Source organism: Ochlerotatus camptorhynchus, unplaced genomic scaffold, assembly GCF_037179485.1.
Source record: "Ochlerotatus camptorhynchus isolate MF236.1 unplaced genomic scaffold, CSIRO-AGI_Acam_v1.1 ptg000361l, whole genome shotgun sequence".
NCBI classification, from domain to species: Eukaryota; Metazoa; Arthropoda; class Insecta; order Diptera; family Culicidae; genus Ochlerotatus; species Ochlerotatus camptorhynchus.
Window position 1 is genome coordinate 10,684,173 of NW_027040849.1, and position 72,089 is coordinate 10,756,261.

Below are 72,089 nucleotides of genomic sequence, written 5' to 3' on the forward strand. Positions count from 1 at the left end.
CGTGTAGTTAATTCTATTAATATTGAAACTCACAACTGTTTGACACCGGGACTTCTGCGCCGTCTCTGAAGGGGACGTGTCTTCATCCCTGACTGCTAGTCTAAGCCAGTCGGCAGTTGTTGGGGTGGGCACCAAAGGCCTGTTCTGCTCCCGGGTCTCCGGGCGTTGGCGAGGTAGGGAGAGTTTTCGGAATTATGAGAAGCTTTACAAAAAGGGTTAATTTAGGCTTTAATTGAATGGTTTTATTGATCCAATGGCGGGCGGGAGGTGAAACACTTACGCTGCTGCAATAGAGAGACCGACCGCTGTCTATGTTAAGCTGCCGATTCTCGTGGCTATAGGCGGCTGTAGTGTGAACTTATCCCAGATCCTGGGAGACCACGGACTTTAGCTGTCCCAGAGGTTGCAATCTCGGTCTCCGAAAGGCACACTATCACCGCTTTATAGGCTCCTCACACACTACCTTCCAAAAGTGCACTCTAACAACGTGCCTCACGTCTCTGAACCCCATCCAAATTTCACCAGATCCACTCTGTTCCACAGCTCCAGACTCACTGACACTCTCTACTCTTCATCATAGCTCATCCACCACCCTTTTGTTATGCGTTTTGCTCTATCCGCTGTTCCATCGTGGCCCTCTTCATTATGGGACACTGAACACTGTTTCTTTTCCTATCGTCTCACAATTATACGGATCGAAAAACAATATAATAAATGTTAAATGTACACAAAATCAGATAAGATTTGAATCCAAACGTCGGATAAACATACAAATGAAATTTGTTTATAGGCTATAGCAACCGAACAAACAAACCATCACTAGATATTTCATAAGTATTTCTTAAGTATTTATAAATATTCCCAGGTATCTATAGGTATATCGATAGAAATATAAAGTTTAGAGTGGGATGCCCCTAGGTTTTTGAAGTATATTCTAAATATTTGTTACATCAATTCGAGGGGGTGTCACATCTAAATCTTGATTCTAGCTGCTCACCAAATATCACACTAGCAAATCAATCTTCGAACAATCTTCTCGCATCTACTTGCATCGCGCATTATCTTTTTGCAAGAAATCTTCAGAATCGTTATCAACATTGTTTCTATCTACTCAGCGTGCGTAGATAGAGTCATCCCCCTCGACATCAATTACTGTTTCTCAAATTTATTTTTTTTTAAATCGAGTACTGAAGATCCTAGAGTCAATTGGTTAGTAATATGTTTAACGAAAATTATTGCATTTTCACTATTTTTTTAGTCTTGTGACCGAACATCAGTATTTTGATTTGGAGTTACTTAGATGATGCTCGATGAATGTAGAAAAACATGCGAGAAACTCAAACAATTTAGTTCAAGAAATATGAAACTTTGAATAAGTATATAATCAGAAAACATCATAAGCAATAAGAACACAACAATAAATTTGTGATGGTTTGAGTGCTTTTTCAAACAGGCAAAAAGCAAGAAAATTGTTTTTCAATATGTTTGGCAAACATGTTACACAAACTAGGGGAAATGGCTCTAATGTTGGCCTATGGATCTAAGATTGGGCCCATCGCTAAAAATCTGCTATTTATAAATTTTATCTAGATGAACGCGTCATTGGGATGGTACTTATGGATATTTTCGGTCGCTATTGAAAATTTAGTCGATTGCTGAATTTCTGTATTAGCCCAAATAAGGGGCATTTAGGCCTACATTACATTTATTTCCCCTTTATAAAAACTATTTGTGGAATCAAGGGAAGTGCCCAAAGCTACAATATGGAACCAATGTTTCTAATTCGAAAAAAAAAACAGAAAGTAAATTACATCATTATATTCTACTATCAAAGTTACCCGCATTATCAAAGATACCACGTTTTAAGGTAACTCACAGCTACTCAATGTAAATATATAGGCTCAGACTACAGCTGACTTGCCCCTAGGTTTTATGTGCCAAACACAAACTTCACAGTCTATTCTTATTTCTTACACAAACAAAATATTATCATAATATCTTATTATTCCATAATGTCATAAAATATTGTTTAGTCAAAGTGAATGGAAGGCTCCCAGGTTAGGGAATACATTTCAAATCTACTATTTTAATCTAATTAATGAAATACTACACAATTTATCTTATAACAATATCATGAAAAAGGATTGTTGAGAAACGAAAATTCAAAACAGTGTAGTGATCTACTGCGCCCTGTTATACGGTACCCACAAATTTTCCAAAGTCCATTTTTAAATCTCAAATTAAAACTTAATTCGCAGCTCAGTACAACCCGAAAGTAGTGCTCGTGTTTTAAAGAAGAAGAAAAACTCCCAAAATTAATATTTCCGGGCAAGTGTCATTCGAGCTAGTGTTGCCACTTGTAGGCCATCAAACTACCGCCATCTAATTAGGTACGAATACAAGTCCGCATTTACCCACTGAGCAGTGGGTTGCCTCCTACAGATTGAAAAACCCTGCCTTACGGTATCCAAATAAACAAGGGGGTCCCAATTTTTTTCGTGATTTTGTTGCATCGCTGAGCACTGACTGACTTCCAGGCTCTGGCTGCTCCAATCAGATGCAAGTAAGTGAACAGTAATAATATTGGTCAGTAATAGGTTTCAGTATCGCGCGGCGGGTGGTGAGTACCTATACCACTGCTTGCTTGTACCCGACCCGACGACGGGTGAGCTACTCGCTGTGAGTGCGCGTACCCAAGCAAGTGCTTGACAATGAAAATAGAATTACTCGCGTTGCTTAGTTGCGTCAATCAGCTCGAACAGTACACACGCACATCGGAATACGGTCCTGCTCATAAAATATTAGTTGTTGTAAACTTTGCGGAATAGTTGGGGTGAACGAGTTTTTAAACTGAACTAACTAAACTGGAGGATCAAGTGTTTGGAAGTCGGTGAATTTGGCTGAATAATTTCGAGAAAAAAGTGGGTATCTTGAAGATTGGGATTGTGATTGAATAATATTTGCCTAAGTGACATTCAACAAGAGAGTGAAACTGTGTGTTTGAAAAACGTAGCGATTTTCCTTATTTAGCTAGCCATTCCGTCCATTTCCGTTCGGCTCCGACGTTGGGTGTTCAAGTGACATATGCCTCGAAGGCGAAAGCGGATAGTTTTAATTATTGAAAGTGTTTGATTTAAATAAACAAATCGCACGCTCTTCAGGGAAAGAGTGGTAACAACACACCCGACACCGGACTATGAGAGTGAGGCAACATTAGGCGACTCTATTTACCCATATCATCAACGTATTTTTCGTCTGACCGTCCGTCGTCGTCGTCGTCGACTTGCATTTCTTCTTCAGTACCACACCGCTCTGCCGTCCGCAGCCGTTAGATTTACGATTCCGTCGTGCGAGCGCGCGCGCCCGCATTTCGCTAGTTACGTTGGGTGCCATATACAGAATTGGTGCTTTTAACTGTGCAAGGAAACGACCATCAACGCAGACGGTCGCATAACGCAATAAGCGATCCAAAATTATTTGGTTCAAGTTTCGAACCCAATTACCTCTGGACAATAGCACCCACCCCGAACTCCCCTCGCTCGGTTATCACTTAAGCCATCCCGTACCACTCATTCCCAATCAAACCCCTTGATCATACCAAACAAACAATTTCAATACATTACAACGAACGAACCCTTCTCTTCGGTACAGATAAGCCGGAAGGTAAAGTGAGACTTTGATAGGCCCCCATCCCCCTTCCAAAAAATCAAAAATCCTGTGACCTACACCTTGAAGGGGCACCGTCGAACGGAACAGTAACAGTTGTCCAAAATGAGCACGGATGTGGCCCTTAACAATGACCTCTCCCTGACGGAGGAAAAGAAGATCACCACCACACCGGTGATGGAGTTCTACCGCGGCAAGAATGTCCTGGTCACCGGAGGAACCGGCTTCATCGGTCGACTGCTGATCGAGAAGTTGCTCAGGTGAGTTCCACTTTCGTCTGTCCAAGTCCAAGTGCAAATGCGTAGTTGTAATTGATCGGCAGAGTTTATGAATTTGCAAAGACTCCAAACGCCACAAATTATGGCTTAATGGTAGTTCACCACCGCCTCCCTCAATCGCCCCAGTCTTGCTAACCTTGAGGGACTAGTTACCGCAGAGTGCGAGTAGTGATAATTTATTCCAATAGTTAAATATCCGATAGTCGTCTGTCGTATGATCGTCAATTAATTAAGGAGTAGTGTTTTATGTTTGATATCTTTTACAACCTGGGACTATCAATGACCTAGCATCATCGCACCGGACTGACGTCGATGATGATGTTTCTTGGCGAGGTGATTTTGCGAATTTAGCCTAACGTCAACCGTTGACGGTTCGAGTCGCTCGTCGATCTGAAGTAGCTTGTATTATGATGATGTTGAAATATTTTGTTGAAGTGTTCCGCACGCGGACAAGTGTTTGGCTCAGTACTTGCGAGAAGATCATTAATAATACTTTTCGGCGAAGATCATTGACACGTTCACGGTCACCGGTAAGGGGCGATGAGATATGAGGTCATTTTGATCTTGGATGAGGCAGACCAGTGCCATTGGAAGAACTGCTTTCTATTAGCACCTGTGCAACGTGTTGACTGCTGGGAACTAACGGAATAATTAGGGGAAATTTTCTCCTGTTTTGTAGGAGAGTTAAATCATTGGTGGTATACTGCAATTTGATATACATATTAGAGTGGGTCACCGTTATATGAAAAAAAAAAACGCAAACTTTACCTCACCAAGCGAGAACAACCCTTTTTGGGTTCCATTTGAGGTCCGAAACAACTGCGCAACATTTTTGGTTGATTGCTTTCCGGATGGCTTTTCGCATTGCGTTCTAAATTTGTATGGAAATTAGTACGGGAAAACCTAATTTTTTGCAGTTTTTATCCCTAGAGACCACAATTTTGCTTGAATTATGTAACTAACCATGTACAAATATAATCCAGGAAGTGCCCAACAATGTTGCCAAAAGATGTTCAGTGGTAGAATGTCTCCAAAAAATATTAACACTGTTCAAATATGTATGGTTTGAATTAAATGCCAAAAATCACTTTTTATGCCAACACTGGCGGTGCATGGGAGTCAGATTCACAACTGAAATAATTTCGGAGTTTCTTGTCTTATCGATTTGGTATGTTCAGATGAATTATTAAAAAAAAAAGTTCAATTTCATAAGCGTAGTTAGAGAGATTTTGAACCGAACATTGTTGTAGTTCAAATATTTAATATCCATTGCCCGTACGTTAATGAGGTGATGTTGTTTGAATTATTACCAGTTTGAAAATTTTAAATTTCAATAGGGCAGAGAACTTCTTCGGCCTAATCGACCATGTTGGGCCTATCGAGCAGAAAACTTCAAATAAATCCATGATTTCAGAGTTAACAAGTCAATTATGCGATTGGTACGATACTTTAGTTCAAAAGCTACGGAACGAAGTCAATGAGAACGCGTGATATGAAGGTTTGGACCCATTATTCCGTTTCAATGGCGTTTCAATCCGTAGGCCGAGTTTGGCGTCAAGAAGTAGTGTTAGACTTTGACAATATCTCAACGATTGTGCTTAATAGGCCGGAAATGGGGTAGTTAACCCTACAAAGCTTTAATTTGAAATATTAAACTGGCATTAATCCACGCTCATATAGAAAACACAGAAGTAGTCATACGTCGAAAACCAAACACAGGATAAAACAAAAACTGTCTTCATGAGTTTCGGCTCAGACACAGGTACAGTCGAATTTCGCTCGTTTAGCTATTTTTAAGTTGACTACGTTTTAGTTGGGCTGCAGCCCACCTACAGTGTATCTCAAAATTGAGCGTACAGATGTCCTTAAATTTTAGACAAAAAATAGCTTTAAAAGCACAATTTAATGAGAAACATTTATATATTTCTGGTTGCTGATTCATCATAAATTTATCAATTATTGGTACAGCGTTAGGCTTATTTGGTTGCGTTTATTGAAAGTAAGAGCTATTTGCGAAAAACGTCTTTTCCTTGAAAAACCTTAATATCTTGAACTATTTTTTTTTTTAATTTTGCTCGTTTTAAGTCATAATAAAGATTATTCATACTCTACTAATTTTACTAAAATTCATGCATTAGGTAAAAAGTTTAAAATTGTTCGTTTTACTAAAAATAAATCTTACTTCTTACAGGTTATTCCAATAAACTCCAAAACTAAAACGATAAATCAATAAACATCTGTTTAACCAGTAGCCAAGATTTAAAAAAAAATCTATTCAGAATGTTTCAAAAAATGTTACACCCTGGTATGCTCTATTTTGCGATACACTGTATACGTCATTTCTGATTAATCATAGACTAATCACGAATTTTCTGAGGTTTCGTCAATAAATTCTGGTCTCAATATCCTGGCTTCGTGATCATGGAAATTTTCCAAGCCCGATGTCGATGACATTTTTGCAAAGACCAGAATTTTGTAAGCTTTTGTACAAATATAGAAAAAAATCCACTGAATCTTGTTTATCTATAATGCAAACTCTGGGTTTTGAGTGCGTTTAAAATGTAGATCACGAAAAAAAAATATTCTGCAGGAGCATTTAAATTTTTCTAGGATCGTAGGTATATTCTATATGTTCAAAATATCGACAATTATTCCAAGCCTCAGCATTTTCTTAAATTGTTTGTTTTAGGAATCATGAATTTATAAGTCCCTGGATTTAAAAAAAAAATGTTCCATCCTAGATTTTTTTTTTGGTTTTAAGCCCTAGATGCACACACAATTTGGAATGTTCGTGATCTTAGCAGTTTGAAAATTATTCCTTTTTCCAGAATAAGGAGATTTGCAATGATACTGCGATCTAAAAATGTTCTCTAGGTCCCATAGTTATGTTTTTTTTTAGGTTTGACAGAAGATTATGTATCCGAGGTCTTTAAAATTGTTTGTCTTCAAATTGTCAAAAATTTTCTAAACACGATCATTTTTCTATGTGCCTCAAATTTCGTTATACAAAGTCACCTATTTGTGATCTGAATCTAAAATCAACTTTTCCATTAAATTCGCGAAATGAGTGAAGAATGAGAAAATGGAGGTTAGAATTGGACAGTGCTCTTAATGCTGATTTAATCGAAAACAACTTCAAATGAACTACTCCTTAAATTACACTAGTTTACAGCATTTTTGAACTCGGTAAGGTGATGATCATTTCCAATGCAAAATCCTACGCTGAATTCAATGCCGTGGTCAGAAAAAATTAAAGTAGAGCCATTTTTGAGATATGCAAAAATTTTGATTTTTTGAATTTTGGACAAAAGTACGATTACTAAAATGTCAATATCTTTGGAACTAGTTCACAAATTTTAATTTTTTTTTTATGGAAATGAAGTTAAATAAATTTGCTATCGTTCACTAGAATATTATGTCTTAGTTAAAAATTTAATTTTGAAGTCATTTAAAAATTTACAGCATTTTCTTTTTATTTTTCCTGCGAATTTTCCATAAAAATCTTGTTTTAATCAACATTTTTAATGGGATAAAAAGATTCAAAAAATCATTCCATAATGTATTCTTAAATTCCATTCAAAACCGGAGAAATATGTCTTTGAAGATACATTTCCTACATTCTCACATGGATTTTTTCCCGGAAAATCTTGGTGACGAGAGTGATGAGCACGGCGAACGTTTTCACCAACAAATGAAGATGATGGAACGTCGTTACCAAGGGTTTTGGGATGAAGCAATGATGGGTGACTATTGTTGGTTTCTGATTCGAGAAACAAGTTCAAAACATCGAAGGCAAAGTCATTCGATTCTCAATCATTTTTAATAAAACCTAAATAGATTTCTTTTGTATCAACTCGGTTTTAAATCCTGATATGCCTTAATCAAATTGAAATGTAGAGAAAAGAATCTCCCATGAAAACTTTACATGCGATTTGGATGCTTACAACGACACCTAGAAAAGGAACTCTAAAGCTGTTGTATTTCAGCAACATTTTTGAGTGTTTTACAAAAATGCTCATAACTTCGACAATTTCCAACCGATTCCATCAATTAAAGGCTCATTTTCTCCAGTTTTTAATGGACTTTAAGAATAAATTATGGAATGATTTTTTGAATCTTTTTATCATTAAAAATGTTGATTAAAACAAGATTTTTTATGGAAAATTCGCAGGAAAAATTAAAAAAAAAATGCTGTAAATTTTTAAATGACTTCAAAATTAAATTTTTTATTAAGACATAATATTCATAATATAATATAGCTTCACTTTCATAAAAAAAGATTTAAAATTGGTGCACTAGTCCCAAAGATATTGACATTTTAGTAATCGTACTTTTGTCCAAAATTCAAAAAATCAAATTTTTGTATATCTCAAAAATGGCTCAACATTATTTTTTTCTGACCACGGCATTGAATTCAGCGTAGGATTTTGCATTAGAAACGTTGGTCAACCACTAAAGTTCACACTTTTTATGTTGTTTTGTAAACTAGTGTTATTTTTGATTTTTGCTCAGGAATTCTTTGAAACGTTTTTCAGAATTCTCATCCCGACCAGGTGAAAATAACTTATTAATACCAAATTCAGGTATGAAAATAGGATAATTGGCTTCCTAAATATGGTATTGACGAGCCTGACATATAAGAAGTAAAAGACCAAAAATAATAGCTCAACAATGCTCTACGAATAACGAACTAATAATTTAGTTATTATTATAACTGACGGATACCCGAGCAGGAACGAATATCTCAATACCTTAAATTGGTATGGTTGAGTATTACATAAGATGTAAAATACCAAAACATAATACCAAAAAAAAAAATGTTCCCATAATACCATTCCAATCAGGATTGCTTCCACTCACTAGCTATAAAAAATGTTTTTCGGAACTATGCAATCATTAGATGATATAATGATGTGTTGTACTTATAATATGTTTGACTCATAAAACCTGTCAATTTCGGTTTCAGAGTGTCACAATCAACGATCTTATGATTCGTGAGCGTACACAGGTATTGTTTTGGTATCCAAATATCAGTTGTTTGTTATTTGCGAAGTATTTAGCATGCTATTTTTTGGTATTACTCTTTGGTAGGTCATGCTGATCAACACCTAATTTTGGTATCAGGTCAGAATAAGGCAGTGTTGGAAAAATATCAAAAAATCAAATCTCAACAATGCTCAAGATCACGCTTGATTTTCGAAGATAAAAATCAACAAGCAAACATCTGTGGTTGATTTTACAAGCTGTGATATCGCAGCTCGGAATATCAAGCTAACAAAACTCACCAACTGCAAATCTCACCAAACTGTGGTGAGATTGAGTTTAATGTTTTTTGTTTTTCACCCGAATGCAATCGAATCTTCCATAACGGCTAGCAGCAGGCATTTCTTGTCTGCCTTCGGTAAAGATTGAAAAGAGATAGCAAACTATACTTTCTCTTTCTAAGAAAACGATGTGGAACGGAATCATTTTTGTGTCGAGTCAGCTCTCAGCTTGATTTTTGCGCGTTGTGAATAGCCTCGCAATCTCAAAGGAGCTTGTAAAATCAATATCAAGCATGATATTTTGTTCCAATATCACGCGTGATATTGAGAGCGTATGAGAGCGGAAAAATATTATTTGATTGATGATTTTGCCAACACTGGAATAAGGTATTCATTTGTTATTTTCTCCCGCTCGGGCAACGCTTGTTTTGATACCATAATTTGTTATGTAAAAGGTCTTCTCCTATCAATCCAATAACTCTTTACCGAGCATGAAAAAATAATTTATTAATACCAAATTCAGGTATGAAAATAGCATAACTGGCAACCTAAATATGGTTTAAGTGGGCTAACATAAGAGGCAAAATACCAAAAATAATACCTCAACGAACTAATAAATAATTTAGTTATTACCATAACAAACGGATAACAGACGCTATTTTAGATGCCAGAATACCATAGTTTGGTATTTTGAAGGTCTTCTAATACCAATTCAATAACTCTTTTAGGTGTTATTGCCTAAAAACTGAAAGATCACATTTTGTTATTTTGGTATTCTTTTTTTTTTTTTTTTTTTTTTTTCCTTTGGTTTGTTTTCCGTCGATCTTGTTTTCCGTGCTGAGCACCAATGCTACCGACGCCAGGAAGGCAGCTCCCACACCTGGACCCTACCTATCGACCCATCAACTCATGAACCGGGGACCAACGGCTTTACTTCCCATCCGAAGGAAGGCGTGATCAGAGATGTTATGCCTCAGGACATCTCGGCGGCGCCGACTGGGATTGAACCCAGGCCTGCTGGGGTGAGAGGTAATCACGCTTACCACTACACCACCGGCGCCGCTTATTTTGGTATTCATTTGATATTTTACAAAATATTTCTATAACTGAATAATATCAAAACAAGGTTTTATCCCACAAGCATACCAAAATCTGGTATCATACCACATTAAAATATTCATTTGATATCGATTAGCTATCGGTTCCTGCTCGGGTTTACGTGTTTTTGTCTTAAAACTGAAAGATCACGTTTTGTTATTTTGGTACCTATTTATTTTACACTAGCTGAGTGTGCCTGGCCTTGCTCGGGATTCAATATAAGCTTAAGTTTATGCGCCAATTTAAAAAAAAACATGCTATATTGTACGTAACCTCCCCAAGTAACAAATCTAGAGCTGTTTGGCTATATTCAAAATTTATAAAGGTTTTATTGCAGCTGCAACCATTACCTACAGCTTTATGACAGTCATGGAACATTCTCATAGCTATCTACAAAACCCCTATAAAGCTAATAAAAAAACCAACTGATGCTTATGCTATTTTCACTTATGAAAGTTTTTATGATTGCCTTGCCCATGAAACAGTTATTTAAAAACAATTATAAGCATTCAGTTGCAACTTGTCAGAAGTGTAAATGGGCGGTTTATTTTTACAACATAGAAATCATCAAAGCTTTCCGGTATTTCCAAGCGGAGCGCAAAGAAAATCAACAAAAATTTTAGCATGAGCCCGTTTATTTGCTACAGTCAGCCGCAAACCTTCGTGAATAACTCCAACCAAGAAAAAAAAATGCCGCTGCATTTTCTGCGGATGTCACAAAGGAAGCTGTAAAGAGTGTGCCTCCTCACCATTCTGAACATAGAACGGTGACAGTTCTAGGACAAAAAAGTTGAAATCACGCATAACTTTTCATAATTCAAAACCATTCAAAACTTTTCCAAATGTTTGTAAAATTCATCGGCTGCACCCGTAGAATTGGAATATACGTTTACCCTCAAATAAAAAAATGAAATGCTCTTGTAAAAAGAAAATAGTGCTCGAAATAAAATCATGCATTATGCTTTTCTGTTCTGCTTCCATCCAATGTAAGCATTAAAAAAATCTATCTAATAATGAAAAAAAAACATTAGACATTTTGAGTAATTGCGCTGGGTGTTTTTCTTGCCTGCTCTCCTCTGTCGCCATGTATTGTCATTATGAAAATCCCATTAGCCTTGGAATAAAATCCACGAGATTTCAATAAAATAATGGCTAAATTAGAGATCCGAACTGATTTCCAGTGTGCATTGGTATGAATTTATTTATTATCTATCTTCTGTAAAATTGAGATGATTCCATCATATTTATATATGATTATCTAAAACAATGATTTCTAAAACAATCTTTTTTGTTAACTTGAATTATTTTTGAGACGCATTTATTTAACGCTCATATTATCCCAATATACACGATAAAATTTCAAGCGCATATGTTTTGGAACTTCTAAAAAGGCACATATTTTCTTTAAGATTTTCACTAATGTCGCCATGAAACAAAATTGATTGCATGGTGATCTTGACACCAACACTCAAACCTATTTTTACAGCTAAAGATTACAATATGGAAAAAAAAAAGTTTCAGCAGAACATAACAACAACAAGCTAATTTATGGCGGTTGATTTGACGCAATAAAAATTAAATTGGATTTATAATCGATTTTCACCAAAGCGTAATAAAACTGCTTGGATACAATATTACTCTTAAACAGGCTATGAGAACCTTTTTTAGAGTTTGGGGCTTTCTTACAAAAGGTTTTAAGACAGCTTTATTGTGATTCTCAAACATGCTTTATAAACCTTATCAAGAGTGGTCCACTAAGCTGGAAGACGATCTTGTAGCGGTTATCAAAAGGTTGTGCTGGAGCTATTAATTTTATTGACGGTTTTATAAAATTGATCTCACAAACCACTAATAGAGTGCAATAAAACAAGAAATGCTACTTGGGTCCCCTCTTATCTAAAGGGCTACCTCCTATGACAACTCGATATTGAAGGGGCTATCGAGTAATAAAATTAGCGAGTTATCGAACAACAATCTCATTGGAAATTACTATCCCAGTAGCTTCGTTATCGAGTTAGTAGACATCGAATTATGGTGAGTGAGCTGTTATATCAAAAATAGAAATAGGGGAAATGGATGTAATGTAGGCCTAAATGTCCCTATTTTGGGCCCTTCCATAAATTCAGCAATCGACTAAATTTCCTATAGCGACCAAAAATATTCATTAGTACCGACCCAACGACGCGATCAACTAGATAAAATTGATAAATAGCAGATTTTTAGCGATGGGCCCAATCTTAGATCCATAGGCCAACATTAGAGCCATTTCCCCAATATTATTCTTTTATAATTTCTGTAGAATGTAGAACATAGAGCGATACAGACGGTATTTCAATGGCAAAAACTGCGTCTCATGATGCTTCAAAAGTCAGATTTTCATGAAAAATTTAATAAATAAAGTTACACGCAAATTTTTTTTTTTTTTTTTTAAGTGTTCTAATTTTTTTGTTTTAATATTTAGACGAATGGTGTCTTGGGTGGAGATTTTGTGCTGAAGAAATCCCTTACTTTGGTACTGGTCAACATTAGGGTTAATTGATATTAAAAAACCTTACTATATAAATTTGGTGGGGTTGTGTACAAGACTCGACCGAATGGTTGATGTACACTGTACATGTACATGCACCTCTGTATCGTTCCCTTAACGCTACAACCAGGTAACTCCAAATTCGAAGTTTCGAGAAAAACGAGTTTGAAAATTCCACTTGTTTTCAAGGCGATGGCATAAGGTTCAAAATAGCTTTAAAACGGGTTTTCCCGCTGCATTGACATGATATAACTATTCTATATCTCGGTATGAGCGAGTTTCACGTTTGTCATGAGGTATTAACGAAAAAAATATCGAATTTTAAATAAAAGCGTAGTTGTAGCACATGTTCTGTGACGGTTTGTACTGAGATAGCGCAAGTTGAAATCGAAGGAAAGAAAGTTTTAAGCCGGAAACATAAGCTTTTAGGTTCAAATTGACCAATTAACATATTTGGTTTTATGGGGGTTCTGTAGTGCATGATTTAAACTTCCTCACTTTCAGCTCCTTTTGACTGCAAAAAGTGATTTGCTATGTTCACAGAACACAGCGCTTGACTAATTCGATTGAGACGGGTATCGTGGTCGAATACACAATCAGAAGCTGCATGTCATCATAATCTGCTGTTGTGTAAAGTTGGCCCACCCTATTTTGCAGTATGAGTTACCTTCCCACCCATATAGATTCAGCCTGATAACAAAACAACAAGACGCCCAGCTTGAACAAAAGGTTGTCATCGCATAAGCATCTACAACCATTTCACGCCATTTAGCCATTTTATAATGGATACTGTTTCCAGTGGCTACTCGACAACAAACACCCTTCCCTTACGTAAGGTGCTTCTCTATAGGTTCTAATCAACCAAACAACCTCCTGCCTGCCGGCCTGCCAGTCTGCCATCGATTGGATGGATACCAATAATCCAAGGCATCTACCGCATACCCCAGAAGTCATTAGCTTCGAGCGTACACTGCAGCGCAGTCTTGAACTTGAACCGCAAAGCTCACTTGTGCTAGCACGTATATTGTTCAGCAACACTTGGTTAGAGTGAAACAAAAAATGCGGATTAATCCTCAACAAAAAAAAATGATCAAATATTGAAGATAGCTGATGCTGCGCACCCCATCGCAATTATCGGTAATTGTTGTTGTACACTTGTTCGGGGATTACACAGTGTGGTGGACTTCCACTTTTCGGCCACCGCGGAGAGAACGTGTGTAGAATTAGCGTCAAGTCCAAAGTACACACACGGAGTAAGCACGCCTGACGGAGATCCATTAGATGTGTGATCTTCCTCGTTGACGTCGGTTGATGGCGAGGGACCATGATTTTGGCTTTCCATCCGGTGGTGGACTTCAGTTCAGTCGAAGGTCAGCTGAAGATCGTCCAATCTTCCACGGTAGGTAAATGCCTTTTGTCTGCGCATATGCTTTTCATTACACCGATCGTGGTGTTAAGGAGCGACGACATATCAAACAAAAGAGTTTCATGGAGGAGAAAAAAAAGATCACCGACTTATTTGAACAACAATTGCGCAAGGGTACGGCCATTGATAGAGACCAACAAGTTGTTGGTCTCCTTCAAATAACACCTCGCCACTCGACACACGAAAAAACAAATTACCTCAGTTTTTTTTTCGGCTCATATTTTCAATGACACCCCCGGTTTCCACAGCAACGTGAAACCTGGCGATAGAACCCAACAGCTGGGTTTGATCCACGTGAATTTAACGAGCCATCGATTGAGTACGAAGCAGGATGCTATATTTTGCACTTCGGTGCTAACTTGGTGCCTTGATAAATTCTATAATTGCAATACGGAAACGAAAATAATTCAAACGCGACGGTGAGTGCTCTAGAATGATAGCCGGATGATCTCATCAAACCGATCGAAGCTTCAATCATCAAATATTGATTCCAACGACAATCGAAAAGCGCTTGCGGTTGATCAAATAAAAAAAAAAAAACCCCGGTTACGATGGGTTCAATTAAAGCGTAATTTGCATTACATAAGAACGACACTATATAGGTTCAAACTCAAGACCATTGTCTAGTGTCGACGGTACAATACCGGTTGGAGCGGTCGTAACTGTTAAAGGATAACCAGGCCACCAAGTCGCTTCCGGAATGTATGAAGGAAAGAAAAATTGAGGTCGCAATTTATTATTTTTGGCTATCCGCGTTTCGCTGCCAGTCGTAAAGTAAATCACCGTCGTCGTCAAAGATGGTTATTGCCTATAGAGCACGGCAGGTCCATATATTTTTTTTTTTTGGTAATTTGTATGAACCGTAGACGCTTGCCGACCCCACCCCTACCCCATATAGTGTCTACGTGGTTTATGAACAGCCCCCAATTAATGGTTCACGGTTAAGGTTATTGAAATGGTTCAAACAGTGCCACAAAAACTCGACCGTTTACGACGACATTGACAAAACAGCTTTTGTCACTATCACGAAATTGAAATGATCTTCAAATGATGCCAAGTCATTTGTCAGTGACAATGCATTCATTTTTTTAGGCCTTTATTTATGAGATTGTTATTAGTAGACTAGTTCATCTCAGCAATGCAGTCAGTGACAAACATGTGCATGTTTTGTTTTCAGATAAATTTCTTTGAAAATTAAATGAATTAGGTGCAGTAAATCCAAAGAGTCGTAACGGAAACATGCATCCAGAGCCCAACAAAGTCACTTTCAATCAAATGACGACGAAGCTGTCAACCATCACATTCAATTGATAGTCATTTTGTCTTCTCTTCGAGCAGATACCAGTGTTCATTCGTCTTTCACTGTCAAATGAACGTATTTTCGCATTGAAGCGAAGCTGTTTAATTCGAATTTGCGCAGTTTTTCTGGCTTTTGTTGATTGTTCACTCGGTTCATTTTTGCGCATGCGCAGAGATCAGTGCACGTGGATGTCAAATTTATCATTTTCGAGGCGATTGTTTTGGCTCTCATTCTTTTCCATCTATAGTGAAATCCAATCAGCCACCGGCCACCCATAGCGCTGTTGTCGTAGCGGTAGTAAAAATGTAAACATCTGTTAAACGTGACCCACATCAGTATCTTCACTTTTTAAACTGAAAATTTGTCTTGTTTCGTGCGTTTTTGGTGATCGTGATAGCTTGTAAAATTGTAGGAAAAGTGGCTTTCTTCAAAATGACAAATGACTTAAATAAAATCACTGTTTGCAATCAAGAAAATAGTTGATTTTTTAGACTACGCTCACACCTCTTAACATTTTAATGGTTGTTGCAGGATCGTTGCATTATTCCAGGGATGCAACGAGAACTTTTCGGGTTCCGAATTCGGGGAGCGAAAAATTCGCACAGTGGAGAAAGTTTGCCACTGTTTACGGATAAGGGACGGAGTGAAAATGTTCTTTGTTTTTGTTGGAGCAGACTTTGTTGAATATACATAAGTCCCAAAGCTTGTTGTCGGGGGGTAATTTGAGATTAACTTCATGTGACTGCTCCCCGGGATAGGAACTTTGCTGCACAAACCCATTCCTTTCAATTCTTGCTTTGCTGCTGATCTACTGGTGTAGCCCAGGCGGAAAATATGCTAGGTCTGTTTAAGGTTCAATTTACTTGACTGCATTTTCAAACAATTCAAATGCAGTTTTTTTTTGACACATCATTTCAGATTGCAAAAAGCTGTGTAAAATAGCAAAAAGAAAGGAATGACGCGGGCTTTTTGCAATCTGAAATGATGCGTCGAATAAAACTGCATTTGAATTTTTCGAAAATGCATCAAAGTAAATTGAACCTTAATACTACACACTAAGGAAGTAAGTGTCGTGAAAATTCCTATCAATTCGTTTCGTGATGCCCTTGAAATTCCCTTGACTTGTGACTTGACGTTAAAATTTAAGATCTGTAAGAGTTCTATCTAAAAACTACCTTTAATTTTCTCTGAAATACATTGGTGTTATCACTGATGACACCCCATTAACCTTAAATATGTTAGCCATACGGACGTTTGCCATACAAATGAGTGCCAGAATTAACGTTAGCCATACTGTTATTTTCGTGTGTGGACGTTATCCATAATGTACGATAACCATAATGGATATTTTCCATAATTCTTATAATCAAATTACCTAAAATTGTTAAAATACATGTTCACTGTTGGATGTACGCTTGACATAATATGTTCGTCGTTAATTCACATTTACAGCTGGTGATATTTCAAATAACAGGTCATGATGTAAAGGAGGAATCGATTCCAAGAGAGATGATACTTTTAAAAATTTTCAGATGGGATTTTACCTGTCAAAGAATAGCTCATAATACAAAGAACGAGTCAAGTCCAAGAAAGAAGTGATTTGTGAGCATCTCAATGGAGTTATTCAAACTATTTTATCCATCAAACAACATGGTCATGATGTACAGAAAGAGTCAACTCTAATAGAAAAATTAAAAGTGATTTATTAAAGGCGTAGCCATGAAGATGATTCCTCTCTACTTCTCGGTGGTCCAAAATATAAAAGAAATTTCAAAACAAACCGCTCGGTTTGGGCGCAACACCACATGTTCAGGCTTGTTGACAAAGTACATAAATATAACGGGCACTGCATTGCAATTGGATTGAAAAAAATCCAATACATCAACATTATTGCTAACGTCTGTTATGGCTACCGTACATTATGGTTATCGTCTTTTATCGCTATCGTCTATTATGGTTATCATCTATTATGGCAAATCGACTTTATGGTAATCGTACGTATGGCAAACATCCGTATGGCTAATGTATTTATGGCTAATCTCCGGTAAGCATTATCCCTGTCATTCATTTTAAAATGATAAATCTTTTCAAAATTGCTTCACTACATTGAAATCTCGTTTTGCCTAAGAAATTTTAAATTTTTCACAGGTTCAAAATTTGTTTTTTTTTTCTTCTAAAAAACAGTAATAGTAACAGTTAAGTTTTCATCCATTCAAAGTCTAACACCTTTCCGTGACGGTCGCAATTTCGGATGTTCGATTTACCCCCTGTACCTTATCGTAAGACGTAGTCTTCGTAAAACAAATTATTGTCATCTCTTCCGACCAGAAGTAAATAGGTCAGAAAATGGTATGTTATAAAATGATACTATTATATTCTTACATTCTCTATATATTTTCATATAAACATATAGATTCATTGGAAAGGGATGGGACCATCAGGGCACCCCATTGAAGCGATTTGGATGGAGAGAGTGGAATTGCCAACTCCCTGTTGTTAACATTTTGGGCTCTTCTTCCCACTCATTGCACAGTGGGGATTTTTGCAACAAAAAGGCTTGAAATTGTCCGCCGCTGAAACCACACATTGTAACGTATGACTTTCTTTGTGAAAAATGTCAAGAATTTTATTTTCCATATTTTCAATTGACGCACGCTGTGATGAGTGTATGTTTGAAGCCCTAAAATCCCATATTTTCTGTTGTTTTTTTTTTCCATCATGATACTTTACTGATTCAAATAGTCAGCAATTTTTTTTTTTCAGAAGTAGGCAATATGTCTTCTAGCAGTCAGCTATTGAAAACGTTTAGAGCAGAGCATGGGGTCAAATAAACCAGATTTTTTAATAAAATATAAAAAATTTCCGAATTTAAACTCAATATTGAAAAGTAAAATATAAGCTGCACAAAACACTCAGAAAGGGGATTATAATAGTCTAAAGGACAAAACTGATTCAAGTGCATGTTTTGAGCGTATTTTTCCCCGGTATCTCAAATCAAAACAATTTGAAAGATTTCTGAAGACTGAAAAGTTTCTGCCGCTGAAATGCTAACACGAGATTTAGGTTTTCTTGCATCTAATGTGCTTGTTTTCATACTGTGTACGGACAAATAAATACATGGTTAGAACCTGATTTACCCCAAAATCCTTCATCAATTGAAAGCATTTAAACTGGTTTATTGACTAAAATAGAAAATGTATTTCTTTTAAAATTTCCAAATGCACCATATATACAGGGTGATTCAGAATAACTGGCACCGATTTCACAAATATGCAAAATTTAATGGGTAAAATGGGTACACGTTCAAGTATTTTTGTTTTAAGTGTGTACAAATATCAGCTTGTATTGATAGTAGGATTTGAAATTTCATTCGATTGTGATTTCAAGCAGCCATTGACGTCAAAATGGAGAATGGCATAAATCTTTAAAAAAATCGTGTGTTATCTTTTAGAAACTGAAATCTCTTCGCAAGAATGTAACATTTATTTTTGCATCGTTATAGAGGTACAAAGGAAGCATGCTTGGAAAATCCGTTCAATATCAGAGCTTAAACGCATCACCAGGACTCAAAAGGGCTGGAACTAAAGCGTGCGTGCCAGCTGTGGTTAATTTTCATGACAAATGTGGCTGATAATTAAGGTAAAGGGAGAGAGATTTGAAATAAACTATGCTTAGTTGAAGATTATATATGTAGAATATCTGGAATATAATGATATCAAAAATTCATGCAAGCGTTCAATCGTTATGACCATTTTAAAAAGGGACAGTTATTCCGAATCACCCTGTAAACCAGTAAGTGAGCTTTGATTAACTATTGGGAACATTTATAGGGGAATGAGGAGTCAAATATGCCATGTGTCATATATACAAGTTTACATTTATTACATACATTTCGAATGGCATATTAAAAAAATATATATGTACGCAGTACAAAATACTCAGTAAATAGGCTGCAATAGTCTAAAAGACCAAAATTAACCATGTTTAAGTAAGAACCTTGTTCTGATACTTGATTTATTTGTTAAGTTACTTGTTGTTTACGCATATTGTTTCTTAATTATGACCATTCTTTATAATTTGGTACGAAAAACTAACAAACATATTCACATGCCAACAGAACGGCCGTTTCACTAGCGCAGACACCAGCCATTTCGTATTTCTGTTAAAGACAGATTTTCTACAGGTCTTCTGGTTGTGGTTGTGGTTGGATATTGCCTTGACTAGACTGACCGAAAATTGAACCCAGCCACCTCCAGCATGCTTTTGCAATATAGCTGCACCTCTACTGAGCTAAGAGTGGCCCACATGGTAAACATATGACCATGTTAAATTTAGGTGTATCCAACCCTGCGCGTGCCTGAGCGGAGTAGAGCTACATTTTCGTTGGTATGAGAGCGACAACTAGTATTTCTCTCTCTCTCTCTCTCTCTCTCTCTCTCTCTCTCTCGTACTTGCCGAATTTTTGTATGGGCCCAAATTAGGGGCATTTAGGCCGACATTACATCCATTTCCCCTAGTTAGTCTAATTTTGCATCGCAAATGTTATTCTGAATTTGGCATTATACGTTGTATTCAAGGTACTCGTGCACATCGTACATTCGTTATAAGTCAAGTAACACAGTAGTTTTGATCAGGTGATCTCAATTTTCAACCAAATTTAATGCAACTAGATTCAAAAATCACATAAAAAATACAGAAAAAAAAGTTTTCTTTAAAAAATGCTGCTCTCATGCTGCATGATAGCAAAATTAAAAAAAAAATACAAATTTTGCAGACAGAGGTTGGAGCTTATATAATTGTTTATTTGTATTTGTTCTTGAAGTATATGTATTTGGAAATGGATCTTGCAAAAATACCGTAACGCATCGTAAAGACAATGTTTGAAAAATCATAGCTCAGCCAATTTTTTGGCGAATTTCACGGTGCCGCTGAAAACTACAAACTTCTTCTCCATGTTATTGCTGTATTAGTGAGATTTTTAGCCTTTGACTAGTTCATCTAGAATAATCATGAAGTGATTTATATGCTCTGACAATCAATCAAAGATGGTTATCACTGCTCAGTGACAGCATAGTCTTAACCAGCGAATCCAAACACATAAAGCAACAAATGATACAGACAAAACGGTTGCTACGACTACCATGACAAACTAAAGGGTGTCCACGATGAAATTGCCACACACAAAATTGATTCGCAAAATTCGAGTTTTCATCCGATTGCCATCAAATTTTCAGGGATTGAGAAATAACTATTAAACTTCATTTTACCATTTTACTCGTATTTTATTTACAGTCCATACGCAAATGCCCGCACCTTGGCCTTAACCCCGGCCATAAGATTCTGCACAACCTGTGAATCAACCGTTTTTTGCATGTAAACCCATACTTTCTTCAGTTCCTCGACTGTCTTCACTACCTTAGGTCGTTTAAGAAGGTGCTGCTTCATAATCGCCCAGTACTTCTCGATGGGGCGGAGCTCCGGAGTGTTGGGAGGGTTGAACATTTTCGGCACGAAATTGACCTTATTGTCCGCATACCACTTCAGCACGTCCTTGGAGTAGTGGCATGAGGCCAAATCCGGCCAGAAGATTGTTGGGACGTTGTGGGCCTTCAGGAGAGGAAGCAGCCGCTTCTGGAGGCACTCTTTTATGTACACCTGTCCGTTCATCGTGTCCTGGGTCACGAAAGGTGCACTCCGCTTTCCGCACGTGCAGATGGCTTGCCAAACCAGGAATTTCTTCGCAAATTTGGACATCTTCTGAGTGCGGACATGCTCCGGAACGCTGAACTTATCCTTGGCCGTGAAAAACAGGTTGCCGGGGATCTGTTTGAAGTCGGCCTTCACATATGTTTCGTCGTCCATGATGCAGCATTCAACTTTCGTCAGCATGTTGAGGTACAACTTCCTGGCACGGGTTTTGGCGGACTTGTTCTGCTTCTCGTCGCGATTAGGGGCCTTTTGTACCTTGAACGTTCGAAGCCCAGCCTTAGTTTTGGCCTTCTGGACAAAACTTCGGCTTAGGTGCAGCTTCTTAGCCACATCCCTAACGGAGGCGTTCGGATTTCGGTTGAAGGCCCCAACTACGCGGTTGTGATTTTTGGTGTTGTACGGAATACTTTTTCCTTCACTTCTGGGCTTCCGATCGGTGGTCAACCGTTCCTCGAACCGCTTAATCACTCGCGACACCGTGGAATTCGCGATTCCCAACGTTTTAGCGATGGAACGATGCGAGAGATCCTTGTTCTCGTGATGAATGCGCAAGATTTTATCACGCACGAGCTGTTCTTTCGACTCCATTTCCGCGAGTTTTGATCACAGGACTTCAAAACTTGCAGGATGTAAATAATGCACTATGAACTAAATCCACCCAAATTTTCATTAAATTCTACCCAACGGTTAAAAAGTTAGAGCAATTTCATAGTGTGGCAATTTCATCGTGGACACCCTTTAGCTTTGTAACATAGCTCGATCAGAGTGGTAGAAGAATAATGATATATTGCTTGCCTGCTTTGTTGCAATATACACGGATGAGGACATAGCTTGATCTGAATCGAGAAAAGATATAACAAAAAAAAAATCCCATTAACACACGTGCATCATCTTCGGCTTTACTTCATGAAGCAGTTTGCAAACAATTTGCTCGTTTCCTTGTACCGCCCCGAGTGAGCTGTGTCGCACGGGCTGCTTGTCATGAAAAAGAAGGAAGAAGATCATATTTATATCATTATTGTTTTCCACTTCTGACATAGCGTTATCATTCGGTTCGTTGATCGCTTGTCATTTTGTCATTTGGAGATATTTTTGATTCCTTGGTCTAAACATATTGCTTATTTGAACTACAAAATATGGGATTTCGGGGCAAAATAGGCGTCAAACATGCGCTTATCACAGCGTGCGCCTATTAAAAATATACAAAATAAAATTCTTGACATTTTTCATATGTTACAATGTGGGGTTTCAGCGGCAGACAATTTCAAGCCTTTTTTGTTGCAAAAATCCCCACTGTGCATTGGGACATCCCCTCGTTCTCAATCTGATAGCAACATTGTTATCGTAGGAAGGAGATTCTTCTTGCTTCCGTTAGTCACGCGTAAGTGTCTCTGCTTACGGGTCCACCCTTCGCTTTGGCCCTTTTTACAAGGTAAATTGAATACAACCAGGTATCGTTCTTGATCAATCCAGGTGGTTGAGGTGGACAGTTCACTGTCTAATGGCTGTTCCCTGCAACAATAAGTGGTATCCTTTACATACATACATACTTTCTGTGCAGTGTTTGGCGTGAAACTCTGTTAATATACAATGTCTGAATGGTGTTAAAACATCGTAATCATTCATACCACACAAAAAATCTAAAGATTCAGTTCATTAAAATATTTATTATCTACCGTTTTTACAACCCACGCATTATAACAGCTTCCGCTTCTGTTTATAATTCGGCCACCTATAAAACAAGTCACTTTACTACTCGCCAGCACGCAAAGCGAGTGTCGAGATAATCATTCTTAATCCCCTTTCAGTAAGCCCTCCTGAGAGAATGAACTCGCGTGCGAAACTGAAATTAAATCTCTCACTTGAGATCATCATGCTTTTTCACAAACTGAAACTCACAACGTCATAAAATCCTTCCAACCCAATACTCACGAAAACTACTGCATAATGCTACAATAATCATTACGAACAATTAAAATTGCCAACATATAAAGCTAAGCCTTTTTGAACGATCAATCAACATGAGATTTAAGAGTTTGAGATTTTTGCAACAATGACTGCCTGTATACCTAACAGCACGCACAAAACAGATCTACGATTGTTGATATGCTAATGTTAATGTCTGTACTGTCTCTAATGTCTATTAATTACTTTACATGATCGGAAATTTCCATCGGTCGCTCACCAATTCACCAAATTTGACTGTACACAAAACAGATCGAATGAAAATGAAGTTTAGCTCCAAATAACCATCGAGCATAATTGAACCAGTAAACAACCATTTTTTTTCCAAGAAATTAATCAACATCTGTAAGTACATCGAGAATTTAACACAATATACAGTCACGCAAATTTTGTGTTTTCAACAACAACAAAAAGGGTAACTAATAGCTTAAACACTTCACTAATGGCCAATCGCTTCCACGCAAATTGACGCACAACATTGTTTGCATGGCTTCTTGTTATACTGCAGTCAGTGTTGTGTATCCAATCGATTCCATGGCTGGCAATCACCAGTTCAACAAGTGAGGGAACCAACAACAAACTCGAAACTGGTTTGCAAGTACTTATTTTAACCCACTATTAGTCACTGGTAATGACATCCGATCCTTCTTTCATCTCCCAAGCCTGTTGCTGTTTTGATAGTATTTCGATTTTGGGGAAGATGAACGGTTCAAGACAATGAGATCATCAGATTTGGCGTTTGAGCAAATCCACGCCAAATAGCAAAAAAATAAACAAACTAACCTTTCAGAATTCCATGAAACTTCACATAACTTATCGTTCACTTTGGGCAATGAACCAAGTTTGTGCTGGAATTCGGTTATTTTGAACAACGCCTATTTTTTTAAAATGGCGTATTGAATATTTTTCAGTAGATCATAGCATGAAAACGGCACATCTAATCGAAATGACGTCTGAGATAAAGTTGTAGCAAAATGGAGTGCCATTGCAGGACATTTAAAAAAAAATCTAAAATCTTCGTTATAAAAATTATATGAAAATCTATTAAACACATTAATAAAAAATAAAAGTACATTGTTAAGATTTTTATGTTTACATGATAAGCTTTCAATATCGAAAATGCTATTTTTTCAACACTTGAAACTTTAACAACGAATCCAAACACATAAAGCAACCAACGATACAGACAAAACAGTTGCTACGACTACCATGACAAACTCGCTCTGTAACATAGCTCGATCGGAATGGTAGAAGGATAATGATATATTGCTTGCCTGCTTTGTTGCAAAACACACGAATGAGGACATAGCTTGATCTGAATCGAGACAAAACATAACAAAAAAATTCCCATTAACACACGTGTATCATCTTCGGTTTTACTTCGTGAAGCAGCTTGCCAACAATTTGCTCGTTTCCTTCTACCGCCCCGAGTGAACCTGGTTCGGACGGGCTGCTTGTCATGAAAAAGAAGGTAGAAGATTATTTCATTATTGCTTTCCACTTCTGACATAGCGTTATCATTCGGTTCGTTGATCGCTTGTCATTTTGTCATTTGGAGATATTTTTGATTCCTTGATTTTTAATATGGAAAAATAATCATTTATGTTATTTATGCATTAGAAAAGATTTTCTGAGCAAATAAAAATAAATCTGTATGAAAACAATTAAAACTATTAATGAAAATAAAATTCAATATATTTACTACAAGTTGCAGCCATCCGATGTTGGTCAATTTAAAGTGCCAATTATGTTTAATATCAGAAAATTTCTACTTTTCACATAAGTTTAAAAATCTTAAAATGTACTTTTTTATTTGTTTTACGAAGATTTATTTGTTCAGTGAGTATTTTTAATCTTAAGAAAACCAATCCAGTTCCCTACAACATTGTCTCAGACATCATTTCGATTAGATAGCCGTTTTCGTGCAACAATTTATAGAAAATATCAAATACGTCATTTTCAAAGAATAGGTAAGGGTTAAAATGGTCAAATTCCAGCACAAACTTGGTTCATTACCTAATTTTGCAAAGCTTTATGGAATTCGAAGCTATTAAAATCAAATCGATTCATAAGTTGGCGTGGATTGGCTCATTTATTCCTGGGGGCATCCCCATTTCATACGCCGCGCCAAATTAAGGAAAACCCAAAGCGATACGTCACGTTTTTTCTCACCTTAAAACGTTAATGGATGTCCCCTTAGAAATTGTAATTGTAATTGTAATTGTAATTTATTTAGACTTCGATACCTTGCTGGTAGAACCTTTTATCAGGTCAAGGAAAAATATATTAGAGAAATATGCATTTGGAAACTAGATAGAAAACAAGTGCTTTTACACCAGATAATCATTCAGTTAATTCGAAAACTAAATTGACTACAAGTGCTTCTACACTTAAATTTGGTTCATAACCCCCTGAGAGCAGCCTTGAAGGTTGAGACGGTAGGTTGTTGTTTCGTGGCTAGCGGAAATTTATTCCAGGTAATAGTCCCATCATTCCCTTCGGTAGTGGTGTGTCTCGGAATGGTGAATGATCGAATTCGATCCATTTGACCCATTTGTAGGTGTTTTTGCAGGTATTCAGGTAAGAACCCCAGGTACCCTTGACGCAAGAAACAGCTGATGCGGTTTCGGTAATTATTTTAGTCATTTGATGGATTTCCTTGCCCGAGTATACTTTTGTCCAGTCATCCAGATCAACGAATATCTTGACCAAACACCAACAACAGACACATGACAGGTGTGGTTCTGTATGTGTAGGTCCACAATTTGTGCTAACGTGATCGCATGTGTTCAGCGCAAACAATCGTGATGTGAGCTGCATACACAAAGTAAAGAAGCAAAGAAAACAAAAGATTTGCTGCAGATCGCCAGTATGGAGATTCTCCTGCATGCACAAGGAAGGTGTTTCATTTTTGTGTAATTGTTGCAATTAAGATCTGCAGTAGGTTTTTTAGATTGGAAATAGGTTCTTAATTTATTGTAGGATCTCTCTGTTAAACAGTGGAAGGTAGCAAACAAGATCCGAAAGAAAATGTGAATGAAGGTTAAGCTGAAACAAGGGTCGAGTTTGAACTATTAATTTGAACAAATCAAGCTGAACATTGCTATAGGTCCTTAGTAACAATGTTCGATTCTCTTCGTTGGCTTTCCTGTTCGTTACTAACTCGAGCACATAACCGTTTCTTGTTGTGTTTGTCGTATTAGAAGCTAGATAAAAGCTTCTTTTATTGACCTTGGTGCTGAAAATACATGGGAATGTTTTTACATGGCCGTGGGGATACAAAGAGAAAGTCGACGAAGAGAATATGCCAATGTTACTTAGGACCTAATGGAATGTTAAGCTTGAAATGTGATGAGTTTAAACGATGAACAGCACAATGCATTTATTGTACACAGAGGCAGCAATGCAATTTCAGCTTGATAATAATTTCAGATAGTACGTAGTTGCAATATGAAACATTTCCTGAATGGTTTTACCATGTATCCATAAATTAAATGGGGAAATGGCTCTAATGTTGGCCTATGGATCTAAGATTGGATCCATCGCTAAAAATCTGCTATTTAACAATTTTATCTAGCTGAACGCGTCATTGGGACGGTACTGATGGATATTTTTAGTCGCTATTGAAAATTTAGTCCATTGCTGAATTTAGGTATGGGCCCAAATTAGGCCGACATTACATTCATTTCCCCTATACACTGAAACCTCCATTTACGAACCAAAACGGGGGTTCGTAAATCGAATTAGTGCGTAAAAAAAACCTCGTTATTTGGGATTTCCTTCGTAAAAAGAGGTTTTTGAAAATATTGTCAAATACCCCACAATATGGGTATTTTTGGAATCAGGGTGACGTGTTGGGACCGGAAATAGATTTCTGACGCCATTTTGAAATCCAAGATGGCGGCTTCCGGTTACAGAAAAACTTGGAAATTCTGCCAAATACCCCACAATATGGGTATTTTTGGAATCGGAGTGACGTGTAGGGACCGGAAATCGATGTCTGACGCCATTTTGAAATCCAAGATGGCGGCTCTCGGTAACATAATAACTTCGAAATTCTGTCGAATACCCCACAATACGGGTATTTTTGGAATCGGAGTGACGTGTAGGGACCAGAAATCGATGTGTGACGCTATTTTGAAATCCAAGATGGTGGCTTCCGGTTACAAGAAAACATGGAAATTCTGTCAAATACCCCACAATATGGGTATTTTTGGAATCGGAGTGACTTGTAGGGACTGGAAATCGATATCTGACGCCATTTTGAAATCCAAGATGGCGGCTTCCGGTTACATAAAAACAGAAAAAATAATGTTAAATAACCCACAATATGGGTATCTTAAGAATCAGGGTGACGTTTAGGGACCGGAAATCGATGTCTGACGCCATTTTGAAATCCAAGATGGTGGCTTCTGGTTACAGGAAAACCGAAAAATACCGTTAAATACACAACAATATGGATATTTTTGAAATCGGAGTGTCCTGTGAGAACCAAGAATCCATGTCTGACGCCATTTAGAAATCCAAGATGTTGACATCCGGTTACAGAAACACTGGGAAATACTGTCAAATACCCCACAATATGGGTTTTTTGGAATCGGGGTGACTTATTAAGACTGAAAACCCATGTCTGACGCCATTGTGAAATTCAATATGGCGACTTCCGCTTACATATAGACATACAAATAATGTTAAATAACCTACAATATGGGTATCTTAAGAATCGGGGTGACGTGGTGGTATTTGCCAATTTTTCTGTAACCGGAAGCCGCCATCTTGGATTTCGAAATGGCGTCAGTAATAAATTTCCGATTCTTACACGTCACTCCAAATCCAAAAATACCTATACTGTGGGGTATTTGACAGAATTTCCAAGTTTTTATGCAACCGGAAGCCGCCATCTTGGATTTCAAAATGGCGTCAGACATCGATTTCCGGTCCCTACACGTCACTCCGATTCCAACAATACCCATATTGTGGGGTATTTCACAGTATATCCCAGTTTCCCAAAATCACAAAAAGAAAACTCGTTATTTGGGATTTACTTCGTAAAAAGAGGGACGTAAATTGAATGCTGCGTAAAAATAAAGACTCCGTAAACGGAGGTTTCAGTGTACTAATTAAATAATGACAATATTTCCAAAACCAAATTATTTTTTTTTTAAGGAAAAGCCCATTGAAGTGTAACGTCTTTAAAAAAAAAAAAAAAACATTGCAATAACTGTAGCATCTCTCAGTGACCGATGCTCTTTCAAGGAACTATGCTGCGAAGGTTTTTAACTGTGACGGACAAAATAATAAAACCACTTGTAAGTTAAACATGAAGACCGTTCTTTAACCGTAAATCTAATTAATAAACAGCAAAGCGAAACTATTTGGCAAGCATTTGAACAAATATGAGGTTTTGCAACACCAGCTGATTTAGAAATTAGGCCGCCTATACGTAGGGGAATTAACGTATTCTCGGCAACCTTTCTCTAAGGAACGCACACATATGCAGTATTGGTTTGTTTACAATCTTTTGCTGCCAGCTGCTCTAACAATTTCAGTCGAAAGAATTGTCAAAAACTGTTTTGAAACGATTTTACAAAGCTCCAATCTTCTCTAGTGAGAGCGAGTATTGTCGGCAATCAGTTTTTCTTCGGCAACCGTTCCATTTGAACTACATGTAAATCTGCTGTTCTATTATCGGCAACTCGAAATCAGCTACAATTTGTAGAGCGTGCCCTAATAAAAATAACCATAAAAGAGTGCTTAACGACGTGTTCGGGGTATCATCCAAACCATTTGTGGGATAGTTTACCCATCCGGGATACAGTTCGTTTATGGTATTTGTTTATTAGGGTGTGTTTCATTTCAAGAAAACCCTGCTAGATTGCTTTTTCTCAGTGGTAAAAATATAGTCAAATTGAAGCTGAAAGCATAAAGAATCGTTTGCATGCATTCAACGAAGTGTTTTCGTAAGAAAATCCAGTGAAAATAGTGTTTCAATTTGGGTTGCCGAAAATAGTCTGTCATGCCGAAGCCGTCATTTCCCCTATGTAAAATCGTTAAGCGTTAAACACATTCAAAACCCTTTGAACATAAGAATACGACCAATTCGTAGCTCCGATGATTTGACCGTATAATTATTTTAAGTTCCATAGGCAAATATGTTGCAAGAAGGTAAGCACGTAAATAACCATTTGTATTTACTTGTACTTTGAATTTGATGCAACGCTGTCGATAAATCTGAGACTTAGAGTGCATTGTATGGAAGCGGAAAGGTAAATCGTTGCAAGGCTCAATGAACCCGCAAAATTGCATCGAAAAAATTTGTTTTCAATGCTCTTTGATCACTATTTTTTTCTTTTTTTTCAACCATTACTAACCAGAAGACCACTTTTTAACGGAACGTGCACTCAGCGTTGCCAGATATACCAATTTTAAAATTTGATACTGATACACAGATAAGGTTTCTCAGAATACTGATTTTTGAGTTTTAATACCGATTTATACCGATTTTTTTTGATAATCAAAATAATAACAGCCTGTTCCCGCTCAACTGTCGGATCAAACTATTGTGAGAGACTTTTATACTAGTTGAATTCAAATTGTTGACACTGCTCTAAAAAAAATCTTCTTTAAAAATGTATTATATTTGATAGTCTTTCGACTAATGCTTCCATTTCCTCGCCGTTTTTGGCTACCAAGGAGCCGAAAAACAGTTGATGGCTCATTCCAGTAATTCCTGGAAATCAGGAAATATTTTTATTCAGTGAACAAATAGGTCCATCAACATGTTAATTTTTCAACTTCCTGAAATTTATTTAATCATCCCTTTGAAGTTTCTTCCACCTTAGCCTGTTATTTTCTGGTTCCTTCCGGAAAGCTATTTCGACTTTCCTTGGAAGCTTCTTCTGGCTTCGCTCGAAAGGTTCTTCCGTCTTCTCCCGTCAATTTTTTTTACACTTCGTCGGAACTTAAAGAATGCTTCCAGAGTTGTATTGCGGTTCCATTAGCCTAAGGAAAACTAATAGATGCAACTCTGTTGAATATTCTCTGCAGTGCGCAAATCGCACCGTATGCTCCATAATTTGTGCGACGTAGAGGCAGTCTAAGCATAAGGTTGTTACGAAGCGGTCGGGGTTGAACATTCAGGTCAGTTTGCCTCAGCATAGCCTCGCAATCTGTCCTTCCTTGCAGGATATCGGCCACGGTTAGGGCTGTGCTTGTGTCTCTTCTAGTCCGGAGAAGTTCTAGGTCGATAAGTTGACAACGACTTTCGTAACTGGGTAATCGAAACGGACGGATTCAATTCTCTCGGCACCGTTGTTGTAGTTTGGATTCCAAACCGCTGAACAATACTCAAGCGTCGATCGAAGTTTTTAGCTATCCTAAAAATGAACCCTATAGTTCTTGATGCCTTATCGACAACATATGCAAATCCAAGATCACACCCCTATAACTATACAATTGTGACCATGGATGTGCTTATAATTTATTACACAAATAATGCTCATTCTGATAGTTTGTCATCCAAGTGTGTCCGCGGCATAAGATCCGATAAATTAAAGACAGTTTCATTAAATGCTGTTAAATTTTGAGAAACCGGGAATATCAGGAAAGTCCACAGAACTCCAGTGAACGTAAGGAAACATCTGAAATATTTTGGAAACTTCACAAGTTCAAAGAACTTCATGGAAATTTAATGGTTTTCAGGACAGTTCCAGCCGCATCAATTCAAGAAAAATTCTGAACCTTTAAAAGAATTCCGAGAAACTCCGGGAATTTCCGAAAATTTCTGCAAAGTTTTGAGAGGTTCATGAAAGCTTTGTGAACTTCAAAACAGATCCTTGAAGCTGAGCTTGGAGTCGATCAGTATTCCCAGATCCTTGATAGCCGATTCACGTTTCAAAGTTATGCCCGTCAGGGTGTAATCATGGTGAAGAAGGGAACGCTTGCGGCCAAAGGAAGTTACAGAGCATTTCGAGACATTCAGTGGCATGCGATTAATACGACCTCACTCAGCGGAGACTTTCAATTGTTGCGAAGTATAGTTTCAAGTCGTCCGCATACGATAGTTTAAGGCATTTCAGGATGGTATTGACGTCATTCATGTACAATAGAAACAGAAATGGCCCAAGATGGCTACCTTAGAGAACGCCAGATGTAACGGGGATGGAAGAAGAAACATAGTCTCCAATCTTGACAGACATGTTTCGACCAGTCAGGTAGGAGTAGAGCCAAGTAAGCAGGCCATCGTGAACACTAGACTGATGCAAAATTTGTCTTTTTCGCTCCACAGTGATTAAATGGTTACAAATCGGGTCCTGATTAGCCTCCCAAAGTTACAACTCATTTGGTTAGAAACAGACTCCACACAAGCCATTTGAAGTTTACATGTAAATTATTATGGCAAATCTCAACTTTTTGTTCATTGCCTTCTAGTCTTTTTCCATATTGAGCTGCAAAACAGTTAAGAATGGCTATCGAACTGAAGAAAATTTTCTCAGCTACAACTTTGCTGAAAATCGTTTCTATGTAAAACGAGACAGGAAAAAGTTATTAATTATTTAAGAGATTGGAAAACTTATGACATGATCAAGCAGCTGCTCTGTAGGCAACACTGTATTTCGCAGTGTGACATAGTAGCCATGATTTTTGTGCTCTATTCTAAGCACCAGAAACACCAATGTTGCCTGCTGAGCAGTTGAATGAGCATGATCATAAGACATCAGCGCATTGAACCATTGATAACTTTCGACCCTTGCATTTAAACGAAAACTGGTCTTGAGCAAAGTTGTAGCTGAGAAAAATTTCCTACAGTAGAGTTGAAAGTTTTTGAAGCAGACCGATATGGTGAATTATTAGATAGACATGAACAAAAATCTTGATTTTACCATAGTAATTCCCGTACAAACTTCAAATGGTTTGTGCCATCTCAGTTTCTCACCAAATGGGTTCAAATTTTGAGAGGTTAGTCAGGATCCGATTTGGAATCGTTTAAGTACTGTGGAGCGAAAATTTAAAATTTTGCATCACTCTAGTGAACACCTATCCTGTCGTATTTAGCCAACGCAATGTCGTCATGGTTCATTTTGTCAAATGCTGCGGAGAGGTCTGTGTAGATGGCATCTACTTGACGGCCACGTTCTACTTCATGAATGATGAACGAAGTGAACGTAACTAAACTGGTCATCGTGGAACGCTTAGGCATGAAGCCATGCTGATCCGTCAAGATACAGTGTGCAAAACTTTGAACCAATTTTTCTAGTATAATCAACTTAAAAAAGCTTGGAGGTAGCACTAAACGAAACTATTCCTCGCTAGTTTGAAACAGTCCTTTTGCAGCCTTTCTTGTGGATTGGGAACACGAAAGACTCTTTCCAGCAAGCTGGGAAAACCCCATACATCAAGGAGAGATTGAAAACGTTGGCTAGAGGTGTCGCGAGAGCAGTCAGGCAGCGTTTGAGGACTAACGACGGTACACCATCTGGACCGGAACCCGTTGAGGTTTTTAGCTGCTTCCCGGATGAAATAATTATTTCGCTGGTGATAGAAAATGGATGGCTGGAGAAGGTTGAGGGAGAGACGCTACTAGACGCTGAATTGTGTGCGAAACAAGTCGGCAATATCCACGATATATTCCACTTCTACTACGCCGTTCGTCATACTTGAGGGTAGTCCGCTTTCCTTTCATTGGGCATTCCCATGGCGACAAAAGTTATAAGGATTTGATTTCAGACGACGCTGAAGCTGGTCTTGCTATGTATTGTACAGTTGGTTGTTGAGTCGCTTGTGGAAACGGTTCGGTATTTGCTGTACTTACGAAGAGCAACCCTTTTAAAGTTTTTCAATCTCTTAAGCTCTGAATTCGACCAGGCAGGCTTAACAGGTTCGCGACTGATTCGCTGAGGTACGAATTGATCGATTGCGTACAAAATAATGTTGGATGTCGTCGATGCCGCGAGGTTAGAATAACAGTCACGCAGTGCCTCTTCCCAATCGACATAGCAATAGAGGACGCTCTCTACAGTGTCTTTGAAATGACGATGAACGTTGAGCTATATGCTCACCAGCAGAGGAGGATGATGTCTACAGTTTTTAATAAGCGCGGAGGGGGCTGATGTGATGGAACAATCAGTGCACATCTCCTCACATACGAAACAAAGATCGATCATGCGGTTGTTATGGTTTGGAATTCCATTCATCTGTCCGAGTCTTGCAGTGCAATAGGCATCCAGCAAAATACATAATGCCTGACCAATCGACGAACAGGATGCACAAGTAAAGTGAAATCCACGAGCATTGCGCTTCCAGCAGACGTCGCGTAGGTTGAAGTCTCCCAGGATGATTAAGTTGTTGATCCAATATTTTCTTAATCCAAAAGATAGGACCAACTCCGTACCACGAAAGCACCCCCCCTACCATAATATTACCGCATTACCAGTTGGCTGGACATGTGACCCATATTTTCTGGCCAGAGAATATTGTGCCACCTTTTGCCATTTTCTGGGACGACCCAATCCAAATTTTCTCTAGCGAACTTCAGCCGGTTTCGAAAAAGATGCTTTCAGTTAAGTAGCGAAACTTCCCTGGGGTAGCATGAGGCTTTGATCAACAAAATGTTGCTCAACAAGTCTCTAGCGAATCATCTTCAAGCTGACTGACAAACCTAATTCCTGGTGATCTAAGAGCATTGAAAACGAAAGTTTAAAATTTACCGATCATATTGGCAACTTCTCGTTGCGATTACCCCTGTTCGTTGAGCATTGCAACGATTTGTCTTATCATATCTCGCTGCACGTCTCAATTTTCTCTACAGGTTTCGGTCAAAGCCAAAGCACAAGTAAATGTAAAGTTATTTGTGTAGCTTACATCCTTGCATCATATTTACCTATGGCACTTAAAATAATTATACGGTCAAATCATCGCAACTACGAATTGATCTTATTTTCATGCACACATGCAACTCTTGACGATTTTACGTACGTATAGGTGGCTTAATTTGTAAATCAGCTAGTTTTGTAAAAAATCATATTAGTACAAGGACTTGTCAAGTAGTTTCGCTTTGCTGTTTATTTAATTGACGGTTAAAGAAATTGTTTATGGGTATATGAATCAATTCAAATTGAAAATCTCGAAGTAATGATAAAGATGAAGATTCGGACATCATGATTTTTTTTTTCAGTTGGAAAAAGTTCAATAAACTGTAACTTTTTAAGATTAAAATGTCTCAAATGTTGGCTGCTGGTGATTAACTATTCAAGTTTAATCGATATAGTTTTGGACTTGATTAGATGAGTCTACACGAAGTTTGTGCAATTCTAGTAAAATGCTTCTTATTGGCATGCCCTCCTTCAAACTGTCAGTTTCTTGAAGTACAATTAACCAAATCAACTGAAATTTTGCACAACATTGTTGTCATATATTAATCTTTGAAACTTAAACGTGATTAAAATTTTAAACGATGAAATCAAGAAATAGTTTGATCTTGTGTTTGAATTATTTCACCAAGGTTAAAAAGATATGATCAATTTATAACATCATTTAAAAATCCAAGCCAGTGACTTCTTATGGTAAAAATAGGTTCAAATACTCTATAACACAGAAATGTCAGTGATGGGGATAAAAAAAACTGTACAGTTCGCTGACAGCTGTAGAAGCAGCAATAATTGTATCGCTCGGTGTCGACAGTTTGTTTGCCCGGTACTGGTCACAATAGTACTGGGCCATAATTTCAGTGTTCATCGTCTCCTTCGTCACAAATGGCTTTGTCAGCTTGCCATACTCACATATCGCTTGCCAATCCATGGCCTTCGTACCAAATTTTTCGGTAAAAATTGACTTATCGTCAACTTCCTGACCATCACGAACTGTGTAGCATCGGTCTCCCGGAGCGTCTTGTAGTCAAATTTGACGTATGTTTCATCGTTTATGATAACACACGCCAATTTTTCAAACAGCAGGCTATCATATAGCTTCCGAGCTCTTGGTTTGACGGATGTGGCTTGTTTCTGACTCCGTTTCGGCTTCTTCTGCTTCATGAACGTTTTCAGCCCGTTTCTGGCCTTGTTGGACGTTACTCTTCAATATTCTCACACAAAGGCACTTTTTTTTATTGACGAAAGCTTGGTGATCTTCTGGTCCACTTTTCGGTCCACCGGTCCCGGTTTACGGCCAGATTTCGATGTGTCCTCAAAGGTAACCTCTTCGCCGAACTTCCGGATGGCTGTTTGAACTGCTCCGATACTTACTTCCTGCAATTTAGGTTGGAAATGGTGCACCATTTGTGCACGATCTGTTTGCGATTTTCCGGGGAAATGGACCAGTTCTGTAAATTCTCAAAATCAATTGAACATTTTTGATGAAAATGAGAAAAACAGCTATCCGCTATCAAATGGGACCCCCTTCGAATGGATGATATCAGTTGCTTAGTCATTTGACGAAGGCATGGATCATTCTCATTTGAGAAACGCTTGATATCATTCAATTGAGTGTAACCTACACATAAACGGAGCTCTGGTCGACATTCCGGCGAAAAAGCTAAGCCAACCTGACATCTAACAAACCTCAACCTGATGTTGACCCGACATTAACCCAAAATTGACCTGACAACAACCTGACAACAACCTGACATTGGGCTGACATCGACCTTAAATTTGCCTTACATTGGTTTGACATCGGGTCGACTTCGGGATCATTTTGCTGGGTTTCTTCCATACTCTACTGTCGTATATCAAATGATAGTGAGTGACTCAATTGACAGTAACAAAGAGCATCGATTGAGAAAGGGGCTCTTCAAAATATGGTCATGTGGGAATTCGTTTTCACAGAATTGATTGAATGGTTGTATTGGTTCATTTTCAATTGAATAATATAAAAAATACCAGCACTGTCTGAGACACCCGAGTGGACTTCGATATTATGACAATATCTGGGTACAAACATGTGATTTATTTAAGTCTTTCACCACCACCATAGGGCATGTAAAGATTTGTGGTATCACAACTTCTCAAAAACTGCCATTAAGTTTGCAAACTTTTGCCCCATTACTGAATTGAACTTTTGTCACAACAGTTCGTTTTGAACACTCTTCCGAAAAAAAAAACGATCCAGCTGCGAATGAAGTGAAGATCCATCAAAGCTCTTTTAGAGAAAGTTATTCTGCTTGAATTATTGAACCTGTGTATGAGGCTAGTTTGATTTCAAATGCTTGGAGTTTTGGGATATTTTACATCCTCATTATCTCAGACTTGTAAATTATTCTAAGATAAATTTGAAGATCATGAAGATAAATTTGAAAATGTTTTTTGAAATACGACTTATGATATTTTTCGAGATATCGCATCTGGAAAAATCTTTCAGGTTTAGATTTTTTAGTTTATGATTTTAATTAGAAGATTTCTCCATCTTCGAACCAAGAGCAGTTCTTTCGAGATCTACCCAACGAACAATTTTAGCAGCAGATTAGCTTATACAGTCAAAAATTGGCTTATACCGCTAATGTTTGCTTGTATAAGCAAGTCTGCTGCTAAAAGTGTTTGTTGAGTAAACATGACCAGAATTTCAAGATTCTTATTTTAGATAAGCCGAAAAATACGTGACAAAACGGGGTCATTTTTGAATCGCCCTTTTAGCAAGTACCCAACAAAGATTCCATCCAATCTTCACCAGATTCAAGAACGAAACCAGGGCAGTTCTTGATTGTTGGATGTTGTATCGCTTCCTTCTAAGAACCATTGTTTGATCCCAAATTGCGCCAATGGGGTAACGGAGGAACGTTTAAATCGCTAGTACAATAGTCTAGAATTCGTACCACGAGTTAGATCCAACAAACTTAAGTGAGAGTCCAAAACAACTCGATCACTAATAAGTCGACACTTTATTCCCTCATCCCACACATTCCTGGACGCACCTTGCGTACCTGCATGCTAATTTCCCTTCAAAATAAATAAGCTCGCTTTACTCATTTGCACCAACCGACTATTCATCAGCAACGTACAGAAACCAGTTGAACCAGTTTGGTCATTTTCATTTTCGTTTAGTCATGATTTGCGGTCCAGTTTGCAACGACAGCAACGGTAGTCGTTTGTTTACACCAGATCCTCCAAATTAGTTTGCCCATCAAGTGCCCCGGTGAATTGCGTCAGCACGGCGGTAGGATCCATTAACGGGGTCGTCTTCTGATACTTTCTGGATATTCCACCACTTTCAACGAGTCTATATGGACATACTTGACAAGTGTGGTTCCTTATTTGAATTTCCTATAAATTACCATAGCACGACATGAACATTTGTGTCACGAACCGTATCGGTGCCTACCATCAGCAGTCGATCAGTTAGAATGCAAATGCCACTGGATTTATTGCCTGACGGAAAACTAGATCTAATAATCTATTTCATGATTTGCCTCATTCTTTTTGCTTCCAGAATCAACGTCCGTCAGATTATATTACTATCGAGGCCCAAGAAGGGCAAAACCGTGCAGGAGCGATGCGACGAACTGTTTGGCAGTGTAGTTTTCATGAACCTGAAGAAAAACTATCCTACCTTCATGGACCGGGTCAAAATTCTCGATGCGGATCTGCAGCATCCTGGCGTGGGCCTGTCAGAAGAATCGATCGACTACATCGTCAAGAATACACAGATTGTGTTCCACGCAGCGTCCGATGTCCGTTTCGATCAGGCTCTGAAGAAGGCCATCGAGGTTAACGTCCGGGGAACGCGGGATCTGCTCCGGATTTGCGAGAAAATTATCAATTTGGAGGTAAGGTTGCATCAGACATTACTAAACTGTTACTGATAACTGAACGTTTCTTACCCCGCAGCTCTTCATTTACATTTCGACCGCATACTCGAACTGCCCGGAGAAAACCATCAAGGAGGAGTTCTATCCACCGCCGTCCAATCCCGAGAAGATGATCCAACTGGTCGAGGCAATGGATGACCACTTTGAGGAGCATATCAACAAGACAATCCAGGATTTCATTCACCCATGGCCCAACACGTATGTCTACACCAAAGCTCTGACGGAGGACGTGGTGCGTCAGTTCGGTGAATTACTCCCAATCGCAGTCGTTCGACCGTCCATTAGTGAGTATTTCTATAACAAATTTTATCCCATGCATAAATATGCATCGATACCATTTCGGAACTAACTTAATCATCCAAATGACTGAACAGTTATCGCTACCAACGAGGAACCGATCGAAGGCTGGACGGACAACATCTACGGTTTGAACGGGGTCGTCGCCGGCGTCGCCCTCGGTATCATCCGTGTCATGCTGGTCAATGACGACAGCGATGCCGACATCATTCCGGCCGATTTCGTCGTCAACGGGGTGCTAGCCGCCGGATGGCAGACCTACATCGAACGGTAACTAGAACGGTTTCGTTTGCCCCACCCTACAAAGGTTCCCAGTTAAAATGAAGTTTTATATATCACCACTTTAGGAAGCACGACCGAGCCGTTGAAGCCAAGAGCTCCAACACCGACATGAAGGCGGTGGTTCGACCGCGGACGAAAATCTACAACTGCGTCACCGGAAATGATAACCCGATTACTTATCGTAAGTGGTCGAAACGAAACGAAAAGTTGTTTCCCATGTCTATCTTAACGAGCGTATTTGGTTTTGCTTTGTATCCGCAGAGAAAATCTACGACTATTCGATCCAAGTCGGGAATCAGTGTCCCCCGAAGCGGTCCCTGTGGGTGGTTTGTCACAATACGACGACCAACAAGTACGTGTACGAGTACTACAAGTTTCTCTACCACCTGGTGCCGGCGTTTTTGATAGACACCTACCTGAGAGCAATCCGAAGGACGCCACGGTGAGTTTTACACTTTAGGTGGAATGGAATGGATTAGTGGCAATTACTCGGGTAGAGGGGAATAGTAAAACCAAAGCAAAATAATATCAATTTTTAGTATCAATGTTATTGGTAAGTTGATCACTATAGCAAGTTAATAGCTTATTCTGCTAACAAAGCAGAATTTGTTTATGTTATTGTTTATTGTTTATTGTTTATTGTTTATAAAAAAAATTCAACTGACAATTACTATTTATGACATTTTGGTTTCATTTTCTTTTTTTATATATAATGCGTTTATTTTTTCAGGCTCATTTTGTGTAGCTTTGCGGAGCCGATATTCATTACAAAATTACTTAAAACTAACGTTAGTAAAGTGGGGGCCGATTACTCGTGGCTATCTCGAGGTTAGGGGTAACAAATTGTAATGGATGGCAGGGTAGGGATTGTGAACAGAAGGTTTGTAGAGCAATGTGCTCTTGATCTCGAACTAAGTGACACTCTGATGAAAAAGACAAACATGGGGGTACACCGATGGGCAGCTAACAACTTGGGAGAACACAAGATGACACTTACTACTAAATCCTCAGATCTATCTGTTTTAAAAACACATAAATTAAATTCAAATAGTCGAGATCTCGGCTCGCCAAGACATCTCTAACGGGTATCGCGGGTTGTTTTCCTCGGGCCCTGAGGGATGTACTGCCCATAATCGCATATTAGTCCCATCTTTGCTTGATTTCCTATCCATATGGGACTGATATGCGATTATGGATAGTGTAGATAACTCAAATCCGGTAACACGGTGTAAGGTACATGACCAAACAACATGCTCGATAACGTGATAACCACTGCCACACGCACATAAATTGCTGCCTGAGAGCCCAATTCGATAGAAGTGCGAGTCTAACGAGCAGTGATTGGACATAAGCCTTGATCTAACGCGTATAAAGTCGCGGCTCATGTCCAACCCTTTGAACCATGGTTTGTTCGACACCTGTGGGAGAATAGAATGTAACCATCTTCCCAAATCACCATCATTCCATTTTTGTTGCCAACTGATGAGGACTTGCTGACGAGCAATGGAGAAAAATTCGTTGAAGGCGATTTGTCGCTCAAAAATATCGCCTTCCATAGCACCCAGCTTAGCCAACGAGGCCGCTTTCTCATTGCAGTTAGATAAAGCACTCAGTTTAGATCGTATTTCAGGCAGGAAATAATTTTTGGTATCATGAAATCAATAGTTATTTTCGGACTGATAGCAGAATAAGTTATCAATATGAGAAAATTAAAGCTCTTTAGTAAAAGTATGGACGACTGTAACCACAAAATTGATAAAAAGTTATTCCCAAAAAGGCTGAATTTATATAGAGACGACATGTGAAAATTGGAACAATCGATTACCTGCCAAAGTCATAGGAATATTTTTTTTTTCCAATCGAGCAGAAGACATGTCAAATGGATAATATGTCGCCTCTTTACCCAATTCAGTCTCTTTAGTTGTTCCAATTGAGCAAAGCAGTACATTTTGACGGTTCGATTAGAGCAGCTTTTGACATACGGCCATACTTTTACTTAGAGGACTTTAGAGAAAATAACTTACCTAGGGGAAAGTGGGGCAGAGAAGAAGATTATCACTAATCATACAAAATTCAGTGGAAAATTCGAATGATGTTTAAACAAATGGATAGTTTCAATCCCTATTTACATCATGCATACAAGTTGAATATTAAAAGTAAACTTTTGAATCTTAAGAATATAATATTGTCAACATTGAACAGTTTTAGCTTAAAAATATTTAACACAAACAATTATTTTCTGTCGAATAAATTAAATTCCAGAAGTACTGCCGATTTAAGGCCATATTTTTCAGTCTTGTGAACGACTGATTTTTTACCAAAGCAGTTGTTTCAAAACGTGATTTCATTTGAAACAGTCATATTTATAAAAGGAATAATTAAGTTGAAATATCAGTGGTGCTCATATTGCCCCGAATGGACTTTAGTAATAATTTGTTAAGAAAATCTTTAATCTTTATTAAAATCTAGAAAAACATCGTGTCATATAACAAACCAATGACCATTTATAATGCTACTGAAGGAATATCAACGATAAGTTATAAGAAACTACTGATAGACCTTATTTTCTGATTTAGAAATATTATAACAGTTTTGACCTTTTGAGCTAGTCTAACATTTTTTCGAAGATTTGCTCCAGAGAAAAGTATATGGTTAGACCTAAATTAAATGGATAGTTGAAGTAGGCTTCAAGCATTTAGCCTGCATCAGATTTTTTTGTAAAATATGTCCAATAAGTTGGTTTTTAACCAGGTGGCCATATAGCCCCACTTTCCGCTAATTCTGACCTGATACTAAAATTTGGTGAGATAAAATACCAAAGAATAATACCAAAAAATTGCATGCAAAATACCTTTAAAACCAAAATTGTTACTTGGGTAAGGATTGGACGGTCACAGCAGTTCCTTGAAGGTGATCTCAGAGGACATATGAGCATCCTAAAAATGTTCAACGTTGATTCTCTTGTGGCACAAAATGAAGATTGGATGAAGAAAAAATATCACTTCGATCGTCTTTACAATGGAGCAGATCCGGATCGCGATTTTTGGGGAAAGAGGGGACCAAACATTCGCCCAGGATTAATTGTCTTTTATACAGGCGGCTCTAGATTGGAAAATCGTGTAGAAGCAGGGGTAACAGGTCCAGGAATAAATATCTCATTGTATATCTATGGGCTACTGGCCTATCGTGTTCCAAGCAGAAGTTCAAGCGATTCTTGAATGTTCTAAAATTTGCTTCGTAGAAATTATTAGACGCATTTCGCGCCAAATCGTATTCGGAGCTGGCAGCACCCTCTCAGATTTCAATGAAACTTTCTAGATGTGTGGACCTTGAGTAAATATGCCACTTTGCATACTTAGTTCTTCCAAAATTTATCTAGACTAACATTTGAGAAGGGCCAAACTTTTTCCGCCGATTTTTTTCAAAAAAAATATTATGGAAAAATGACAACTCCAACAAAAGTATGTTGTATGGATGACTTTCTGACATAAAAGTAATTTTAGAAAAATCTATCGATTGTTTAATAAAATCTATCATTCTTGAGATCAGCAACTAAACTGCAACTGTATCATGAGTCATTACTTCTGATATGATAATGAAGCTAACATTATAACAAGTTTATTGTCTTTCTTATAATAAACTTCAAATGGATGTATTGTTGCTTGAGAATTATTCCAGTGATATCCTTGAGCAGCGTTTTGGATAATGAATAAATAATTTTCAGAAAAATCACAAATTGCTAGAATTTCGCCTTCTTTTAATGATTCTTTTTTATTTCTTAGAAAAGATGACTGTTGTTTGTAAATAAAGTCATGAGTTATAAGTTTGTTAATTTTATCAATGAGATACGGAACAAATTCATCAACAGGCTTGATAATCGTTTCCAAATTACAACGATCAGTATTCAGCCACTGTTGAAACACAACATCTTGTTTGTCATTTGATTCTAATAGCACGCTACGGCATGACTCACAAATGCTCATCGTTTCATCAATTTCGTGGTTATATCCCATAGAATGTATTTTTTCTACCATTGTTAACGATATGGCCCGTAACTTATTTCGGCTGCATCTCGGATTATTTATATTTGCACAACATTTCAATCCTTTGAGCCTTAATTTACTACTTTGGTCCATGATAATAATTTGACTACAACTTGTCTTAACAACTTTCGTTATCAGATTGACTGCTGCTTGTATGAAATCAACCTTAGTTTTATAGTGCTCATAGCTAGAATGAAGTGGTAGGTATATAATGTTAATGGTTTAGGTATAAATAACAGAAGGGCATATAGAATTATGATGCGATACGTTGACTTCCAAAATCGTTGTTGATTCGAAAGAAGATCTCAATTTAAATTTTATTCATACCTAATTCTTTATATTAATAATTTGAGCTAAGAATTCTAAGTTGCTATAGGAGTATCGGATTTTGCCTCAGTAGTAGACAATATAATCAATTATATTATTTTCTAATGATATAAGCCCTTTTCATATGGAATATTCGATAAATCCAAGTGATTAGTTGCTGATTAGACAAAATTGAATCACAAATGGAGCTTCATTGGGTTCTGAGATGATTTTGAGCTTCACTGGTTTAGTTTTGTATAAAAATGGTACGTTAAAAAAATCAGTTCATACATGAGAAAGTTTTTGTAAGAAAAACTTTTTTTCCCTAAAAGTGCCCATCTTGCGATGTATGGACGGATGGTAGTTAACATAATTACCTATCTTGAGGCAAAGTTTCATCCAAATCAATCATGGCCATTTTTTTAAATCGACTTTAAAATTTAAAAATCAATTTTTTTCAGTGTAGGTCTCTAATTAATTTTTTTTCAGTATTTTTTTTTTCGATAATTTGTTCAATTTCCTAAAAGTCATCCATACAACATACTTTTGTTGGAGTTGTCTTTTTTCCATAATATTTTTTTGAAAAAAATCGACGGAAAAAGTTTGGCCCTTCTCAAATGTTAGTCTTGATAAATTTTGGAAAAACTGAGTATGCAAAAGTGCTTCTTTAGTCAAAGTCTACACATCCAGAAAATTTTATTGAAATCTGAGAGGGTGCTGCCAGCTTCGATTCGATTTGGCGCGAAATGCGTCATTATTCAAATATCTGCAGCAAGCAGCACTAAATGCTTTGAAATCAGCAACATGTAATTCTAACCTTATATGGGAATGTGCAATGTCACTCCAAAAATTGGCCTGCCAAAACCAAGTGAACCTACTTCGGGTTCCTAGTCACAGCGGAATTCAAGGGAATGAGAAAGGCGACACCAGGACCAGAACCATTCTGTGGAGTTTCTGCTTTCTCTCTTAGAATGGAGTTCAAGAAATGGGAAAAAATGAAAGTGGAAACCAATTGGAACAACACTCTCATTGCCAGGCAGTCAAAACGGCTTATGAATCCGAGCATTTCAATGACTAGCAAAATTCTATATTATCAAAGGAAAATCTCAGTATGTACCTACACTGGCACTGGTTTAATAACAGGACACTGTCCATGTAAATATCATTTGAAGCTAATAGGGAAACTTCAAGAGGACATGTCCGGAGAACTTTGAGATTTGGGCGTAATTGCTTTTGTAAACAAACACGTCAATCGTCGATTTCTCGCGAATAAAAGCTCAATTTCGTGAACTAATTATACCAAATGATAGAGGATTTATTCATATGCCTGATTGTGTTATTAGATTGCAAGATTAAGCTTTTATTCGTGAGAAATCGGCGATTAACGTGTTTGTTTACAAAGGCAATTACGCCCTAATCTCGAAGTTCTCCGGATGTGTCGATTATGTGGCATAGAAATTAGAAGACTCTGAACACCTGCTATGCTCTTGTACAGCAATCTTCAATAAAAGACGTATTTTTCTGGAAAAGGGCTGACAGAACCCTTTGATATTTGGAATTCAATTCCCAGCTAAGTAGTGCAATTCATTCGAAATGTAATCCTGACTAGGAAAATACTTACGGTCAGTCTATGTCGGACGCTTCACAAAATGGTGATACGACATGCTGATAAAGCAATAATAAAACGGGGAATAGGGGAATGTCGTGTAATGTCGGCCTAAATGCCCCTTATTTGGGCCCATACATAAATTCAGCAATCGCCTAAATTTTCAATAGCGACCATCTAGTTAAAATTGATAAATAGCAGATTTCTAAAGATGGACCTAATCTTAGATCCATAGGCGAACATTAGAGCCATTTCCCATACATAATTTATTTAAGTACTGTTCATTAATGAAAGTAGACACCTGTTTCTCAAAGAAAAATATTTATTTTCGAACAAATTCATAAGTTTACTTTACATAAATGAAAATCAACATACATATGACCGATTCCACGTGAGTTTGAATGTTTACTTCTCATATCTGAAGAACGTTCGGACTTTTCTCTTGATACCTCCCATTAGGTTATGCACAACTTTCTTTTTAACTTTTCGTTGTGCTTCATACCAAATTTTCTTGAAGCAGTCAACAGAGCTTGCTTCCCTATCCATCTTTCATAAAATGTCGTTTAATTATTGCCCAGGATAGGACATCGTTCAGGGCAGTTTGGGGGATTTTGGAATTTTTCGACAAAATCGACTTTTTCCTTATTGAGCATCTCCAACGTAGCAGAAGCATCGTGAGCAGATGCCAGATCCGGCCAAAACAATGGAGGATCCGTATGCTTTCACTTGATGGGTACAAGCCGTTTTTTGATGCATTATTTTCTGTTATTTTCACCATTGATTGTGCCCATTGTGAAATACGAAAAACTTCAAGCCACAGGAGCAAATGGCTTGCCACAACAAACCTTTTGTTTTTTCAAATTTTTCGGTTTGGATGTATCTCACATCATCAGGCACATCTGTCCTCTACTCAGCGTTGAAAAATTGCGGCCCGGGAAGTGTACTGGTATCCAATTTAACGTACGCCTCGTCGTCCATCAAAATGCACCGGTTCGGATTTTGAAGGAGAACGTCATACAAGTTCCGTGGCCGTAGTTTTGAAGAAGCTTTCTGTGAATCCGTCCTTTTTGGTGCTTTTTGCTTCTTGTAGGTTCTGATCAGTGTTGGGAAAATATCAAAAAATCTAATCTCACCAAAGAACAAGAGCACGCTTGATTTTCGGTGACAAAAATCAACAAGCAAACAACTGCTGTTGATATTTCAAACTGTGATATCGCAGCTCCGAATATCAAGCTAACAAAACTCACCAGTTGCAAATCTCACCAAATCTCACTTTACACCCGATCGCAACCGTAATTTTCATAACGGCTGGCAGCAGTCGCTTCGTGTCTGCCATCGGTGAAGAGAAAAAAGAGTAAGCATTATTATACCTTCTCTTTGTAAGAAAACAAGGCGCAACGGAATCATTTTTGCGTCGATTCAACTCTCAGCTTCAATCGAGGCTTCAACTTTACACGTTGTGAATAGTCTTGCAATATCAAAGGAGCTTGTAAAATCAATATCAAGCATTATATTTTGCTCTAATATCACGCGTGATATTGAGAGCGTATGAGAGCGGAAAAATATCAATTTGCTAATGATCATGCCATCACTGGTTCTGATATTGTTACGTTTTTTGATATTCTGCACAGTTCCGACGCTAATGTCTAATTTTTTGGCAATTTCACGAACGGAACATGGTTTATGCGATTTCAAAAGGCGTACTGCTGCCAGCTCCTTTTTCTGGTCCGATGCTCCCTTTTTGCGCCCAGATTTCGGTAAATCTTCAAGAGAACACGTTTCTCCAAACTTCTTAACAATCTTGAACACTGTAGATTTACTGCATTTCACGCTTTTTGTCAATTCTCGAAACGACAACTTTTCGGAATACCATTTGTGCAGAATTAATCTACGAGTTGATAAGCTGATCCGACCCATCGTTCCAAATTCTCACTTTATTTTTTTTTTTTTTTCATGTGAGTTGCCAAAATAAACAATATTTTTCACCCTGTGCGAAAATTCACAATTACGTTACGTTTTAACCCTAAACCATTGATAAAAAGGTATCCACTTTCTTTTATGAACAGTCCTTAAGTAGATAGCACTACTGAATGTTCAGAAAAGCTTATACCTGTAAGCTTGACATTCTTACCTAGGGGATGAGTACTTAAGGGAGTTAGATTTTGATAAGTCTTTAGTGGTAATGACACTGATGAAGACTGCACATTGTAGTTGAAATACGTATCTGTCATGGTTACCAAAATTAATTAAGTGAAATTAAGTGAATTAAGTGAAATTCAGCGGTAAAACTAATTCGATCACTGATTAGGGCCTCAGGAAAAATTGTGCGACTCCTTACATTACAACATTGTCTGGATATTTTTCACATATTTTTTGTATGGTACAAAGTGGTTTACTTTATTGAAATATATCATTCTTCTTAATAAACAAAAATTATATCTCAAATATTTTCAAAGATATTTGAGTTTTTGTTCTCACTACTTTGCATGATCATTTATTTTTTTTTTCGAGGAGGGTTTTTGCATGCATGGGAAAACGAGGGAAGTCCATTACTGTCCCGATTACCGGAAATAATGAAGTCCGTGAATTCCCGAAATCGAAGCACAGCAAATCCAATTGACATAGCTTACTTTATCTACACACTAAGAAAAAATCATGTAAATTTAGGTGCTCTGAGAGTGACACATACGAGCGTCAATTTTGACATAAATTTAAGTCATAACAGACGTGAAATATAGCTCAATCACACGTTCTTTTCGTCGAGCAGCTAACTTTTCAGTCTAAAAACACTTATATTACATGACATGTTTGTTTAAGTATCATCTTTTTATGTCAAAGATGGATTCCGTCACGTGTAAAATTAGTTATTTCTAATTTCACTTCCACCCACTTTAAAGCACATTTGAATGATTAAGGCTTTTAAGATTTGATGTCAAAATAAAAATACGAACAGTAGCAAAATTGCCGGTAAACTAGCTCCGTTACAGTAATGGACAATGGAAACAACTCCTACGAATGTTGCTGATGTTTTGAATCACTCACTTGGTTGCATGGTACCCCCCAAGGCCCATATACTAGTGCACTATGAATGAACCAAATTCCATCTTCTCCGAGAACCGGTTTTATTTTTATTCCAATCACCTTGTCAAGTCCATCAGTGCATTACCCCAAGGGATGTTTTGATATTTCTGGATATGGCTTCAACAACCAGAAGCTTGTTCGTTGGCATTTGTATATATAGAGCGAGCGTAATTAAAACTTATCTGGAGTATTGACCTAGAATACAACTGATTCCTTATGCGACCACTCCGAAATCCGGAGACTTTTGCCGCACATGAAGCATATTCTGATCATTGACTCCAAAAACGATTGCCATTAATTGTTTTGTTTTTAATTTGTTTCAGCATCATGGACCTGTACCGGAAAGTGCACAAATTTGCCACCGTCATCTCGTACTTTGCCAACAATCGGTGGTATTTCGAGAAGGAAAACATGAAGGCTCTCGTCGAGAAGTAAGTTCATCCCAGATCTTTCGGAACAGGATTGCAAGTAATTGATTTCAATTTTGCACAGGCTTTCCCCCGACGACCGGGTAATGTTCCCGTGTGACATCTCCCGGATCAATTGGCCGGACTACTTCTGGACGTACATCCATGGCCTGCGGCGGCACATTGCCAACGAGCCGATAGAAAACCTCGAGGAGGCCAGGAAGCGACACCGGCAGATGCGGCTCGTCCACTGGTTCATCCTGGCTGCGTACTACTTCTTCTGGGCAGTGCTGCTGTTCTACATCTTCAAGTGGGCTCTGTTTTGAATCTGAGAACCAGAGCTAAATCAGCAATCGTCGATACCAGGCAGTGTGATAGATTTTTCTTTTATGAGTGCGTGTGTGTGTGTGTGTAATTGAATGCATGTGATAGAAAGTGTTTGTGAGAGAGAGAGAATTCGGCATCACTGGAGAGTTCCATTCTTCAAAAATCCTTCCACCTGCTCAAGCGGTTTTCCTCTGTTTTCATCCCCGGGCAGTTGGAGACGAAAGGCAGAGGAAAACCGTACACCAACCACCATTGTACATTGTTTGACCAACCTTAAAACATGTGTTTTTTTTTAACTAGCTTTAAGTGTCACCAAGGTGTATCTATTATGATAATTTGTATACGTATCGATATAGGAGTCTTCCAGTAATGGGCATCCTAGAGACGGGTGTTGTTAGTCGATCGAATAAATGTTAAATTATTGACTACTGAGAATAGGCAAATCGTCCACTTCCGACCATTTGATTACGATTGACAATGTCCCTTACTATCGCAGAATTTAAGATCACACTTGTTAGACCAGTTTGGATCAAACTGTAACGCGCACTTGCGGCATGATACCTAGTTGTGAAAATATTGCATATAAGTTCTCGCCAGTAGTTTACATTACATCACATTGGAGCACGGAACGCCACTAGCATAGTGCCTTCAAGCTAATGACGACGACGACAACGACGACTGAGAAGTTGCTACCTGTTCGCAATGTACGATAAACCAGATGACAATGCTGTTTGCGACATTGTGGATTTAGTGGTATTTTTTCCGGTTTCGTTTGGCAAGGTCAAACCGACAAGTGATGACAGTAATGCAATATGAGTTTCGGACCGGGGGCAAGAAGCGTGAATTGTTTTGTATACTGTTGTCTTTAAAGTAATAAAACATTTTTTACCAAAGGTACTGAATGTAATGCTAGCATATGGAAAGGTTGTTGATCTCAACGATGCCAGATTGTTTTTGATTTTTTGCCTGTCTTTAATTGTTCGATATGAAATTAAGATCAACCCAATCGGAACCAGCGCCGTAGTGAGGTACTAATTCAAAGAGTATCTGCTTGGCAACTTTTCCACGACATGAATCGCATTGAAATTTATTCAATGGGCGTAATTCTGGGAGGGGGGGGTCACCGCAACAAAGCAAGACTATGCTGAATGTGGCTGGGTTCGATTCCCGGTCCAGTCTAGGTATTTTTCGGGTTGGAAAATATCTCGACTTCACTGGACATGGAGTATGATTTTACTTGCCACATAATTGTGCATAATACAAAAATGATAAAGTCAACAGAAGCGCTCAATTAATAGCTTTGGGAGTGCATGTAGAACACGCAATAAGCTAATACGCGATAGGCAATAAGCTTGACATACGAAGAAAAAGAAGCGTAATTCCAAAAAGGCAGGCAACGCAATCCCTGTCGCAAAATGACAAACGGGGGCAGTCCGTTGATTTTAGCAAACCGGTAGACGGTGAGTGGAAATCAATTAAAATCCTCAAATCGAAAAACAACACAATAAATTAGATTTTTCTTTGCAAATCACTGTAAACGTGCCAACTACTAGGTGATTCACTTTGGGTTTTGTTTATGTTTTTGGCATTTACATCGATTTCCTTCACTCACCGTCTACCGGGTTGCTAAAATCAACGGACAGCCCCCGTGCGTCATTTTGCAACAGGGATTGCGTTGCCTGCCCTGCGGTTTAGGCCGCAACATACCCCGGCTCGTGAACCTGGTCCGGTGTTCACATCCGGTCAAGCGTCACCCTCATTTATTTCGAGCACCGCAAGCTTCGCTGTCGCCCTCTTCAGCACGCCACTGTTGGTCCTGACCCAGGCCTGACGTACCCTGCCATCTCCGGCAACTACCGGTTCCTCAACAATCCCACGCACCCAACACTTCCGCTTGTCACCGTCAACGATGTAGACCTAGTAACCTTTTTTCAAGTTCACTGGAAGCACCGTATTCTTTAACCCACCTCTTCCACATCTCGTCAGCTATCTCCTGCGATCGCTGATAGGAGTCCCGCAGGGCTACAGCTGAATTAACGGAAGGTACGCTGTACCTTGGTTCGTTTGGAGCGACTCCACGGAGGAAGTGGTTGGGACTCAACGCTTCGAAGTGATCTGATTCATGCGCCACGTACGTAAGTGGACGGCTGTTGATGACATCCTCCGCTTCGGCTATCGCAGTCACCAGGATTTCATCCGTCAGTCGCTTCCCATCGTTTATCGTCTCCAACACTTGCTTCGTGGAACGGATGAGTCTCTCCCAGACTCAGCCCACGCAATCTACGTTGATGCTGCGTACATGGTCCACTTACTCCTTACTTGCCCCTTTAAAATTTGTGCCATTGTCCGAGAACACTTCTAATGGCGGACCTCGGCAGGAGGTGAAGCGCTTGATTGCCATCAAACACGACTGCGTAGTCAGGGAGTGCGCTACTTCGAGGTGAACCGCTCTGACTACTAGGCACGTGAACAAAACGATCCATCTCTTTTCACTGTGGCGGCCTGTTGTAACTGTTATTGGGCCGAAGTAATCGATGCCCACGAAGGAGAACGGCCGCATATAGGGGTTACTCTCTATACTGGTAGCGCGGCCATCCGTGGCGTGGGTGACTCTTGGCAACCCTGAACTGTATGCAAACTTTCCCCACTCTAGCGACCATACTACCCACCTGTGGGATGACGAATCGTTGTCTCAGCTCGTTCTTCACCTTCTCCCTATATCCGTGGCCGAATTGCTCGTGGTAATGCTGAACGATTTTCCAGGCAACGGCATGGTCCTTGGGCAGTATTATCGGGAACCGCAAGTCAAACGGTAGGAATCCAGCTGATCTGAGTGGCGAGTGGCGATCCTTTCAGCTTTCTTCGTCAGTTCGACAGGAACCTTAATACGCAAGCCATCGTCCCTACCAGCACCGTCCACTTCAAAATTCTGTTGACGTCGATTACAGGAGCAGGAAGGTTAACGTCGTGAACAAGCAGGTGCACTCTCAACTCTTCTTCTGTATCTGGACCTGGCAACTTCTGCTTCGGCCAGCCTTCTTCTTCTTCTTCGCATTTCAAGCTTATTGCATATCGCATATTAGCTTATTGCGTGCTCTCAACTTAGTGTTCTAAGATGCACTTCCACAGTTATTAATTGAGAGCTTTCGATGCCTGTACCATTTTTGCATTGGTATAATTGTGTGGCAAGGCAAGTCCTATCATACTTCTATGCCCAGGGAAGTCGAGAAATTTTCCAACCCGAAAAATTCCTAGACCGAACCGGGAATCGAACCCAGCCACCTCCAGCATGGTCTTGCTTTGTACCTGCGCCATCACCGACTGAGCTAAGGGAGGCCAGCCTGCTTCCGGTAGATATAGAAACTCTGGCCTGGTGAACCAACTGCTGGTTGAACCTATTTCAGGGTCTTTCGTCGACTTACCCAATAAACAATGCAGAGTCACAAATAAGCATATATATTGAATAAATGCTTTATAACAGTGAACAATGCTGAATAAAACAGGTTGTCAAATTATAAGCTGAAAAAAACCTCATTGAGATCGATAGATGCGCCTTTATTCCGCTGTTTGCTCTGATTTGATTAATATACTTATTAAAAGCTATACAAACGATGACTGTCCTCCTGATTTAACACTAAAAGTATGATCTACTAACATACTGAATAAGTGTAATTTGCACATACATTGACGCTTTAATTCGTCTGTTTTCAATTGATTTAATAACACGCTTTATTATACGTCTATTAATTGTTTTCTAGCTCCATTATTAGATTCCATTGCATTGCTCAACAATATTGCTGAATAAAGGTGAATACAGTCAGCATAATAGCTCTTATACCACTATGCGTCCATGTTTTAATTGCATGCTTTGTAAATGCTGTAAAAACGGCGTATTCATTAATTATTCCACAACACTGTTTAAGGTTAACAACAAAACGAGATTGGTAACATAGTGGTTACCGTTTCCGCTTTCCAAGTAGAAGATCGTGAGTTCAATCCCAACCTCAACCCTTTTTTTATTTATTGTCTGCGCCTAATTAATTTAAGGGGGTAGTACACTTTGAACGTCCAAAAAGTAAGGCATTCGTTAATTTTTTTAAGCAATAAAACACTTAGGGAGGGCCATTTATTAGTCATCCTTCGAACTACAATTTGTATTTTTTTTAACTCGATTGGCGTCTCCCCGTGGCCGGTGCTCCAGGTCACACGGAAGTCTGAAAACGGCGTGGGAAAATACTCCTTTCCATGTGATCCTGGAACATAAATCGAACAAAAATCCTGATTAGTAATGAAATTTGGGTTAGAAATACGTATTCTGATTTTTTTTTAAATTATTTTTTTCAAAAGTTGTGGCCTTAGGAAAAAAAAAGTAAATTTTTTCACCCTAAAAATGCTTACAAAATCGTGGATTAAAAATCCATTTTTGACAAAATCGAAAATGTGGATACGTATTTCTTAGCATAATTTAATTCTTAACAAGAAAACCTAGGTGATATCCAAATTTGATGATAACTGGTTAGAGTTATTTCCCACGCCAGTTTGAAGAACCCCGTTTCGAGATAAACGCGTTTAAAGATAAAATTGCTCTCTCAGCGAGCCGGTATATGTTTTAGGAAATCGCTTCGTAAAGCGGTAAGGAATATTCTGGCGGACTTGAAGTCTTTTCTAAATTAAAGTATACATGCCAAGGAACATTTTAAGCCAAAAAAATGCATTTTTTTTTTAAAAATCAAGGTGTACTCCCCCCTTAAATCGAAATCAAAGATAGTATCACCCACGACAACCAATCCATCGATCAATCGGAAAGAATAGACCAGAATTCAACAAAATTAGAGAGATGGAGAAATAACATTGGTCTCATGTAAAACAACTATGAATAAATTAATCATTCTCACATCTCCTTGAATTAGCTAGAGTTACGGCTGGGAGTGCTGATAGGTATTCAGATTCAAGCTTTTATTGCTTATTTAGCTGCCCATATGATGTATTCTAGGATAGCTCAGATGGCCATGCAGGCGGCTGGTGATCGAATGGTCATGGTTCGAATCCCATCTAATGACATGTGTGTGTGTGTATGTATGTAATAAATTTTCGAGTATTCTGTGTGGGGTTGCGCGCTTCGACAGAAATAACGAGAAACAAGCCCTGCTCTGGCCGTTCTTATTTTCGGATTAATTATCCCGTAGTTAAATAATCGTTTAATAAATATAAAATAGTGCTTAATTAAACATTACTTCACATGAGAATCAAGCGTCTATATAATAACACCTTTATACCATCGCTGTTTAAGGAAGTAATGATGTCTAATAAACGCTGAATAATCAAAAATTTGATCGAATAAGCTCTGTTAGAAGTCTTGTAAGTCGAATAAAAGCTTCTCGACATACCTTATCCAACACCAAATATTTCGATGTTGTGGTTGAATAAGTTCTCCAGATTGGTGTGAACAAAGCCTGAACTGAAGTTATTATTAAAAATAGTGCAAGTATTATTAAGCATGCAGTTGAATAAAATCGTCTAGAAGTCGTTTCTTCAATAAGGCAATTGTTTTTTTTTTGGGTAGTCAGCTGGTCCGCGACGTTCATCCTCGGTGGGACCCAGTGCCACTCCGACAAGGTCGTACGGGTTAGTATTTAGCCAATACGAAGACCTACGAACTCTTTGTACTTACGCTGATCTGACCTGATCTGCGATAGCACAGTGGTAGAATCCGTCCAGAAGAATTGTTGCTTGATTTCCAACGAATGGCCATCTCGCACCGTAGAAGCCAGCCTGGCCCCCAGTACTGCCGCCTGCAACTCAAGCCTTGGAACTGAACGCGGCATCAACGGAGCCACCTGCACCCGACTTGTCACCAGCACACATCTGATTGTTCCTCCCACCAAAGCTCAAAAATAGGCCGCACACCCGTAAGCACCTTTGCTAGCATCGGACACTACGTGCAGCTGTAGATCCTCGATCTGGTCTATTCTAGCGTCTCGATTTCTTCATCCCAGTCGCAGCCAGTCCTCCACAAATCTTCTACCAACATGCGTCCGAAAACAGTGAACGGAGAAAGCAAACCTTTACGATCAAACATAGCCATGACACAACAGGTTTGAAAAGTGAACTACTAAATTTTCCTAACTAAAATACTTAAAATATGAATTTACATGCAGGCTATAAGCAGTGGTAGAATTTGCTCTTAAAAATACTAGTAAGAACAATTTGTTGGAAAAATTTCTTAAGTAAGTCCTTTGCTAAACCTAAATCTATGTTAATTTGATAAGTTCTAATTAAACATGTACAGGCTAGTTAGTGGCTGCTCGTACCGAACGGAATCCGATCTGCAAGAGAATTGAAACTCGGATTGAAAACTAAATTTGTAAGTAGCTAATTGAGGTTAAAAAGTGGTAAAAATAGTTTTTTTTTATATTTACTTTATTTGTACAGGCTCAATCGAATAAACTTTACAGAGCCGAGTTATCCTTTGCGTTATACATTATTACTGTCTTATATTTAAAGTTAAAGGAACTGGACCGAGTACTCGCGGTTGTCTTGAGGTTAGTGGAGATTTACATGTTTTTGGATGGGAAAAGGGAAGAAGGAGGTTTGAAATGTGGTTTACGATACAACTACTTAATTAATCTTAAAGCATGAAATTATTTCTATTCATCTTGAAAACAAACATTGAAAAAAAAAACCCACACGTACAAAATACAAACTAAACACAAGGTTAATCAAACTTACAATCTTAGGTCAGTATCCTTAAAGTAAACATATATGAGTTTCATAAACTCCAGATCGCGTCTAGTCAAAATATCCCGAACTGGAACATTAGGTTGTCTACCTCGAGCCCGAAGGGAATCATAAAAATGTGATCTGACTCCACGATACTCCGCACAAGACCAAAGGATGTGATCAGCGTCCTGGTAACCTTGTCCACATTCACAGAGATTGCTGTCTCCCAACCCCACACGGAACAAGTGAGCGTTTAGACAATAGTAATTGGACATGAGACGAGACATCACGCGTATGAAGTCTCGACTCAAGTCCAACCCTTTGAACCATGCAAACTTCGACACCTTAGGGATAATTGAATGTAGCCATCGTCCCAAGCTCCCTTCACTCCATTGATGTTGCCAGCTAACGAGTGACTGCTGACGAGAAAAGTTCACTATAGGCGATTTGTCGATCATAAATGTCGCCTTCCATAGCGCCCACCTTCGCAAGTGAATCCGCCTTCTCATTGCCCAAAATTGAGCAATGCGAAGGGACCTACGCGAAGGTGATGATGAAAGAGCGCACGGATAAAGCACTAAGCAGTTCTCGTATTTTCAAGAGAAAATACGAGAAGTGCTTTACCGGCCTAATGGAACGGATAGCCTCGACAGAACTGAGACTATCCGTAAAAATAAAGTAGTGGTCTGGAAGAAGTGAAGCAATAGTTTCCAAAGTGTAGTGAATTGCTGCCAGTTCAGCCACATACGCAGAACAAGGAGCTTCAAGTTTTCGAGAGGCGCTATGAAATTCATTAAATACACCAAAACCAGCGGACTCCTCTATTAGAGATCCATCTGTGAAAAACGTTCTTGCAGAATCAACATGGCCAAACTTTGCAGCGTATAATGACGGAGCAATCATCAAACTGAATTGCCGAAATCGGAGAAGACTACACGATTGGGAATATGTCTTGAAGGGCTGGCATCCTGTGTTAAATATAGGTAGTACAAAGTCATAAAACATGTTTGAGGATTTAGCTCCAGAAGCTTCTCAAAGTTTTCGATCACCAGTGGGTTCATTACTTCGCAACAGGTGAGGAGCCTCAGAGATAACTCTGAAAGACGGACGGATAGTGGCAACATGCCCGCCAGCACTTCGAGACTCATAGTATGAGTCGAGTGCATGCATCCTAACGCGATACGAAGACAACGATACTGGATCCGTTCCAGCTTGATGATGTGCGTTTTAGCTGCCGACTGGAAGCAAAAACTACCGTACTCTAAAACCGATAAAATCGTTGTCCGGTACAACGTCAGAAGATCTTGTGGATGGGCTCCCCACCACGTTCCGGTAATTGATCGAAGGAAATTGATCCTTAGTTGGCATTTTCGTCTCAGATACTCAATGTGGGATCTCCAGGTGCATTTGGAATCGAACCAGACCCCGAGATATTTAAAAGACATGGAATGAGTGATCGGTTTACCCAAAAGTTGAAGCTTCGGTTGTGCTGGGCTATGCTTCCTAGAAAAAACGACCAACTCAGTTTTCTCCGTGGAGAATTCGATACCTAGCTGAATAGCCCAAGTAGACAAATTGTCCAAGGTATCCTGTAAGGGTCCTTGCAGGTCAACCTCTTTTGGCCCTGTGATAGACACTACGCCGTCATCTGCAAGTTGTCTCAACGTGCAATTGTCAATTTCTCTAACGTAGAAATTGTACAAAAGGGGGCTTAAACATGAGCCTTGGGGGAGACCCATGTAGCTAAATCGAAAAGCTGTATAGTTTCCATGAGAAAAGCTCATATGTTTTTCTGACAGCAAATTGTACAAAAAATTATTCATTAATAGAGACAATGCACAAACGTGGAATTTCTCTGAAAGAACTTCAACGGATACTGAATCAAAAGCCCCCTTGATATCCAAGAACACAGAAGCCATTTGCTCTTTCTTAGCAAAAGCCAACTGAATTTCCGAGGAAAGCAACGCTAGATAGTCGTTCGTTCCCTTACCCCTACGAAAACCAAATTGAGTATCTGAAAGAAGGTGGTTCGTCTCAACCCATTTGTCGAGGCGAAAAAGGATCATTTTCTCCATCAATTTCCGAATGCCCGACAGCATCGCGATGGGCCGATACGAATTGTGATCCAACGCGGGTTTATCAGGCTTTTTAATGGTTATCACCCTCACTCGTCTCCAATCGTCGGGAACAATATTGAGCTCCAAGAACTGATTGTACAAGTTCAACATGCGCCTCTTAGCGACGTCTGGGAGGTTTTTCAGCAAGTTGAACTTGATTCTATCAGATCCCGGGGCAGAATTGCCACACAAAAGGAGAACGAGTGAAAGTTCGACCATTGAAAAAGGCTGACTGATTTCGTCTACCGAATTCGCGGTTTCGCGAGGAATCAACTGCGACGGCACGGAATCCGGACACACTTTTCGCGCGAATTTAAGAATCCATCGATCCGAGTATTCCTCGCTTTCGTTGTTAGTAGACCGGTTACGCATCCTTCGCGCCGTACTCCAAAGCGTATTAATAGACGTTTCGCGCGACAATCCGTCTACAAACTGCCGCCAGTAACCCCGTTTTTTGGTCTTGATGAGGCTCTTGAGTTCGCGTTCAAGAGATGTGTATGCGTCGAAATGCTCGGGTGTTCCGCGTTTCCGAAAAAGTTTAAACGCGTCGGACTTTTTACGGTAAACCTCCGTGCATTGTTGATCCCACCAGAGCAGAGCGATGGTGTTTTCTTACGGATTGACGATCGCGGCACCGGTCGTGTTTGAGCTTGAAGTGCGCTGTCGACGATGAGATTAGAGAGGAAGTTATATTCCTCCAACGGCGGAAGCTCTTCCACTGACGATACTGTATCGCCTATCGCGGATTGGAACTTAGTCCAATCGATGTTACGGGTGAACGGATTCTGACGAGTTGAACCCACTGGCAATCGAAATTTTGATCGGCAGATGATCACTACCGTGCGGATCCTGGATTACATGCCAAGTGCAATCCAACGATAGTGAATTGGAGCAAAAGGTGAGGTCTTATCTGCTACCATTCGAGGATGGACCAGCCAAAAAGTTGTTTACGATTAACAGAGACTCTAGGAGCAATATATACAGAAGCAATACAAAGGCTCTTACCTTTAATAATAGCCTGACATGCGACAACTTCAATACCTGGAAATTGTGGAAGATTCACTCTATAGAAGGAATGGCACTTTTTGATCCCCAGAAGTACCCCTCCTCCACGTGAATCCTCACAATCCAATCGAATAATGTTAAAATCATAAAAAGGGAGATCAATTTCTGAAATGAGCCATGTTTCACAGAGGGCAAATGCATCGTAATTATTACTATGGACTATCTAGTTCGTTTATTTGGAAGGCTCAATCGCGTTAGCTTTACGAAGCCGATAATTCATTGTTCACTGTGTGTAACAAAATTCACTTAATTCTATGTCTACTAGGAGTTGGGCCGATTACTCGCGGCTTACTCGAGGTTAGAAGGGTACATTTTCGAAGGATAGGATCAGGAGAGGAGCTTGGGGTAGGGTTTCGTTGTCTCATCAGAGCGTTGTCGCCAGTATGAACGGTAGTGCTGTTCTAGCTTCATCCGGAGTTCGACCGGCTATGGTGGGTGACCAGTGGGCGACGATGAGACTCATCGAGACGGGGGGACAAGACAAACAAAAACTAATAAAGAGAGACAAAAGACAAAAGGAATTAAATTCTTATACTAGACATTTGAAGAAAAACATAAACGGACTGCATATAGCAGAGATCACGGGTTGCCAACACGTCTCTGATAGGAACATAGGGTTGTCTTCCTTGGGCCTCGAGGGTATTCAAAAGTCGCTCTCTGGCGGCGTCATTATCCGTACATTGCCAAACTGCGTGTTCGATGTCATCGTAACCGTTTCCACACCGACAGATGTTGCTGTCCACGAGGTTTATTCTATTGAGATGAGCATCTAGCGAGTAGTGGTTGGACATAAGTCTACTCATCACGCGAATGAAGTCACGACTTAAGCCCAAGCCTTTAAACCACGCTCTCGAAGAAACATTAGGAATAATTGAATGTAACCACCGTCCAAGATTTCCAGTGTCCCAATCGGTTTGCCAACTCGAAAAGGTACTCTGACGCACTAAATGGTAAAATTCATCGTGTGAAATTTGCCTGTCATACAATTCGCCTTCCTGCGCGCCCACCTTTGCGAGAGAGTCCGCCTTCTCATTGCCTGGGATTGAGCAATGTGAGGGGACCCATACAAAGGTAATCATATATGATCTTTCGACCAGCACACACATCTGCTCCCTTACCTTTGAAAGGAAATAAGATGAGTGCCTACCTTGTTTCATCGACCGAATAGCCTCAATCGAACTGAGACTATCCGAGAAGATGAAGTAATGGTCTGTGGGCATATTGGAAATCATCCCCAATGCGAAGTTGATTGCTGCCAGCTCAGCAACAAAAACGGAACAAGGTTCCTGAAGTTTGTGGAAGGCGCTAGAGTTTTCATTGAAGACACCGAAGCCAGTGGATCCATTGAGACGGGACCCGTCTGTAAAATATCTTTTCATGCAATTGACTTGTTGGTACTTTTCAGTAAAAATACGTGGGATAATAATAGGTCGAAGTTGATCGGGAATCCCATGAGTTGCTTGTTTCATGGTCAGATCATATTCAATTGAGGAACTGCGATTGGTGAAGTGAACACGGTCTGGAGTATAACAAGGAAGACACATATCTGATGATATGTAGTGGTGGTAGATTCTCATAAATCGAGATTGTGTGTTCAGCCCAAGAATTTCTTCAAAATTTGCAATTATAAGTGTGTTCGTCACTCCGCATTTGATTAGAGAGAGAGCTCCCAGAAACGGTTCTGGAGGGGTGTTACTCCTGCCAGAACCTCGAGACTCATGTTATGCGTTGAGTGCATACAGCCTAGAGCAATACGCAGACAACGATATTGAATTCGTTCCAATTTTATTAGGTGACTTTTTCTTGCCGAGAGAAAGCAGAAAGAGCCGTACTCTAGAACAGAGAGAATAGTTGTTTTATAAAGCGTTATGAGGTCTCCCGGATGAGCACCCCACCATGTGCCGCAAATTGAACGGAGAAAGTTGATCCTCTGCTGACATTTTTGCTTCAAATACGTAATATGGGCATTCCAAGTGCACTTTGAATCAAACCAGACCCCAAGGTACTTGAAAGACAATGATTGGGTAATGTTTCTGCCCAAAAGATTAAGCTGCATTTGGGCTGGGTACCGCTTTCGAGTAAACACTACCAGTTCAGTTTTCTGCGGCGAGAATTCGATCCCTAGATTCATAGCCCAAGAAGACAAGTTATCTAAGGAATTTTGCAATGGTCCTTGCAAGTTCACGGCATGTGGACCTCTTACGGAAACCACACCGTCATCTGCAAGTTGTCTTAGCGTGCATTGTTCTGCCAAACAGTTGTCGATATCTTTGACATAAAAGTTATAAAGAAGAGGGCTGAGACATGAGCCTTGGGGCAGGCCCATGTAACTAATTCTGGAAGTTGTCAGTTTTCCAAGAGAAAAGTTCATTTGCTTTTCTGACAACAAATTGTACAAGAAATTATTTAAAATTCCAGAAAGTCCACATCTGTGCAGATTGTCTGACAGAATTTCAATGGAAACTGAATCAAAAGCCCCCTTAATGTCCAAGAATACTGAAGCCAATTGCTCCTTGTGTGCAAAGGCCAGTTGAATATCTGTGGAAAGCAGCGCTAGACAATCGTTTGTTCCTTTGCTCTTGCGGAACCCAAATTGTGTATTTGATAGCAAGTTATTTGATTCGACCCAGTGATCGAGTCTCCGAAGGATCATTTTCTCCAACAATTTCCTAATGCACGAAAGCATAGCAATCGGACGGTATGAGTTATGGTCAGACGCTGATTTGCCAGGTTTTTTAATGGCTATTACTTTGACCTGTCTCCATTCAGGCGGTACAATGTTGTTTTCTAGCAAGGAATTGAATAAATCTAGCAAGCGTCTTTTAGCGATATCTGGGAGATTTTTCAGAAGATTGAATTTAATCATATCGCTTCCGGGTGAGGAGTTGTTCGATGAAAGAAGAGCCATAGAGAAATCCAGCATTGAGAATGGTCTATCCAGAGAGCCGCCGCTAGGAGACGCTTCTCGAAGAATATTTTGTGCTGGAACTGAGTCCGGACAGACCTTTTTAGCGAAATCGAATATCCATCGGTTGGAGTATTCTTCACTCTCATTGAAAGATGAGCGGTTACGCATGTTGCGAGCCACCCTCCACAAGGTGTTCATTGAGGTTTCTCGTGAGAGTCCCTCGACGAAATTGCGCCAATAACCGCGTTTTTTTGCTTTGATTAATTGTTTCAGCTTTGTCTCAAGCTTTGAATATTCCTCGAAGTAAGTGGAGGTTTTGTGTCTACGAAAAGCTTTGAAAGCATCAGATTTTTCTACATACAATTTTGTGCATTCTTCGTCCCAACCAGGTGTGGCTGGTCTCCTTTTAAAGGGTGCACTTGGAACTTTTCTTTTTTGTGCTTCCAGTGAGCTTTTGTAAATCAAATCGGCTAGGAATCGATATTCTTCCAATGGTGGAAGCGCATCTATTGATTCGACACCGATTGTCACCGCCGTTGCATATTTCTGCCAGTCGATGTTCCTTGTAAGATCAAATGGAACCCGAGATGGTTCTGCAGAGTGAGGGCCACACTTTATTGAAATGATGATTGGCAAATGATCGCTACCATGGGGATCATTGATAACCTTCCACTGACAATCCAATGATAGCGATCTTGAACACAAAGATAGGTCGAGTCGGCTTTCTTGAGCCGGAGGTTTTGCTATACGTGTCGCTTCACCAGTGTTCAAAATAGTCAAATTGAAATCGTCACATAAATCGTAAAAAATAGCCGCTCTATTGTCGTCATATAGATCGCCCCACCCAGTACCATGGGAGTTCATATCACCCAGAATTAATACTGGGGATGGAAGAATCGAAACTAGATTCCAGAGTTGACTACGGCTAATGGAGGTTCTTGGTGGAACGTATACTGAAGCTATGCAAAGATCTTTGTTCTTCACATTTATTTGGCAAGCAACGATTTCGACGCCGGATAGAGCAGGAAGGGAAATTTTGTAGAAAGGGTAGCACTTTTTGATCCCTAAAAGTACTCCTCCATAAGCATCGTCTCTATCCAGGCGAATAATGTTAAAATCGTGGAAGTTGAGTTCTTTATCGGAAGAAAGCCATGTTTCACAGAGAGCAAATATATCACAATCAGAATTGTGAAGTAAAAATTTGAACGAGTCTAGTTTAGGCACTAGACTACGGCAGTTCCACTGTAGCACCGTGATCATATCTTCAACCTCGTTCGACGAATTATCCATCGAAAGATATGATTGATGCAAGGAGGGGCCATGAAACAGTCAATTGCTTAAGATATGATTCTAACGTTGGAAGCAAGGCAGAAACTAAGCTTCTTAGAGGGTCTTGTATGTTGAACATGTTTAATATGAATTCCACAATGTCCGAAAAAGCTAGCAAACCTCGTTCGGACGTGGATTTCTTTTGAGAAGTTTGAGGAGCAGCTTTTTTATTTTTTTTATCTTTGTTGGGCAATGGCGGAAAATTCTTGCTGCATCCAGGGATTGGATCAACAGGAGCCTTCGGTTTCGTTTTTTCATCCCCATTACCCTGGGAATTTGCCAATCTTCTGGAGGTGACTTTTGTTTTCTTACGGCGCACTTTCGGGGAGGGGCATTTTCTTTTTGAGGATCCGTCCATTTTTGAAGGTGCGTGTACCACCGTAGAATCACCTTCATCGGATGAGTCAGAGTCCGATTCTTCAACTGACAAAACCGAAAATTGGTTTGCATCTTGGACGGCTGATGCAGCCTTCACCATTTGAGCATATGTCTGCTTGGAGCGTCCAGAGATTGAACGCTGCACTTTATCGGAGTGCTGCTTGTACATCGGGCACTCCTGCAAAGGGTGAGGATTCTCGCCACAATAAGCGCATTTTACTGATTCTTTGTGGCAAGAATCCTCTTTGTGGTTTTCACCACATTTGCCACAACGAGTTTTGTTGCCGCAATGGCTGGCCGAGTGTCCCAGCCTTTTGCAGTTGGTACAATTGTATACCCTCTGTACAAACAGCCGCACCGGAAAAAAAGCACCATCAATTTTAACAAAGTTTGGGAGAACCGAACCTGCGAAAGTCACGCGAAACGAGTCTGAATGCCGATAAACTTTTTTACCGTCTAGCAAAGATGCTGAATGCAGTTGCCTTACATCCAGTATCTTCACTAGCGCGGTAGCGAATGTCGAGTTTTTAAAAGTTCCCGAGGCATGTTTCAAGTCCTCGACAGTCAGACTCGCGTCGGAGACCACGCCTTCTATCTCCACATCTCGAGAAGGGATGTAGATGTTATACTCAACACTAAAAAGCTCGTGTTCAGCAATTTTATTTGCCACATCATAAGTCGGTGCTTCTACCCGCAGTTTGTTGAATCTTTCCTTGTGTACCAAGATTCCCGGATACTTCCGCAGCAAATCTCTCGTAATGTCGAGAGTTTTCAAAGGTTTATTTTTGGGCCGAAAAAAGACAACCCATGGTCCTTTCGAAGACGGTTGGTAGTATCTGGTTCGCGCAACGTAGGCATCCGAAGACGCCATAAGTGTTGCGCAAAAGCGGTGCACAACCGCTTAAAAATGAAAAAAAAAAAAAACTTAAGAATAACTTTCACCAATTAATTTACTTAACTACTAGTTGTTAATATTTCGTTGCCATGCAACCATACAAAAAAAAAATTATCAAAAAAAAAAAAAAAAAAAATTATATAAAAAAAAAATGAACTTTTTACTAATTGCAAAAATGCCCCACCCTATTAGGGAGAGCACACTGCCACAAGGCAACTTTGCTATACAATAGCAAGGCAATCGAAAAAACTATTCTATTATACTTATGCCGTTTGCTACTGCTTGCTTGCAGCTGCAGGTGGCGATACAATGGAGACGTCGTGATGATGGTGATCTTTCACCGGGATGGGTAGAGATGGACACTCGAAATAAACGGGCTCGCCGAATTTCGGTGCTTCCGAGACACGCGCGCTTATCACCTGGACACTGCACTGTGATGCGAAAAAAACCACGCGGGTGGAAAAAAATCACAACTAATACTTTATGTCGTGTGAGAGACCGGGACCGTGTTAACCGACTCAGCGCTCGATACGGAATGATTACTATGGACTAAATACTTGAACGAATCTAATTTCGGAATAAGACTTCGACAATTCCACTGTAGAACAGTGATCGAATCCTCGACCTCGTTTGGAATATTATCCATCGAAGGAGATGATAGCTGCAAGAAGGGGCCGTTTTGAAGTCAATTGCTTCAAGAAGGATTTCACAGTGGGAAGCAATGTGAGGACAATGCTTTTCAGAGGATCAGAAATGTTGATTTGGGCAAGCTGATTTGGTGTTCTTTATTTGCAACAATCCGCGAACGGATGCGCTTTCATTTCCGTGCAGAACCTTCCAGAAAACTGAAAGATGTTCCCTCTTCAGCCAAGTCAGAGTCAGTCTCGTCATCTGACAAAAGAGAAAAGGGATTTTTGTCATTGGTCGATGGCGTGGCTGTCTTAAGCATTTCTGCAAAAGACCGCCTGGAACGTTCCGTAAGGGAGCGTTTCATTTTGTCCCCGAGCTGTTTGTACGCCGGGCATGACGAGAGAGCATGAGGAGGAGTTCCGTTGCAGTACACGCATTTTGGTGAAGTAGCTGCGCAGGCGCCATCCTCATGCTTCTCCCCGCATGTGGAGCAGCGTGCCTTGTTGCCGCAGTGGGAGGCCGTATGTCCAAACCGCTTGCAATTCTGGCAGTTCATGACCCGAGGTACAAACAACCGCACAGGAAGACGAAGTTTTCCCAGCTTTAAAAATAGTTATCAAATGAGAATATATTTCAACTTCGATCAGTCCAAAAACTTTGGCTGATTTTTCATAGAGTTGGTTTGGAAGAAATCCGAACAGTCAGTATTGTTTAACTAACGTTTGAAAAGAAAACGATACCCAGCTGCGTGGCTGACACAGTTTTGTATCGTTTGGAATGTTGCTGTTTCCGTGATCTTCCCTACATGCAGGCGATCTACGAATTTCTTTGTTTGTCTGATGTTAGAGTTTGATGTGGCCATCCCCTCCTTTCCAAACAATTTCCAGCCATTGTGTCCCAGTCTTTTTATCCTTCTGTTTCTGTGCTACTTGCCCCTGTCCAGTCAGGATTTGGTCAACCGTCCGAAAGTAGTATCTGAAGGAGGCTTCAGAAACCTGTTTCCTACCTAGCTCCTTCCAATCGAAATTGTTACCCATTAACCTCGAGCCTCGCCACGAGTAATTGGTATCTAATACTAATCTAGAACTACTGCTGTTTAAAATGTAAATTCAAACATTACTGATTTTTGGCTCCGCAAAGTGTCACACACGACTGAGCCTTGTAAATAAGCGAACTAATAAAAAAAAAGAAGGTACACACTATTTCAAAACTACCCAAATTTGGGTATAATCCTTCCAGATCGATCAAAACTGAACCTACCCAAAAATGGGTAAACTGTGTTGGGAGTTACAAGTTGACAAATGAAAAACATCGACATGAATGCGATCGACGTTGTTAATTTGTCACCTTGTCACTCTCAACATAGTTTACCCATTTTAGGGTAGGTTCAGTTTTGACAGATCTCGGTTGATTATATCCAAATTTGGGTAGTTTTGAAATAGCGTGTAAGAGCCATTTCAAAGATGGATTTACTCAAAATTGAGTTGAATTTTACGGGAAAAAGTCGTGGCAAACCAAGGAAAACGTCTCGAATATGAAGAAAATCCATAAAAATTTTACTCAGCATTTCTATCGATTTTCTTCCAAGAATTTTTCCTGGAAAAGTGGTGGGCGTTGGCCAGATTTGGATTTTTCAGATATAATCCTTAATAGGACCTAGATTATTTAATACTCTAGTAACCTCAAGTCCCACTGCCCACTGGACGATTCTGTGAGTGGGGTATGGGTTTATTTGATTGTCATTTCCATTGATATATATTGATACAAACCGTTGGCATTTGGTATCTGAGATCATACAGAGATAGGATAGGATGCAGAGGGCCCGCTTGTTATGGTTTCCATTTATTAAATAGTTCAGCTAGGCTAGAAATGACACGTTCATAGTGAGAGAATGTACCATATTGGGAAAGCATAATTCTCATAGGGTTCAGAGCGGCTGAGCTGTTCGGTTGTAGTTTGACCTTCCTTCAAAACAAATTCTAGATAAACATTTCAAAAGGTCCTATCTGCATTGATCGATTCTATTTGTCGAGTTTCTTTTTCGTCAATAACTCAGCTGCAAAACCTTTCCCTGTTGTATTTGACGTTTTGGACGCTAGATAAGAACCTCCTTTATCAAACTATGAGGTAGAATTAGCGTGAAATCTGTTTGCATAGCTGTGGTTATAAAAAGGAAAGTCGATGAAGAGAATCGATCAAAGCAGATAGGACCATTTGAAATGTTCATCAAGAATTTGGCTCTAGAACAATTCGACAGTGAGCATGCATAAGGGCCTATACGCGATGATCGATTCTCTTCGTCGATTTTCTCTTTTGTTAATAACTCGCTAGATTTTACGTTTCTCGGTGTGTTTGCTGTTGCTTTTTATAGTCAATACAACCTGTTACTACTCTGAATTGAACAAATTCTAGAAAATTGTTTCGCTTAGCTGTAGCAATGCAAAGAGAAAATCGATGAAGAGAATCGATCATCGCGTATTCGCCCTTATGCATGCTCACTTATTCTCGATTAACATTTCGGATGGTCCTGTCTGCTTTGATCGATTCTCTTCATCGACTTTCTCTTTTCTTAACCATTGCCATGCAAACAGATTTCGCGCTAATTCTACCACATAATTCGATAAAGGAGTTTCTCATCTAGCGTCCAAAACGTCAAATACAACAGGGAAAGGTTTTGCAGCTGAGTTATTGATGAAGAAGAAAGTCGATGAAGAGAGTTGGTCGATACAGGTAAGACCTTTTGAGGTGTTTATCTAGAAGTTTAAACTTGTTCTGCATTATTATTATTATTATCTCTATTTAGGAGATTTTCAGCCGCAGGATGTTCTGCATTATTCACATGTTGCAATTATTGAAAAGAGCTCGATATAAAGTAGCTGTATACAATAAAATAGAAATGCCAAAATCTTACCGAGTATTTAGCTGTTCTGATTTCGATACCGTTTGTTGAGATCGGGTATAGTTTCAGAGTATGGATTTCCATTTTGAAATAACACAGAGTAATAGTTTTATTGCTAGGGAACTTTCTTTTGGGATCGTCTTTTCTTCATACAATTATCATTATTCATACTATATTAATCAGTCTTAGAAAATGTGATATGTTTGAGCCCAGGTCTAGATTAGTTTGTTATTAATATCTTTTGAATTGCGCTCGCGAGAGGTTACCCAATATGGGTTCTCTTTTTCACCCATAATAGTTTGGGGGAGGAAAAAAGTGATGCGATCTTAGAGCGAAATAGAGGCAAATAAAATAGGGAACACAACACCATGACCCTTAGTCGTTTGCAGCTTACACTTATTAAGTTAAACTTATTCTATTTCTTTCTTCCTCTCATGTACCAATATTACCTGCCTGAGAACAAATGGGAACACGGCCAGAGGCTCAATAGAAAGGAACTGATGAGCAATACATGAATGCAGCAAACGTATCAAATGATTCCCAATGGAAATTGTTGCTGGCAGGTTGAAAAAGGTCAGCAACAATCATTCAATTACAATCGAGGGGTGCGAATATAGCACTTATTACAAAAGTAAGAGTCGAATTATTTTCATTAATTACATTATGTATATTACTTTAAAATTTGTCTGACATGTCACTGTTGTCATCAAATAAAATAAAATGCTGGAATACATTCATTTGAAATATTAAACAAATTTTCATTTGGTTTACCCCTCGTGACGATAAACAAATATATTGGTAGCCTTTTTGGCCACAGAGGTGCCTTCATCGCTAAAAATTCGGTTCGCCAGCTAAGCGAAAGAGTGGATCATATTGTTAATATGATATATTTGGCTATACGGTCTAGCATAGGCCACGGCCAAAATTTCCGTAGGTTCATACCTAGCTTAAGTGCAGATGGGCGGGCGATAGTCGGCCAGGGTATGAGCTCAGCAATAACAATAACAATAACAAGAAGTTTTCCTGGAAAAGTCATGAAAATTCAACTTACTTTTAAGTAAATCTACTTTTGACGAAATTGAGTCGACTCCAACCAAATTTTGAAGTCATCTGATCGACCATGCACTTTCATTCCGGTTTTTTATCCATGCAGCTCTGGAAGCATAAGCGTCAGGCGCTTGCGGTCGTATGTGTACTACAATTCAAAGCGTTGCACGACACGTTGTGCAAGTGCGATCAGTTCCACGCCATGACAAATCGTTCAGACGCAACCTCTCCGATTTACATGAAAATTTGCATAATAACGTGTTATTAGTGCCGGATTTGAGAAAGGAAATGGAGGCAATAGCATATTTACAGCATTTCACGTTCAACCATAAAGTTTAGTTCTGCACTTTTAAACTAATTTTAAACGTTGGTCTACCTGAGTGTGTGGTGACCAACATTGTTGAGTTGAGGTTAAAGGTGCAAATTAATGTCAATTGTGTGGTTTGATGATCACCGAAAGCAATGTTCTTAAGAAGATTGATTTTGAATCTTTGACGTCTACATTGAAGTTAAATGTAGGCATCAATGCTTCATGGATGTTTCAGATTTTTTTTATTGATTTGTATTGCTTTTATTTAGGGTAACAGAGTCAGTTATGGCACTAGTGCTCCAGTTTTTGGCCCTAGGGCATAGCTCAAATTTGAAATTGTTGTTCAGGGTTTTATTTACGTAGACGTATGAAAAAATATATGTTCTAAGGGTTTATCGAAATAAATTTGGGTATAGAATGGTAAAAATGTAAAATTAAGCTAAGGCCAATTAGAGGACCACTAGGGCCAAAACTGCAACACCTACCATAGAATTGAAATAAAGAGAATAAACGCATCTCTAAATTGAATGCCGTAAGTCGGGGGTGCTGCGATACATTCGAAGGCTATCAATTGAAACTAGGGACTATTCATAAACCACGTAGACACTATGAGGGAGGGGGAGGGGGGAACGGACGATTGACTAATGGCCGGACACCGATTAATGACGACAGCAATATACTGGAGATTGAAAGCTGAAGCAAAAAGCAGAAAGTTATAGAGTTGATTCTTATGTCAAAAGAGCCAGGGAACCAAAATTACCATGACTTTTTCGTAGTGTGTGTGATATGTACTAAACCTTTAATTGTTCATAACGTGATAAGCAATTTGTACATAGTAGATTAAGTGTATATAGTAGTTGTAGGTTAGTTGTAGTTGCAAATAGTAGTTATAAGTAGTATCCTTTTTTTCAATTTAAAACAAACCAATCCCACGAAGGTGGTCATTCTCTAAAACAGGCCTGATAGGACTAGGAACTGTAATTAATAATAATGAAATTCAAAAGAAATAAAGTTGAAAAGACCCATCTGTGTCACTTGATAAGTCATACAAGTAAAACACACAAATACAAGAAATATATATCATTTAAAATAAAAAAAGGGTCTACAATTTCGGTTTCGTTACAGTTGTATTGACTAGCAAAAGTAACAGCAAACGCATCGTGCAAGGTTAATCCAGCCGGTTAAGTAACAAAAGAGAAAAGCGATGCAAAAAACCGATCATTGCAATCATTAATAGGCCAGATCGCTAGATTTACTCTACCTATTTTAGTTTTTAGGCACACCTGACCTGTCCGAGAAAGTCTAAAACGTCATTCTACCCATATCGGAAAGATCCTTCAAACGACTTGGCATAATTATTTCCATTGCGTCGCATTTCTCCGTCGTCTGCATTTCAATTGCGCATTCTTTTCCTTTTCTTCTCTAATTTCTTGATGATTGCATAATCGTAAAGCATTCGCTAAGAATTGTATAATACTAACACACATTTCAGCGGCAAATTGGTCCAAATCGTTTATGCAACCAGCAGACTGGCGGTGGCGAAGATGATGACAATGCCGCTGCTGGCTGTTTGTGAGGACTGGGGGCGATGGGCGACGCTGGCCGGCTCCTAATGCTCTCCAATGAATAATAACGATGCACTTTTACCCGCCCATTCTCAACTCCTTCCTCTGACTGCGCAGTCACAACATTATATTTTAGGAGACAGGAGACATCGCGCTCTTCTTCTGACTGTGCATCATCGTATCGTTGTGGGAAGAGGAGGATCTGCCTGCCTGCACACAATAGGGACCCATCAATTGTCGGTTGGAAGCTATTCCGGCACAGAATAAAGATTCTTCAGACTCGGAAAAAGCACATCTGGCCCAAACAATTCAACCGCTGCTGGTAGGTAGATATGTGCATATATGTGGCAGTTACCTATTTGCAGACCTATGTACATATGCAAATATATTTGCACTGTCTCTTCGGATTCAGTCCCTGCCAGTAGGAATCTTGCATTACGGATGTTATTATATGTGCATCTGCAATTTCACTCCTCGGAGTCAGGTCTTTCTTCCAGCCAGCCAGCCGAGCCGGGGGAGACACGTTCGCTCCAAACTCTATATGCATGCAGATGTCTGATGTGTATGCAGCTATGGCTTATGGTTACAGGTCGCACCTTCTTAGCTATTCTAAAATGATAAGTCCCGCGTCTGGACGAGAGTTTTGCGAACTGCGGATTGACGCCGACGACGATGGAATGGAACGGTTGGCCGGGACGGGCGGAGATCTGTTTTCGTTGTTATCACTGCACCAGACAGAGAGACGGAGCGAAGCACACTCGCTGAATATGGAGCAACCAGAAGTGTAGCATCGAATGCATTTGGTGAGACAGTCCAACTATCGTAGACGGGAGTCGTATTTTAGACTCTTAGTCTAAGGATGTCCGAATTGTTGAAAGTCGTTTGCCAAAGTTAGAATTGGCAATCCAATATCCTCTGAAATAAGTTGTTAACGCTAATTCCTGATCAAACTTGGTGACTGGTATTTTTTCCAGGGACATTCCTAATTCGTGAATAAATGGAACATCGGAAAAATATCACGATGATAAGATTAGGCGAATGCCGCCGGTTGTGTGAGAGGGGGTTGTTGACGAGACGGATCCAGCCGAAGGATACAATCCAAGGCCTAATGGGATGGTTTCTGCTTCTACGCAGTAGAGAGTAGACGCCGACGGTGACGGTGGGGTGGCGTGACACAGTTTGAAATTTTATAAGGAAATGAGAACCTACAAAATAAACACCCGCCCGCATTTGCCTCCGCGCCCCTGGGGAGTCCGCACAGCCAATTTGCTCTGCCGGGCAGTTTAGAATTTATAAATTTATAAAAACTGCAATTGGCCGCCGTTGCCGTCGTCGTCGCCGTCGAGTGGTGACACTCTTTTCCTTAATACAAACAGCAGACGGTCGGTAATGATGATAATAGTAAAGAGTGGTGGATCCGCGACAGATTGATCAAAACAAGTCTTAGGCGACATGCATACAATTTGCTGGATGTTGTTAGGGTTGATTTGAATTCGGCCTTAAACAAGAAGCGATTCCGGCCGGTCGAACGAGACGAGAAACATCTGGACGATGAATAATGCCTGCATTTGGGATCTTATGGTTGTTGTTTTGTGATGGAACTTGATGCATATGGTTATGCATATCCACAGACAGCGTATTAACATTACTATGCTTCGAGTTTGACCTAGTTTTCACAATGTTGTTTCAGTATCTTTGTTTCACTAACCTGTTTCAAAGAAGAAAAAAAACTTAATTTATCCTCCTATGGTGGGATCTGACCCTTCTTAGTTATTCAAATTTTTACTAAATTGCTCAAGCTTGCATTCAGGGAAATTTATTTCAGATAATATAATTTCTGAATGATATGT

The 72,089-nt window shown here is 39.2% G+C and overlaps 1 protein-coding gene across 1 annotated transcript; it reads left to right on the plus strand.

Annotated features, from left to right (window-relative positions):
* Positions 1-2,761: 2,761 nt before the first annotated feature.
* Positions 2,762-48,472, plus strand: LOC135709475 (fatty acyl-CoA reductase wat-like). Its single transcript, XM_065231838.1, has 9 exons — positions 2,762-2,921; positions 3,652-3,926; positions 37,649-37,985; positions 38,047-38,311; positions 38,402-38,594; positions 38,672-38,787; positions 38,868-39,048; positions 47,966-48,073; positions 48,135-48,472. Exons 2-9 carry the CDS (start codon positions 3,772-3,774, stop codon positions 48,373-48,375), a joined length of 1,596 nt encoding a protein of 531 aa, XP_065087910.1. The 5' UTR covers positions 2,762-2,921; positions 3,652-3,771; the 3' UTR covers positions 48,376-48,472.
* Positions 48,473-72,089: the final 23,617 nt, after the last annotated feature.

What these genes read in the sequence shown, in the direction of transcription:
- LOC135709475 (XM_065231838.1), top strand. Translation starts at nt 3,772, where the DNA reads ATGAGCACGGATGTGGCCCTTAACAATGACCTCTCCCTGACGGAGGAA. An exon ending in CTGATCGAGAAGTTGCTCAG is followed by an intron (nt 3,927 to 37,648) that starts GTGAGTTCCACT and finishes TTTTGCTTCCAG; the next exon opens with AATCAACGTCCGTCAGATTA. An exon ending in AGTCGTTCGACCGTCCATTA is followed by an intron (nt 38,312 to 38,401) that starts GTGAGTATTTCT and finishes ATGACTGAACAG; the next exon opens with TTATCGCTACCAACGAGGAA.